Genomic DNA, 72,089 nt, shown 5'->3' with positions numbered 1-72,089 from the left:
GATACTCACGTGTCTTCTCTCAGCAGGCACGTTATATGGTGTAAAACTAATTTTGCGCACATTTAAAGCTTCCCCTGTTGCCAGCCAAACCTGCTAACCTTCTAAACAGGTTGACCTGAAGAGGCCAAGAGAAGAACTCATTAGAGACGCTGCTGTCTTCTCTCTCAGAACATAAAACCTACTTTGTTAAAGGACAAAGTGCTGAATGCTTTGCCACATGATTTGTGTGCAGTGGGAACATGTTCTCGACAGCACTTTCAGAAGCTTTTAGCGTCTTACCCAGTCCCACTTCATTAGAAGACATATTTGTTCCCTTTAAGAAGTCATTTGAGGGTTTTCTCACAAAGTCTCTAGTTCATTAGTTACGATACCTTGGAGAGGTTATGGATAATGAACTATGCTCTCCTTCACAATGCACTGGAATGCCATTACCTGACTTACAGTCTTCAGTTCTTTAGTGTACTGTATGTACAGTGTACATAGAACATGAACAACAGAGTTATCAGTCCAGCAGTTCAGGTCTTACCGTGAAAAATGTATTTTGAAAAACAGCAGTATGAATCGCTTACTCAAAGGACACTTTTGAAGTGGCAAGATATTGAGGTCATCTGGTTACTCACATAATGATAATGTGAAGAACAATTCCAACACAAAGGAGATACCAAAAAGAAGGACTGACTGTTGTTAGATTTTGGAAGTCTCTAAAAATCGACATATTGCTAAGGGCCCATTAAAATAAAATGAAATAAATGAAATGAGAAAGTCAAATCCTACTTAAAAAGAATCACAGAAAAAAACAGCTCTAGACACTTATTCTTAGAGCATAGTTGGAAAGCAGATGTTTCTTAAAAAACATAAAAAGCTGTTGGCTCTAACCGCCAGTAGTTTGTGTAGTTCATATGTAGGCACATGATACAACTAGCCATTCAAATACATGGCCTGGTTTTATTTCAGATAAAGTTGTACGGTGTTTATGATTCCCTCAACATTTGCTTCTGCAACACTGGACACTAAAATTGCAAAATGCAGAGCATACAAAAACCCAGAGGAGTCAGGCTGAATTATATGTCTCCGCAGGCTCATACTACAATATGGCAGAGATTTGTTTAAGACTTTCCAACAAAAATGCAAATATGCGTTATTCTTTTGCAATGCAGACCCATAGCCATGGATGCTGAGGAGTGAATAACTGTGTAATACATAAGGGCTAATATTCAGCTTACTGTTTTCCACAGGATTTTGGCTGAGCCTTTTAACTGGTGGGAAATTAAACCAAAGAAAGAATGTGGCCAAAAAAAAGAACACAAAAGAGGAAATATTGGGAGGTGAAGAGTCTGAAAGAGAGAGATACTGTACAGTAACTCACAACTCACTGCACTAGGTTTGTGTAATACTTGTGGTTCTTAAACTTGATGTCACACTCTGCAAAAGTTAAATGTTATATAACGTGCTCAACGTACCAGGTGTAAAGTGAAAAAAAAAGGGAAATGGTGCCAGAGGACTGTCTGCCTTTATATTTTAAAGGAGAATGGTATTTTCCACGGTGCTGCAGTGGTTAGCACTGTTGCTTCGCAGAGCTGGGGTCTGGGGTTCAATTCCTGAGCTGGGGTGCTATCTGAATGACGTTTGTGTGTTCTCCCCATTGTCACATGAGTTTCCTCCTCCTGGTGTTCTGGTTTTCTCCTGCAGTTCAAAGCCATATTGGTATGTTAATTGGTTTCAGGGAAAATTGGACCCTGGTGTGTGAGTGTGTATCTGTGTGTGCCCTGTGATGGACTGGCGTCCCCCCAAGGTGTACCCTGCCTTGCACCCATTGCTTGCTGGGATAGGTTTCCTCATGGCCATGTATTGGATACAATATAATTGAAAATGGATGGGTGGTATCTTCCAGAATTTGTAAGAAAGGTGTGTGTAGTTGAGGACACTTATTTTAACAAGATAAATGACCACAAAATCAGCTCTTGCTTCTGAACACTTAGCTCTGAAGAAAAGTCACTTATGAGCCACTAGTTTAATCCCTTTTGCAAAGCCACTTCAAAAAATCTTTTCATGCAGTGTTTGCCGAACAAATCACTTTATGTTATTGAACCTTTCATATAAATCTGCTTCATATTACTATTTGCAGTTACTTTCAGTTTGTAGTATACTGACATTAGAGAAACTAGGTGCTTTAGTTGAAGGTATCGATCAGCTGAAATATATAATATTACAGCAGAATAATAGTAATATAATACTGTTGGGGTTGCAAATTACACATTCTAAGTACTAAGCAAATACATTTTCACACATGATTGAGAATTAAAAAAATATTTGCATAAACTCCTGTGCATGGATCTTCTAAGATCAGTCCTAGATCAGTAGTTAAAATATTTACTGAGAGTACAAAATCTGTATACTAAGAATACAATACTATAGTTTATTGTTCATGACTGGCACTTATAAAGTCCAACTCAAGTAACTTCGACCTCATTAGTCAGAGAGGACTGTGCAGGTCATTTAACCTGTTGAATGCCATACCTGGTGAAATATGGGTTTTCAAGACAGAAAGAAACCGCAGCGTGTGTACAATATGTCAGAGGCAGCACTAGGTCTGTGCTCAGTGTGACGTTTAGAGATAGAAATATTTGACCTGGCAAGTCAAGGTAGCAGTCCATCAGTGATAGGCCATATTCTGGAAGACCATGTCATGATGTCTCTTCATGATTGCTAACAACCTGACTGTATGGCATCACATTGATCAAGTCCTGGGACCCTTTCTGGTGGGCATGTCAGCATTCCAGCTGGACTGCACGTGTCTCAGGCTGCTCTTGTGAGATGAGAATGTGACAGTTTGCGCTGCTCATCAGACACATCACATCAGACATGTGGCACCTGGGGCTCTGAGACCAGTGAATACACATGTGCTTGTCTGGGCTCTGTGAGAGAAATGAGACAGAATCCCACAAGACAGCATCTGTAACCTGGTGCAAAGCATGAGTCACAGATGTACAGCTTGTGTTGCTTCTGACGCTACTAACCTGTGACTTCCACAAGTACACATGCTGTTGATCATGGTAATTTTTTTTATTCTCAGTATACAGTGGCTATCAAAAGTATTCATCCCTTGGGTTTTTCACATACTATTGTGTTACAATATACAATCATAATGCATTTAATAGGAACTTTTACCATTGATTGACACAAAATACTCTATAATGTCAAAATGAAAAAAAAATGCTACAGATTAAAATATAACATAAATAAAAACTCCAAGGGGGGTGAATACTTTTGACAGCCACTCTGTGTACGGTATGTTATGAACTTCACATTTTTACTCAAAACCTCTGCTTGTATATTACTATAACAACCTTGACTGGTATTAATACCAACTTAGTTTGGCTTAGACAAATTAACTTTTAACAAATGTAATTGACACTGGTCACAATTCTCAAAAATGAGTTCACAACACAAAAATGAAACAACATGGCAGGCAGTAAGAAGTGGTTCATACATCAGACATGCCTTAACATTAACATTATTTTTTCCTTTTCCAGTTCCAGGAAGCTAAAAGGTTACTTTTTGCACTACAAAATTCAGTTCAGCTAGCATTAATAGGATAGCTAAAATTTCAGAAAAGATGACCATGGAACTGTGCTTCTGTGTAAAGAAGGAAAAACACTGAGTGAAAGTAGACTTACACACTGAAATTTGTTAATAAACATACCATTAACCATTTACAAAAGCAAATTCATGACAGGCATGCTATTGACACTGTACTAAAGGTTTATTCATATATTAATAGATATAAATGGAATTTGTAACCCCTAATCTAAAGTGTTGTAATAATTATAATACACTGACATGACTGAGGTTAAGAATCACAGCATTTTGTTGCATTATGACACTGATAATAAATATGCTCATGGCATAATACCTTTGAATCCCCTGACAAGTGCGGCACTGTCTAATAGGCTGCGATGACGCTGTTTTTTGGCAGACCTTTTGTTTTCAGTCACAGCGAGGCAGTCCTGGGGCAATTTCTGCCAGGTGCACTGCAGTCAGCTGATGTGCTGCCAAAAACTTGCTTTCCAAAGCATAATGACTTAGCAATATAGCAACTTCACAGGCCCCATCACGTTACAAGACATCACATCGTATGGATTTTGAAGCTGCGAAAATAGAGTTTGAACCCTACAGATCCTGCTAATCTCTTTGAGATCTTTGAGATCACACATTCTAGGCCCGACCATTCTCTGTACCTTTTCTGTTCCCTGGCAATCTGTACTGAGCTGCTGCTTCTTTCCTGCCTCTCTACATTACCCTAAACTCCTCACAGACAACCAATTCAAACTTACTGCACCTCCTGTGAAGATCTAGCATCATGACATGCATTGACCACTGGAATGAATCCCATAACTGGCAGGTTAACTGCAAACCATAACAATATTATGATACTACCAAATTATATTCTGAATAAGTCCTGCTTGATGTTTTTCCCCTTCAGCTAACTTAACATTTGAATTTATTTTGACTAAAGCATAATGTGCAACATGGAGGTGCAGTGGCTAACATTGCATGTGTATGCTGCAAAGGAACAAGTAAAGGTTTATTCCATGCTGAGAAGAGAAGAAAAGAAACACAACGTTTTGGCTGTGGAGCCTTCATCAGGTGTGACTTCTTCGGGTGACATCCACTGTCTGGGAGCTATTTTTTGTTTATATATGACTGGAAATGATGATTATACAATTAAGACATGAAGAAGGCATGAATATAATCTCTGAATCTGTGTTAATGGGAGCTACTTTTTATCAATGCAAATAACATTGATTGAGTGAGGCAGATCAAAGTCTTATTTATTGTGGTGCAAGAAAAAAATATTTTATTAATAATGATTAACTTTTAATAATAATAACTTGATGGCACTAGCTTCCATAATCACTATGCTACAATACCATGAATACCAGCCACATAACAATATTTTGTATTTATAATCACTGGTTTTTGGGCAAATACTATAGTCTGAACATATAAAAGTTCAATTACAAGGCCATTTAATTCTCAGTCATTACACTACTGTAGAGTACATTTTTTATTATTTTCTTTCCCTGGGCAAGAGCAATACATTAGTATGAGGTAATTACATTGAACTAATCCTCTGAGGTACTTTATATATTTAAATCCATAGAATTATGCCTTTATTGCTTTGCTTGTGGATGTAAGCAACATATGAACACATCTGCATGATTTTAAATACTCTAGCTACAACCTATGAGATACCAGAGAGACAAAAAAATACATAACCTAGTTTGTGTGGTTCTTCATAAGTCATACAAGAGCTCTGCCACAACAAAAAGCCTGTTTCATCTCTTCCTATACTCTTTGTGTGAAACTGTTATGCTCTGTGAACGGATTCTCTGATTCCCTAGATTAAGCTGTCAGAGATGTTATACTTTGCTCAGATTGGGGTGCTTTAGGGCTTAAGTTGACAAACAGCTACTTTGCTTTCTACTACTGATTTCAACTTGTGGTTGCTCACAGGAGACCAGGCTTCTCCACCAATTTATTTTGAAGGGCTTGTTGCAAGAGCCAGTGCTCAACAGGCCAATGTGTTTAGTAAAGAGTACAGAGAGCACGACTTCAGATCACTGTGGCCTGGGCCTGCAGTGGATGAACAACTGTGGTTTCCCTCAACTGTTCTTCTGTTACACAGACAACGAATGAAGAAGCTGCCTTCAGTAGAGGTGGTTATTTTGCCTGAGAAAAGACATTTATGCACACAGTCTTTTATCATTGTGTCATATCAATACGCACAGACAAAAATGACTCAGCAGATGCTTTTCTTTCAAAGCAGCTTAGAGAGATGGGGCTGAACAACACCACATACTACTGCTTTCATGTCAGTGAACTGAGCACAAGGGACTTAAGTAACTTGGTTTAACACCAACTGCGTGGCAAAGATCATGCTTGAAGCCATACACTCCTGGTATCAAGCTCTTTACCTGAACTACTGAACAACATAGCCTTTTCCACAATTAGTTAATGTTTAGGACTGGCATTAAATGTCACAGAAACAGGATGACCTCTTCCAGCTTCTCTAGTATTTGAACTACCTCAGCCTGCACAGCAAAAGTACAGCAATCGCTCAGACAGCACATAACACAGCTTAAGAGAAGTGATGGTACAGCAATGCATTTCCCAAAGACATTAAAAATTCTAGAAATACTGAAGAAAAAATGGGAGAGGTAAAAACTTTAAAATTGCTACCCAACTTTGCCTTTTTTTATAAATGTAATGACTGTGCGTTACAGGAGCCTGAGTGGTTTGTTTGCTTCCCTTGCAGATGTGACAACAAGCAGCAGAGAAATCACTCAATACACAAACACTACTGAGTGTAATGAGTTTAAACGTCACCGGGCGAGTTCCCTTATTATAACGCCATACATCCCCCATCAGCATAGGCCTGATGACTAGCTTAAGTGAGCGATTGGATGCTTGTTCAAAATTGGAGAGAATGCATAATGCATCAGGTTCATAGCTGAGCTATGGAGAATGTAAAGGACCGTGACAGGTATTGGAACTAATCTACTCGGCCTTGAGTCTCATTTTCAGAAGCCGAGGAGCACAAGGTATTTAGAAACAGGAGAGCTCAAGGACTAGCAAATAAGGAACAGAATGTTCAGAACAGAATCCTTGCAGTCTCTTAACCACCTACATTTGTTCTCTATTCTGTACAAGTCTGGCATGAACAAGGCATGCACCCAAGCACAACCAAGTGTGAGGGGTCATTTTTGACTAACGTGATGGCTTCATTTTTACTCAAGTGTCAGCTAAGTGTCTGCAACACTGTTTACATAAACTGCTGGATGTTCACCGTAGTACAAGGGTGGTTGACCCTGATACTGCAGGGCTGGTGCATCTGGATTTTCATTGTAGCTCTGCTTGTAGTGAGATCAGGCAGCTGGTTAACAGCTTAATGGAATAACACAGCTACAGGTGCTGCTATAATAAAAAGACCTTCAAAACCTGCAGACGGCAACCTCCAGGACCAAGACTGGATGACTCTGCCATAATGAAAAATGGCTTTGAAAGAAAACCATCTGTGGGTGAAAGAAAACTGCTAGAATGAGGCACACTGAGCTAATTGAATAATTGGCAATCAGAGAGTGTGGAATTCCACATGAAGGAAACAACCTGATAGGACAGACTGTATGTGAAACTGGTTACTCCCCTGGGCTAATTGAGAGGTTTATAAAACAGTCAGGGGGGAAAAGGGCTGGAGTCTGTGTCTAGGCTTCAGCCAGGAGGGAGGGAGAGTGAAATCTACAGTATAGAGAGAGTACCTAATAGTAATATACTGGGCTGTATTACAGGCCTATGGGATTATGTGAACAAAGGTGCTTGAGAAAATGCAGAAGCACCACAGGTGTTGGACAGATGGGCGGCATTGTAACTAAGAAGGGGTTGTTAAATATTCAAAAGCTTAATGAAATTAAGGGAGGTAGAGTAAGGCTGTCCCAAAGGCCCTGAAGGTGAGGGAGGAATGGTTTACTACATTCCTACAGTGTAGCGGTTTGGCAGGCTCAATGTGGTTTAAGTGCCCCCACTGCTAAGAGTGAGGAATGTCTAGATGGCACAGGTTGAGTTCAGACTACTCCCCAACATTGCTGTTGGTTAAGAAATTTTGGAAAAAGCATAATAAAGAGGCTGTAGTCACGTCAGGGGTGCAAGTGTTGATTACAAAGAGGTGTTCCTGGACAAACGGGATCAGCTGGTGTAGTGAAAGATGAACATGTGATTGGCTGCTCATGAAGATTGTGTGCTTGGTGAAGACTGTGCAAACACTTGAGTTAGAACAAAGAATTGTCTGAACGAATGTTAAGTGAAGTGAGTCCCTTCTTTTAGAAGGCCACAGCAATCAACAAAAACCTCAGGAACAGGCAGCTTTATACAAAGAAACTTGGTTGAGAGCTGAAGGTCAGTACAGAATAACTGACTCCATTTCAAGGTGATGTCTGCATTTGGTCTTTCCACACATACAGGCACTTAAGCGATGCTCCTTGCTGGATGCAATATATTAGAAAGAAACCGTATAATAATATTGTAGATCTGCCTCTTGAAACCAAAAATTCTACAGAGGAATTCACTGATGATTCTATAGGCAAAGTAAATGTGAAAATGTTTAATTAAGGCAATGCTTATTCCATCTGCATATTGCCAGGACACTGAATCAATGCAATTGTAATGGCATCTTTCTCTAGAATATGGATAGAATGCACAGCTGCATTTCACGCCATTCTGTACACTGAAACAGTCCTAAAACCTTTGTAGATCATCCAAATAGGTTTGGCTCTTTGAGCTTCTGACAGCAATTTCTGTTCCTCTCCCATCAGATTTACAGATGGTTATCTATTGTTGCAAACCTGCTGTAGCTCAGCTCCTGCAAGTCAGAAATATTATCGTGTATGCAACTGCTGAGGTGCTTAACGTTTGAATGGCTGATCCACCTTATTACTGTATCAAAGAAGTACTGTTAATCTTTGGGCAAACAGTGATTCGGTTTTGCACACACAAGGCAAAGCTATCATTTGAAAAGCAAACAATAAAATCTGCGGATCTGCTGATGAATCAACCATTAATGTATTTACTTCAATGAATCACAAAGATAAAGAGAATTTGCTCTGTCAAACCGCCTCTGTTAGTCCTTTGCAGTTGGAGGTGGCTGTTTTCAGTTTTGCTTGGGTCGGTCTTTTCAAGAACAACTTTTAGGGCACCATGCCAACTTGCTTATTTTTGGTTTTCTTTTCTTTAATGGTAGCCTGGTTATCTCACATAACTGGTGTTGTTTTAAGAACAAGGAGGCATGATTCTGTATGCAACACATTTCATCTACCAGTATATTTCTTTCATGGATGTTATGCTTAAGCAATGATTTTGCTTTCAGTAGCAAAGTAACACGTGCAGGCTACTTCAACAATGTGAATAAGATAGCTAGCAGACATATCGCCCTGCGGCTCACAACTGGCAACCCACTGAAACTCAGCAGGTGTGAGCCTGGTCAGTACCTAAATGGAAGACCTCCTGGGAAAAACTAAGGTTGCTTTTAAAAGAAGTGTTAGTCTGTGTTAGACCCTACAGTCTGCATGGGTCCTAATGCCCTTTTGTAGCCCTACTGTAAAAGGGTGCCGTCCCTGATGAGACATAAAACCGAGGTCCTGACTCTCTGTGGTCATTAAAAATCCCAGGGTTTTTATTGAAAAGAGTAGGGCTGTAACCCTGGGGTCCTGGCCAAATTTCCCATTGGCCCTTACCAATCATGGCCTCCTAATAATCCCCATCTATGAATTGGCTTCATTACTCTGCTCTCCTCCCCACTGATAGGTGGTGTGTGGTGAGCATACTGGCACATTATGGCTGCTGTCTCATCATCCAATTGTGGCTACATATTGGTGGTGGTGGAGGGGAGTCCCCCTTACCTGTAAAACGCTTTGAGGGGAGTGTCCAGTATAAGAAATTATTATTATTATTAAGATAATGGACACCTGCCTTGCCAGATGTGGACTGAGGACCATGATTCACAGGGGAACTTCTTAACCATTTTCTTCTCCATCTATCCTTTTTCTAACCACTTTATCCAATACAGCGTCACGGTAGAGCTGAAGCCAATCCCAGCAAGCAACAGGCAAAAGGCAGGGTACACCCATCCATCCATGTTTACATCCATCACAGGGTGCAAACACAGACACACTCACACCAGGGTCAGTTAACCTACCAGTATCCACACAAACACAGGGTGAACATACACACTCCACGCAGTTGAGCATCACAGGGATTGGGCCCTGGTCTCAAAACGTTATTTTATATAGTGCCTTGAAAAGTGGCTTCTCAAAGTGTTTTACAGTAAGAGGGAAAACAATTTCTTGATAAGGCCTTGGTCAGGCCTTCATCAAGCAGCAGATTAACAACCTCAGATAATGATGGTGCTATATACTTTGTGTAAAAAAGTGCTAAATGAATCAAGATTGATGTTCTCAATTAAGTGTATTTAACAAGGGAAGAAACAGCGCATTACCAGAACCACACATCTTCACACACACCCTTATTGTTTTGTGTTGTTTATTTAACAAAGGGTATGCTTTGCATCTGCAATCAATTCAGCATTACCTCGCTAATACACATTCTGCAAATAAGTGTAACTTCACTTGAATATCCAATTTTTCACACATTTTCTGTTGGTTACTGTTTAAATTCTCACTGAACGCTTTATTGGGCAGCATGGTGGTGCAGTAGTTAGCATTGCCGTCTTGCAGCGCTGGGAACCCGAGCTCATTTCCATCCAGGGGTGCTATGATCTCCATTTTTACTGGTGGATTTCCTTCAGGTGAACCCAGTTTCCTCCCACATTCTAAAAACATACTGGTAACTTAATTGGTTTCTGCGAAACTTGGCCCTGGAGTGAACATGTGCATATCGGCCCAGTGATGGACTGGTGTCCCATCTGGGGTGTTCCCTGCCTTGCACCCATTGCTTACTGGGATCGGCTCCAGCTCCCCCGTGACCCTGATTTGTAAGTAGCAAAATGGATGGTTGAATGCTGAATGAGTAGAAATGTGAACGAGAACAAACTCGGGTGAAAAAAGGACATTTTCTGGAGGCAGTCTGCTCTACAGCCATGTGCTCTTTGCTGTTTAAGAAAGTAATGCAGAAAAACAGTTCCTCCTTCTTCGCTTGGTACTGTATCTGAGTGCGTCAGAGATTGATTCTTCTGATTCTCTTGCTCTCTGATTAAAATATAATCCATGAACTGAATGAATACAGAAACTGCACAGAATAAACAGAATAATGAATGAAAGCAAACAAGCTATTTGAATGAGAAAGTGATGGACAGATGGTCAGACCGACAGCAGTAAGTTCACTGTCATTTGTTTTTAGAGTCGATATCTTCTGTTAAGCTAGCAAGTTTTGTGACAAGTGTGACTCATAGCTAAAAGCCCAACACAGGAGTGACTGAATTTCATGGCATTTAAAGGCTATTGAAAACAATGGCTAATAGGCTACAAAGCCCATTGGATTCATGTCTAGCTCATGTTTAACAAAACAAGGTCAGGGTTTGGCTGCCCATGAATTCCATAAATAACTTGATAATAGGATTTTAAAACAAGCCGTCCCCTAAATGGGTTTTTGTGTCTTTCGGAGAGATATTAAAATGCAAATGGATTCACGCTGCATCCTCATAAACAACCATGTTCATTTAACCTCCGACCTCAGCGTTTAACTGCCCATCAAGCAATTTGTATGGTGCTAGCCACAACATGTCATTGAGGAGAGGACTAACAGCAAGGGGAGGATGTTAGGTTCAGAGTTTACGATTTGTAATGCTCAATTAATCATGTCAGCGCGCATTTACTAGAAAATGTAACAGCTTTAAAAGTCTCCTGTGTTGTCATTCTCTCTCCAAGTATGTTAAGAACTATATATCACTGAAAGAATGTAAAGTCATGAATAAAATAAGGTTCATAATATATACATTAAAACATTCTAATTATGCTCAATAGCAGACAAGCAGCCTTTTTGTTCCTTATTAAATTGTTTCCAAGCCTGCAGCATCCAAACGAGAGAGTCCAGTGTGACAGGCTCTCAGTTAGACTACTTGTCAAAAGCCAATTTTCAACCTTCACACAGTATGGGAGCTTCTGCTGTTTATTCAATGTGGACTGAACCAACAGTTTTAAGATTGGTAGAGATGCCTTTGTGAACAGGGTTCATGAAACCCCAAAACATCGAGCCTCAATGAATTAAAGGAAGCACAAGACAAGAATAACTTGAAAATATCGCTAAGGTGCATCTGTTCTATGAACTCAGTAACTGAGTCTTCTTTCCTCGTGTCTTGAGTAGTTCATAAATTAACAGTACTTTTAAAAGCCACAACAATGCAGTCCTAGGAGAACGGTGTTAAGCGCATCTTGTTTGGTGGATCCTACAGTACCATCACCGTGGTATCCCAAGGGCACTATAAATGATGTGTAAACAGCTGTTGCAAAAGTGTGAGAAGCAACACCTTTGAGAAAGCAAGGTGCACTTCTGAAGTTCAGCCATTGTAACTTGAAACAATGACACCCTAACAATGGAAAGGATTCTACAGTTCATAATTGTAAATACAATTGTAATTGTAAATACAGAAAATCTCAGATTCATGCTTTTGTTAAAGTTGGTGTGCTACAGTCACAAGCTACTGTGTTCTCTCAGTTACTTTATCTAAAATGTACCAGGAGGAAAAAGAAGAAAACTTTGTAAGCATAGTGGTTAGGAAATCTGGAAGCCTGAAATACTGATGAAAATAAGTTTATAGTTGTAAAAGCATTTAATCTAGCCCCCTTTTTTCCATATGTCACTTTCAACTAGCACGTTGAATACCTAAATATATATTTTTTTAATTTTCCATCGTCCCTTGAATTGATCCGGATTGCTTTGGGAGAATTTTCAACGGCAGATGGGAAAAAAAATCTTGAAAGATTTGTAATCAAACTTTTAATCATCCTCTGTCTGCATAAGAATAAATGCAATGTGCTAAAAATCTTTCTGACATATTGTTTTAAGTGGATCAATAGCTAAAAGGAAAGGCAGCACTAATGCACCTTGTGATTTATTCAGCAAATTAACACATTCTGCAGATCAGGTCTTTGAACTGTGATCACAGCAACATTTTAGTGCCTGTACTTTTTTGTCACTTGGGGCACAGATGTATAATTTCCCTGGAGGAAAATACAATAGAACTGGAAAATACACATTACATAGTAACATTTCTTCTACATGTACTTGTACTCTTCCTTGGAGTGACTCCCGATGAGAGAGCATTCTGAGTGGAGTCTACATGTCCCCTTTATATATATTTTTCTTATTTTCTTCCCATCTTCTGAAGATATACAGGAGGCAGGTAAATATGTCTGTAAGTCTATGTGCGAATGTGTCCTCCGATGGGCGGGCTTCATGTCTCCTGATGCTTCTGGGATAAACTCGGGGTTGCTGCGACCCCCACTAGGAATAAGCGACTTGTGATAACAGATAGATTGATCCTTTTTTGCTTCGTGATGTACAGTACAAACGACTGGAACAAGCAGCCGCAGTCTGACATTACATGTATTATTAATATAATTTATTAATTTCTTGCTTTGTTTCTAAACAAAAATTGGCTATACTGTATATACACAATATATTATATACTGTATACATCTTTAATGTTTTATACACTTATGTATTTGCAGCTGCAAATGCAAAGAAGGGAGAAGTTATTCTGATGAGTGACGATAGACAGCAAATGGCCTATAACATGCGCTGTATTTGGAGGAAGGTGAACACAATTTATCATCTCCAGCTTAGAACAATTCCTCCAATTCTTCATTGTAGTTTATTATGATTGGCGACTGACGATTCCGGCTTCCCTAAAATTTACTTTACGCGATGTAAGTACATATACAGTACGGAGAGAAACAGGAGTCAGCTATCAACTCACTGTGTAACAGACTAGGATATTGCAGAACACAGACAAGTGGCAGGTACTGTACGAAACACTGTACATCTTGACTGCGTTCCGCGAGAGCGTGCTTAAGCAGTGAGATCAGTGACAGTATTGACTTTGAAAAATACACGAGAAAATGAATGACTTTCTTTAAGTGTTGTTTCGGTGCTTGTCGAGTCCTCACCTCCCCTTTGTTATCCATTGATCAGCCACCGTATAAGGTATTTCTGTGAGCAACCTCCTGGCTCTTTATTATAAACACGGGGAAGTTGGCGAATGAAGTTTGAAGACCTGTTCCGGGTAAGCTTTGCAAAAGACGGCGTTTCTATAAAGGTGTTTAAAGCCGAACCATTTCTGAGGCGATCGCCCTAATTCCAAGCATTTGTCGCCGCTAATTATTAAGGACAAGCCTCTTTATCGAACCAAGTTCTCTTATCGACATTAGGATGCATGAGTCGCGGCTGTTGTTTTAAACGCACTCATTAACCACACAAATCAGCCCCTGTTGACAGAGTGCTTTTGAATTAAGCGTCAGCCACGCAGTCTTAGGACAAGGAGCAATTTATAATGCCATTAGCAACACTTGCGGAGGTTACAGGCATCAAAATTGTTCAGCCCTAATTATTCTTAATGGATACAAGGAATAAACTGACGCGGGACAGCTTTTTCATTAGCTTTCAATCAAAGATGATGGCTGGTTGAAATGTACCGTGCGTGCAAGCAAGAATAAAAAAAATAATGATGTTTGCTTTTTTATATGAAAAAAGAAAAATGCTCTTAATGCCCAGTTCAACCTTTGTTTCCTAGTCTATAAATATTTTTTAATCCCCCCGCTGTAATTTAATTATAAAGGTATTTTAGGGCTTTTATAATAATAATAATAATAATAATAATAATAATAATAATAATAATAATAATAATAATATGAATATGAATAATATGGCTTTTATTGTCCATATTAATTATTAAATTAAGTAAAACAAAAGTTCTACCAGCTTTGTAATTTTTCCTCACGCCGTTTTTTCTAACTCCTGATTTAATTTCTAGCACAACACAACAATTTTAAATATTGTGTGGAATTTTAAAACTGGTTAAATTATATAAATCTATTATGCACTGGCTATTTTTTTAAACATGAGGTTTATGAGTCAAGTGATGCAACATTGTAAAATACTCTAAATATCAAGAAATAAACATTTGCAATAAAAAACCCTTTCTATTTTGGTACCATTAAGATGAGATACGATTTATAGTGCATTTCATTTATCTTAAGTAGGCGTAGTTAGAGTATGCAAAAGAACAAGTAATAGCTTTATTCCATGCTGAAAAGAGAAGAAAGAAAACAACCTTTCGGCTGTGGAGCCTTCTTCAGGTGTGCTGTTTTTAAAATTCTGCTCAAGAAAATTATACTTATCAATATTATTTCTGAATTCCCTTTAATGTTTGCTCCCTCAGACTTGTTGATGCGATTCGGGATTGCACAAGGACGTCAAGAGTTTCTGAATTGAAAACCTTCCTTAAAACAATAGAGGCTTCCAAGCTGCGCTCTTCTATATTTATACATGTTAATGCAATACATCTCATTCTCTAGATATATACAGCTTGAAACTGTTTCACTTCACCTTTGTGTACCGTCATTAGTAATAATGTAGCCCGATAAATTATTTATCGTGTGTATTCTGAAAATTCTTTTAAGTTGCCGGACGCCGGGCTCCAAAAGCGCTGCACCGTGCGTGCCTGCCACTCTGTTTAAAGGCCGGCATGCGACGCGCCTGTTTTTCCAATCGCTGCACATACGTTTAACTCCTCTTACCGGAATTTTATCATCCGTTTGATCTGTTCGCTGTGCCGGGTCTCTATAAGTCATCATTCAGTACAAATTAAAGCAACCTAAAAGCATTCCTGTGAATGCGGCACAATGAAACGCATCAACTGGATTAAGATGAAATGATTGCACTCTTACTGTTCACTTTTTTTTTGGGTTGTTTGCTTGCTTGGGTAAGCAACAATATGTTCAGAGGACCATGCAGACTCCACATAGAAGGCACTGAAGGTCTGAATTGAACGTAGCACTAAAGCTCCATGAGCCAAGAGCACTACTCACCCGACAGCTTTGCTGCTAATGTTGTGACTGTAGAAGCGGTACAAAACACAAGAGTTCTCCTGTTGTTCTGCATCAGCATTGACATTTTTTCAGCGAGCTGGCACAAGCCATTTCATTCAGGCTTGGGCTGCGTTATTCCCCTCTTTGGGAAATGGACATAAAAAAGCAGAAGGTGCAAAGATCATTCAGTTTAACTTCTGGGGCCTTTAGTACAGAGGCTGCTAACATAAGAAGTGAAACACCTTTGTTGAGGACTGGTATAATGCCAAACTATTGTATCTCTTGGTCATTTCTAGGATTACATTCACCATGTCTCTTAAAGGTCTTATGGCTGCTCTATGAAATAATTGTATTTGTCAACTCCTATGTGCTTACACAAGTTGTCCTTTGTCATTTTTGAAAAATTATATTGCGCTAGGAGTTTTGCCTAGCAGGGAAGCAATGAGTCCCATTGTAATTTATCCTGTTAAAGCTGTTGGCACTGTCAGGGGACTTAGCATGTTACTGCTAAAGCCCACTCTTTCCAGCCCCCATCAGCCCACCTGACCCTCCCTACCTCCCCAGATCAGAACTGTGTGTTCAGCCAGGGTGATCCCCTTAAAAATGTGAAGAACCAGGAAGATCCTCCAAAATAACACAGTGTGCCAAAACAAACAGGACCCAGCTATTAGAAATGCAACAGCAAGCAGTACTAACCGATAAATCAGAAGTAACACCTGCAAGTGCTGGAATCCACCATCCTAATTACCTATTTACATATTCCTCCTAGGAGTTTTCTGGAATGTGCCTGCTGTGGGCTAGCAGTTTACGGTCTCCACTAATGAGCAGCGAGCACAACCGGTCCTGCTAGATGCTCTGACTCAACCTTAGGGCTGCATATCCATTTTCTGTCCAAGATGTACTGTAGCTGTCAGGAGGAATTGCTACACTGGCCTGTGGTCTGCATTAGCTGGGAGATCATTCTGTCTTGGAGCAGGTCGAGTTCTCAGCTGGTACCACAGGACGTCAAAAAAGTAATCCTGTAGTGTGGGGAGTCTCTGTCCTGTGTTGGGCCTGGTGTCATTTTTGCTCTTTCACTGTAGGGCCAAAGAGGTGTCCAAAGTTGCTGTGCACCTGTCAGGACTCTTTTCACACTGAGTCATCCATGCCAAGAGGAGGACTGATACCATACAGTATCTCCATAAATGTTGCCATTCTGCTAAAAACTCATAGGGTTGCAGTACTAGATTAGATTCCCAACTTTGCCTTTTGATGAAGGTGTGTACTAGCTGCATACTGCACATTTTAAGGTTGTTTTACTTGAAAGTGCTTAATAAAAAAAAAGATAGTTTGGTTAATTGATCGATTACAGGCACTGATCTGAACCATTCCCTCTCATCATAGGTTTCTGTGCTTCCAGGTATGGCTCACCTGTAGTCACCTGTGTAGGCAGCCTATTTAAGACAAGACATTCATATTCTTGCTGTGCTTTGATCAAGAGAGACACCTTCTCTTCAAGACTACAGGAGACTAGGCAGCATAAGTGCAGACCTATAGTGTTTACAATAGTGGCAGGTGCCACTTGTATGATTGTGAGTGATATAGTACTTCTCTTCAGTTCCTGGCTATATTTTAACATGCTGTCTGTGCAATTGTTTATGACCTGGTTTTGTATGTTTTGAACTAGTAGTACAGAAGAACACGGGTGAATCTATCAATCTTCTGTAATATCATAATGGGTGATGTTCAATTTCATTTTCTAAGCTGTGCAATGGTTAGTATTGCTGCCTTACACCACTGGGGCCTTGAGTTCAGTTTCTGGGGTGCTATCTGCATATAGGTTTCCTCAGGTGCTCTGGTTTCCTCCCAAGGTCCAAAAACATACTGGTAAGTGAATTAGCCTCTGGGAAAATGGCCCTGGTGTAAGTGTGTGTGTTTGTCTGTGAGCCTGCCCTACGATGGACTGGTGTTCTGTCTGGGGTGTACACTGCCTTGCACCCATTACTTACTGGGATAGACTCCTCCATGACCGAAATTGGAAGAAGCAGGTAGAAAATGGATAGAAGGATAAAATACTAATAAGTCAGTGACCATTTGCATTTTTTGGATTGAAGTGACCGATCACACAGCAAAGGAAAATCAAAGAATGACAATGACTACAGAATTCCTAGAATGAGGTTACACCCTTCCTTGAGTTAATTCAGCATAAAGTCCATTAACAATGTGAGTCAGACACTGATGAGTAGGTGCAAAACCTCAAAGATGTGATAAGAGAGAACATAAAATATTTATAAAGCAGTCTTGGAGAAACGGGATTTTAATGCTTTGTGGAACAAGAACTTTGGTTGCAGAAGTCTTTAAATAAAAGGTTGTATATTACAAGAAAAAAAATCCTTTTGAATTTCATATGCTCTCCCCTGGCAAACTTTGATCATATGTTTCCTAGGATAAAAAAGCTAAATTGTGAGTGTTAACCATCTTTTACAAGTCATTAAGCCAGAGACATTATCCCAAGAAAAGTCCCTTAACGAGCCATGACATATGTTGAGGAGGTAGTTATCACCTAACATTAAGACATTGGAATTGTGTGATGAAATAGGACATTGTTCAGAGGGGATATATCAGTGCTAATTAGGGGATAATCTGCCGCACTTTTTCTCAACACCCTGAAGGAGATTTCATATATTAGCTAAATTAACCACAGTATAATTTGGCTGTTATTGCAGGCCCTGAGATAATCTGCTGAAGGGCCAATATGCCACATGCCCATGTATAGTCAGGAAAGGAATAAAGAGAGGAGAAAGCCCAACTCTGCATTTTTCAATAAGAAATGACAGGAGTGAAAGGTACAATGTCCAGCAGTACTGTACTTCCTCACTCACTGTTCCAGTCTTTATTACTTCATCTATTACTAGGTCAGAAGCACACAGATTCTGGTGATCTAACAGTGACCTGGCAGTATAATCATCTGCCTTGGCTACAGGGTAATTGCAGCTTCATACTAATTCAAAGCCTAATGGCAGAGGAAGTGAAGAGGGTGATCCGCACAGTATGTCTGCTGTCGTCAGCACATAAATACAAGTCAGCACAGATGCAAAGGCACAGCCTACATCAAAATAAAACTGTTTGTTAGTGAAACCATTTTACCAAAGATGTGCTTTTCCAAACCTTTTGGTCACACGACTCCTTTTTGGAAAATTACCAGCAGCAATCACACTTAAATACTTTGGTTGCAGAGATGGTTCCTGGTTCATTCCAATTGTATGACAGCGCCGCACCCTAATTAAGCATGAATTCCTCATCTGTACCTGCTGACAGATTTGTGCTTCAGTGGCAAAGTTATTGCATGGAGTTTGTGTTTTATCCTGTCCATATCTCCCCTCTTTCTTCCCTGTTCTAAACAGGATTTCTGTTCTGCATTTATATTAAACAGGTAAGTCAGGAATGTTCTGCTATATCCAAGCCATATACATTATTGTCTGCTGTCATTGAATTCATTGTGAGTTGCCTTGGGTCAAGACATCAGACATGAATAAAGAAGAATAATCACCATCATCTTCCTCTAAGATATTGTATGTGTAAACTACTGTTTGTGAAAATGATGCTAACATACTGCAGTTAGTCTGCAGAAGGTACTGAGATAAGGGGTGTGGCAGAGAAATACCTCCTATTTATGAATGGAGGTTGGTTTCTTTAAGGGCATCATTGTGGTGATCTAATGATCTAATACAGGAACAGAAAGTGTTTTAATTCTGAATGCTCCATCCTTGTATTCTTTTGTTCTCATTTGATGGGAAATTCAGCTTTCCCCTCTCTCTTAAAAATTGCAAGATATAAATTGATCGCAATTGTGGATGAATTGAACTGCTCTAATTCTAGACAAAAAACACAAATCCATATTCTTACATCTAGGGTTAAATCCTGCACTTCCAGAAGGAGTACTATCAGGTGATAGTGTGGAAAAGAAAGATATCAGAGTAAAAGGTAGGATTCTTAGAGAGCACTTCTTGCCAGATCAAATACACTGATAAAACACATGAAGGTGTAGAAACAGGACTTCTTAATAAGGCAGTCCTCTGATCCAATCCAGCAGTCTGCTTTTCAAAGCTACCGGCAACTTAATTATTAAATTGAACTGAGGTATAATCAATTTCAAACCCAAAGTTTAATCAATAGATAGGTTTATTTATTTGGAACTGCTAATGCAGAACATGTTTTCACACAAGAGTACACTCAAAGACCCATTGGATTGGAACTGTGGTATGGCAATCTTTTAGGCTACACAAGGAAAATAAATTATTGCTGACTTATTATAGCCCTTTCACAAACAATTGTCAGGTTATATCCCACTGTCCAAAAACATCCTGGTAGTTTAATTGTCTTCTGGGGAATTTGGCCCTGGTGTGAGTGCATGTGCTGTATTTGTGCCTGTGTGTGGCTTGGAATACAGTAGACTGACATCCCATTCCAGGTGTACCCTGCCTTGCACTCATTTATAGGAGACAGCAGCTAGGAAATGGCTGGATGGATTGAGCAGGAAAGCATTGGGTCACAAACTTCAGTGACCTACAGAGCTCATAGATCTAATGTGACACTGCAAGACATGAATATTGCTGCATTTCTTAGATTATCTGATATCTGACATCACATGATAATTGACAGGAACTGGAAATGATCTAGAAAACCTTTAAATAAAACTGCCAGCTGGAAATCACCAGTTAAGGTACACCTGGGAATTGGCCTTCAACCCTGCACAGATGCCCCAAGATTTACAAATGCAGGAAAGCAGCAGTACAGTGTTTCAAAACCTGGGTAAAGATGTTTTTCCGAAGAAAATATGTGGACACACTAACATGCTAAAATAAGGACAGTTATGGAAAAAGTGGGATATGATGTTTTTAACATATATCAAATATTGTTTTGAAAATATTGGATAAGCAGTTCTAGTACAGCTGCCTCTGTCTATGCCTAGTGTATTAGCAGTTCATTCCGTTTTTATTGCATTTTTATTTCAGCTGTTCACAAAGTTAATTGCAGCAAGGTGTTTTACATTTCTGAAAGAGGAGTAAATCTGCTCAAGTTTCTGAAAGCTTTCATATAGAGGTGAAAGCTTTAAGTGACCTTGTGATCCAGAACTAGGCTCTTCAAGGCTTTTTACTTTAATAAAGTAACCTTAATAAAGTTATTAAAGTAACTTACTAATTTTACTAATAAAGAAAACAGAGCTTTAAAGAAGTCATTTATAATCTTTATTACTTTTGAAGATACGGCCTTATAAATCAGGGCATTTACAGGAACAAAATGGCTTGAATAAAAACTTTATCTTGGGAATTAACCTCAAAAGTGCAGGTCATGCATAGTGGCTTTTTGCAGGCTTGTGAGATGAAATTAAGGACAGTACCACGTACCTTATAGGTACCTTACAATGGCTAAAACCAATAGCAGTGTACCTACTGTAATGGTACTTTACTTACTGATTAGGTGTGGGCCTGCATTACTAACACCATGGGCACAAAATCTAAGAAGACGTCCCCACACGGACAGGAACTTCTGATAAAAGACATATCCCCAGCAGCAGAGTATATTGTTTTCAAAGAAAAATAAAAAACAAAGTGTTTGCTTTGGATTAGTTTTCACCTCATGCGGATTTTCGTTTGGTGCCGTAAATCTGTTCAATAGTGAACAAAAAAGGAATGAGAGACAAGGGCCCACGAAGAGAGGGACGCAAACATGCGTCCGTGTGTGTGTAGGTGTGTGTGAAAGGGGAGTGGGGGTGGGGCAGGAAAGGAGGGGGGGTCTCTGTAAAATGAGAAAAGGAGTCTGCAGATTTTATCCAATAGCCCGTGACCTCACCGCAATCCCTACTGCTTACTGGACCAAGAGAACACATTCTTGTGCCTGAGAGATTTACAGTTTTGGACAGCTTAGAATCATGCCCCCGAGCGCCTCGATCCAATCAGAATAAATTACTATCTCCGGATGTAAAGTGCCATGACTTTCTGTCACAATATACGAGTCTTGTGGCGTGAAGAAACTACAGTTCACACACTTACTGTTGTGTGGCCCTAACGTTAGCACCAAACTGTTCATCAGCTCATTTTCTTCCTTTTAGTCAGTCCAAGGTTCCAGGACCTTAATGATGCCACTGTACAGAATATTGGCTTTTTAGTCTGTGCTACGAGAACAACATAGCCCATCTGATGGGGAAAAGCACTGATTCTAACCTTCTGGATTGAAAATGACTCACGTGTTTGTTGTTTAATATCTTATTTCTAGTGCTAAATGTCTATATATCACAAAATCTAAGTATATACTGCTTATTAACTTTATATAGTAGTTATCTTAGTATCAGAACATTAAAATGGAATAGTTAGATACTATAAACAGGTTCAAATTGTGAAATCCACAGAACTTTTGTGAAATTTCCCAAAGTTCCAATTCCTGAAAATAAAAAGTAGATTTCAGGGAGACATGACAATAAAACGGCATGTGGACAAGGAATCTTTCTCAAATAGCAACAGATCTTTAAGCTATGTCAATAGTATGTGAAACCAGACACATTCTATAGCTTTCTGTTGGTTTATTCCATTAGTACACAGTTGAGCTTTTAAATTCACCACTTTAAAGATTCTGATTTTGAAATGATTAAAATTTAAAAGGCCAGAGAAGTGTGAGGGAGCCGAAGATGAAGTGAAAAAACAACAACAACAAAGTGGTTTCAAGTTTCTTTTTGAGAAATTTCATGAAAAGAACATTGTCCCTAAACGATAATTGGTAAAGTGCAGTATGGTGAGATGGAGATGAGATGGTGAGATGGTCTTCTAATTAACAGCATGTTTATGCTTGTGAGCAGTCTGTAAAATAAGGCAATTAGGCAGGACTAAAGGACACTAGTAAGTAGTAATTAATACACTATTAATACACATCTGATTGATTTAAAGTAATTAACCATCCATGAATGTGATTCATAAGCCCTGGAGTATTACTAAATGTGCTAAATGCACACAATAACATAGCATAATAACCATCAAACAAGATATGAAGAATTTCAATCACATGGCCATTCTTCCTAATTTAATCTCACAAAGTGTAAGACAAAAATGTTCCGTAATATTATCAGTAACTGCATGCATCTTTAAAAAAAGTTGTTTCACAATAAATACTGCATGTTCAAAAGCAGAGATTTTCTTGTGCCTATTTGTACGAATTTCATGAATGCCGAAGTTGCCTATTTATTTTGTAAGAGCAAACTTGAAGGATGTGAAACTCCCAAATGATTTACAAAAGGAATTTTTTTTTTATTATTATTTTTGGTGACTCTGGGCTATTGTCCCTCAGAGAAAAGCTGAAGCAGTCCATGAGTGACATGTTCCAAGATATAAATTTGCACTCAGAGCTTGCCTGTGTTAGCTCTTTGTGAGTCCTAATTCCCTACTTAGTGTACATCTGTAAGCCCTGGCTGTATTGTAGTCATGAGGCCTGACAGCCGGCACCAGAGGCTAGTTGTTCGTACCATGTTGGGCTCTTTTCTCACAGAACAGAAACTCCTTCTTGACAGGGTTCCACTACTTCCTGCCGCGTAATTTAACACTGTGTTAAGCTGCCAGACTCTGAGGACCATACCCAACATGCAGCTGACAGCATTATTTTATTCATTCTGTCCTAAATGAGCAAATCTGCTTCAAAATAGGTATTGTGTCCCACCAATGTAAGCTGTAGCAAAAAAAGCTGTAGCTGCGTCTGTGTCTCTCAATTTTTTTGTGTTGCAGCATCAGGTTTGTCGTGTAAAACTACACACCGGCCCTACTAACACCTAATGAAAATTGAAACATAATGTGGATCAGCTTGACAACACAACAGACAACTGGAAAGTTACAAAATAGTGTCTTTATTTGCTTTGTCCAATATTATGCTTGCAAAAAAAAATAAAGACCATTCTTAGTTAATATTATATTGTTGTTTAGATAGGCTTTCTTCATTAAATAACTAGAAAGGCTTATTATTTCCCATTGCTTGTCAACTTGAGTGACGGTTATTGATCACTGGAATCAGTCTAAATTGACATGAAAATTAGTAATTAAAAGCAAATGAACAGGAGTCTACCATGTGGTATTTCCAAGTTACAGTAGGCCCACAAGTTGAGCCCTGGGTCTAAACATGACCAATTCGAGTCCTGTAGTCCATACATCAGCAGTTTAAGTCCTTTTGTCCAGATTTCCCCAGTGTCGGCTGACATTGACCACGGTTTTCAAGTGATGACATTCAGTTCATCCTTGACATTCACTTGGCAAGATTGTCAATGAGGACCACACAACTATTATAAGTTCCTGTTTGCCCCTTGGGAGTTCAAGCTTTAAAAGCCAACAGTTTAAAGTCTGCATGTTGCTGGTCACATAAGGGCAGTAGTAAAGATATAAAATGTGGATAGAAGAAAAAAGCAGAGAGCAATAAAAATAGCTAGGACACCACACACCACCACAAAATGTAAATTTTAAGATCAAATCTTTAAAATAAAAATTAAATATAAAATTAAGATATACTCTAAAGTTATGTTTTAATTTCACAGAACTTTATTGTACTGACATACTGCCTTATGGTAATTTTTGGAGTTACTGTCCTTTAGATCAGTAAAGTTTTGAAACTGATTCCATGTTAATTTAATTCAGTTTAATGCAGTTCAAGGGGGCCTTAAAACCGTGTCCTGGATTATGGTGTCACCAAATAATACAGTCATCCATTTTCTCACCATTTTAACCAACACAGGGTCTCAGGGGAGACGAACCCTATCCCAGAAAGCAACTGATGCAAGGCAGGATACACTCTGGATGGGACACCAGTCCACCACAGGGCACACATAGACACAAACACACACACACACACTCACACCAGGGCATGTGTTTTCCTAGAAGCCAATTAACCTACCAATATCTCTTTGGATTTGGGGAGGAAATTGGAGCACCTGGAGTAAACCCACGTAAACATGGGAAAACATACAAATTCCATAGAAGCTGTGCTAACCAAAGAGGCTGCAATGCTAACCTCAGTGCCACCTGATAATAATAATATATATATATATTGCTGCATTTGTTATGAACAAATGTGTAAGCAGAAGTAAAATCTTAAGAATTTGATATGATGAAAATATACTTTCCATTCTTAAATTCTTATTTTGAGTATGTTGATCGTAAATTGGCCTGGTTTATTTTACTATAAGTATTATATATGTATATACTTCAGAAGTATATTTGAAATGTACAGAATGGTTACCAAGTACATTGTGAACATACTGAAAATATATCTGGAATTTACATGTAAAGTGTAAAATAATACAAATAGTACACACTGAGCTCTTGAACCATCAACTGACTACATAGTGCATCAGTTAAACCTGATATATTATTACCTGATATAGCATATTATTAGTAAAACTGTCTACATTCTCCCAAATACTGCCCTGTATCTAATAATCACATCATTAGAACACCTCTATAAAGTAATTTCTAAATTTAGTCTTAGTACTTTGACATTACCAGAGATGTGAGAGTGTGATCTTCATTCACGGGTTGGGTATTATCATCCTGATTGTTGAAGTTTGATGTCAGTCTTGCAGAAAAAAACAACTCATATTGTTAGCCACTTGGACAAGGAGCAGGAGGCATTTTTGGAACCGATTTCTGGAACAACATTGATTGATGTGTAAAGCAGAGTCCATCCTTTTTCAATGCAGTTTCTTACCACTTCTGTTGGTAGGTGTTGGATCTCATCCATATGACTCATGGATGATCAGTGGTGAGCACGCGTGTGCTGTGCTTACACAGAGTAACCAAGGTGCTGTGATATACTGACCTCAGATAACTGTAGATAAAATGTAGATAAAAGTATTATTACTGAAAATGGGTGTTCAATTGATTTGCAGCTAGCTTTGGGGAAGGACTCCAGCTACTTGGCCAAAAAGACTTTGTTGTTCTAAGCACATTCCCAAGAAATACTTTTTAGCAGACTTTTAGGAGAAAGCATTCATCCTAGAACAAAATTCTCAGTCTGGCTGTGATTACTGATTTGACCAGAGGGTCAAAGAGGGCACCTTTCACTTTGTTTTAGCTTTAGAATACACTGATGCTTCTCTCCAGGTTTTAAACCATATCTGTAGAAAGTGTTTTCACAACGGAAGTGGTAACATTAAATATCAGTGTCCATGAATTTCTAAGAACATGCTTTGACTAATATTAATGAATATCTCAGATACTGTACATCTTCTGATATTACCCACCATAAACCCCCAGTTCAAAATCACCTTTTGTTTAACTCTTTCTCTTTACTCTTGTATATGTGATAATTCTTTGCATTAGCATAGAACTTCCATCCATCCATTTTCTAACCACTTTCCCACATCATGGTCACTGGAGAGATGAAGCCTATTCTGGCAAACAATGGGTGCAAGGCTAGGTACACCCTGGATGGGACACCAGTCACACACAGACATTAGTTCAGGTGGGTAGCACACAGACAATATCCTACCAGTCTGTCTTTGGACTGTGGGAGGAAACTGGTCATGGCAATATACTAACTGTATGTAGCCCAAGTGCTAGAGGCAGAAATATTAGCATAGAACTTCAACACACATCAGAGTGATTCATGGTAGCCATTATGTGCCAGTAGCCTCACAACACTGTGAACCAGATGGTGAAGTGCAAAACTACTTCAGCAGTTGAATTAAGATGAAATTTCAACAGGCCAGGTTGTGCAGACCCAGAGTGTAAACCAGGATACATACAGAGTAGCATTCAGTGCAATGGGATCTTTGCACTGTACACGCATTCACAATACTGGGGTAATGGATATTAAATCCCGGTTCAGATGTAATAGTGCCACCTACTGATCCACAAACAGATGCAGCCTCTAATTGTACTTGGACCGTTCCCATCCCAGAACTGAGAAGGCTGATCCTTGGTTAGATTCTGAGATTTATTTGAGACGCTATGATTCCAAGATTTAACTCAAACTTTCAGTTTCCTGGAATAACGGCTGGCACAAAACAAAACGAATTGCAGAAACACTTGCCGTCTTTAAAATACAGCTGGGCGATTTCTTGAATTGGCTGACTGAAACTTATTCAGTTGCAGATTTCAGTAAGTGCACATTAGCTGTTCCTCGAAGAACTACGCGATCTTAAGCAACAGCAGCTCTTTTTAGAATCGTGGTTGCAGAACATCCTGAAATTGGGGTGATTTTGAGTCGAGCCCCCAGACAAGCAATCAAATTTATTGCTCTGACAATACTTTCTTTGTATGACAAAAAGAGGGAGTAAATTCTCAATTATGCCTTGAAGCTACCAGCCCATCTTATCTGCGGCATCAAAAATCCTGTATGAGGCCTGGTTTTCAGACAGCCTTTCACTTATCTCTAGTGTTTCTTGTTTCCCCTTCACCAGGCTTTGCCCGCTATTTATTTTCCTCCTGTTAAAGACACCTTTTACAATGTGGAGCTGCGAGCTAAGTGCCTCCCCCTTCGCTGTCGCTCTCACACAGTGAAGGGGGCACCTTCTGGCCCTTCTCTGTCCTGTCTCAGCGTACAGCTTTCACTTCCTCTGTGGCCGAACAGCGGGGGACTTTATACACTCCCAGGGGTAGAAAAAAAGGACAAAAGCTGTCCTTTGTTTCGGGCAGACAGTACAAGATCACATTACCATGGCAGCGCCAGCCATTTCCTCTCTCTATGGGCAGGGGTTCAACTTTGTCCAAGCTTTGTTCTCTGGGAAGGTCTGAGCTACAGTTTGCGCTGGTTACGTGTGGGGTCAGAGGTTAATAGAAGCAAAAACAATTGTATTGCCTGAGAAATAGCAAACAATTGTCATGGTTTACTCTTTTTTATTGTTCAGGTCTAACGTTGTTGACAGAGGGCTCATCAATAGCCCCACCAATTGGGCCATCATTTATAACTATTTACAGGGTTAATTGCCATTTTATTTGCTTGTATTTAACACCCACTAAATTTACATGAAAACAAGCATCAGCCCTGAGTAATGAAGTAATAAAGTCTCACAGTTTAACAAGGGATCCTGCCCTCAGAAATGAAAGCAATCAGCCGATTGTTACAACTAATTGGGACAATGTACACAGTGCATAATTACTCTGGTTAGATACAGTATCTTACCTGGGTCCTTGGTGGGCAATGCAGAGAAACCAAGAATTTGTTTCTTTCAATAAATGAATCAAAACAAAGCATTTGAAATCTGGATAGACACTCCCAAATGCATTTTCTAGTGCTTCATAGTTACTTGGATATAATTTGTTTTTAAGAAACACACTTTTTATATGTAGTGCACCTTTATAAGAAAAACTGACATACAAGTACCATTCAGAACACAAAACTCCTAGCTGTGCATCGGGTAAATATAAATCTCTGCATTTGTGCAGCAACGCTTTTAGAGTTTGCTGTTCTGGTGTTATGTCAGCGTCACCTTAATAATGGATATGTAAACAGTATATAATTCTCCAATAATCATACAATAATGTATGAACACACAAGATAAGGCTTTTTTCTCACCGTCTTAGCACACAGAAGCCTAAGAGAAGGCCTCGGTAGGAAGCACAGAGGGAAATAGGATGGAGACCTTTGGAAGGGGCAGTGGGGGTGGGGTGGTGCTGGGTCCGTCGGCCAGCCTTGGTTCGCAGTGCTCAAGAGGGAAAAATGGGAGACGCTGTGCCATTCACTGAGGGCACCCATCGGCTGGATGATCACAGAGCAGCCTTGACAAACAAGGTCGAGACGCAGCGCCTGCAGGGCTTGGGGACGGAGGGTGGGGGGAGGGGCCGGGAGAGGAGCAAAATAAATAAATAAGCCCCGCTTGGGGGGGGGGGGGGGGAGGGTGAGCCCCCCCAGTCTCGTGTTCCAATCTCCCTCGTTACGACGTCGCCTAACAGAACCAGCAATAGAACTCTCTCCTAAATATCAAACTCTATTGCGTTCAGTCCTTGCTTCCATACTCCAGCACAGGTCTTCGCTTCTTGTTGTAAAGATAATTACTACAGATCTCACCTCCACCTTCCCTCAATATGCCCTCCATCCTACGGGATCACTTACTAACAAGTGCAGCACACACAAGGTAGGACAGGCGCTGTATCAGGTGGGAATCTGTTTCTGCTTGTATTCTAGACACAAAGGCATTTAAACAAACATAGCAAGACGAGCGGAATCCAGCACTGTGTTCATTTCTATTGCCATTGAACTCTTGCACTGAAAACAGTTAAGAGTGGTCTAATCAAGCCACAGCTCAATTAAAGGGTTCAATTAACATAAATAATTAATCGGCCTGTTGGAAAGACTGCAAGGCACAGGAGTGCTCCAGTACCGAGAACAGAACAGCTCTCCGTACGGGAATAAGACTCCAGGAGACAGTGATTAAGGGTTACTTCGAAAGGGCAACTTACTAAAAAGTTTGTCTTAAAAGACAGAATTCTGAAATCTCGACATTTCTTTTCCTCCCATTTTTAAGAAAATGTAGTCAGACTGACGTTCAAAAAAGAGAATGTCCTCTAGACGCTACAGAATGAATTGTGGGAATGCCATAATGTTCTAAACTGTCAGCTGCTAATGGTTGCTAACTTTGACTTCATAAATTCAGAAATTAGAATGAGGTCTGTTTAGAAAAACATTTTTGTCTGTTAATATTCACATTCCTATAATTCTTGGTATACTGGATACATATTGATGGGTGTTCAAAACACAACAGATTCTATTAGTTTCTCTTTTGTTGCTTTTTTGATTTGCATTCAAGTAATATTATTTGTGTATCTGTGAATTGTGTTTTTAAGCAGTGGAATAACAGTTTCTAAAATGTTTTAACCATTCAGATCATAGCTGATGCAAACATTTTCTCCTCTTTTTCTAGCTATGTATAGAACTATGTATATTTAGACACAAACAGTACACACACAGCCACAAATACTGCATATTTGAATACTATGGACATCATGAGACCATTTCTGTGAATTTCTGGCACCCACAGCTGTTAAAGGCACATGCAGAAGTCAGACAGGGGAGCAAAAGAAAACAGCTCAGTGTCTCCCTATGCAATGAAGCGGAACAAAACCAGGGACAATTGAACAGCCCCGCCTGAGCCCGCTATGCCGGTATTCACACACATTCACACACAGGGAGCGAGCTGTGCTGGAGTTTGAGGACTTCCTCTCCGAATCGAATGTGTGTAGCAGGTGATCTGGCTGGCGCGGAAGAAACTTCTTCTCTCCGCAACGAAACAAAAGGAAAGGAGCGAGCTGTAACCCTGGCCGGCCCTCTCTCCATTTTCTTGCGGCCTGGCCATCTTTTTGCCCTCCCTCCTGCGGCGAGGTGGTCAGGGGGCTGCGTGGGGACTGTGTCCGCACACCCCTTTCTCCTGCCTAATTCACGACTCGCGGCAGATTTGTTGGAGTCAGCAGGAAATAAAAAAAAGCCGGTCTATCGATTAGCCTTCAGCACCCACGTGGGTCACTCTCATCGATTAGGTGTAAGTTGCTTGGTCCTTTTGCTCCTCCCGGTGTCTTTTGTCAGGGATGTGAGCGATACAATGGCAGGCCTGCTGGGGAGGGTGGACAGGAGTGTGGTGGGGGGAGCACTGGGGGGGGGAATGCGAATGAAATGAGAAGTCTCAATGACAAAGGGTCGGGACAGCTGGGCTTAATTCTGCAACCAAGGGGAGTGGAGATAATCTGCTAAAGCCAAGAATAGAGAGGTTCAGCATGCCTCCCACCCTAGAAGGGGCTAAAAGCAAATTTGCACATAAATAAGGAGCCAACTTTTCTTTGAACCAGGAGGTCAGAGGTTTCTTCAGCTGCTGACTGGCCACAAGAACACGGTTCATCATTTTATGCCCTGATAATTTCTGGGAGGTTTTGAAAGTAAACAAAGATATTTTTCCCCCTCCAACCTCAAAGAAGCTCTTTTTCAATGTTTTCTCTGACTCAAAGGACCTGTTTTTAGTCTTTGTTCTTCCTCCAGTTGGCTAGGAAGATATTATCATGAAAGAAACACTCAGAACTCAAAACGGCACCTAAAAAGTCTTCATATGTAGCTTTTATATGTGCATTTATATACAGTTTATGTGTGTTTAACCGGCATAGTTAGGAGCTTTATTCTAGGAACTTCTAAATAAAATGTAATTCAGTTATTGCAGTTTCCCGCAATGTTCTGCTTAGTGCCATATTCAGCTGATAACACTGATCTGAGGGAAACCCGAAAAAGCATTGAGCCTTTGTTCAAAGTTCATTGAGCCTGAAATTTAGGATGTCATCACACATTTTTAAAATCAATTCTCAAGTGAAAAATTAAGTTGTGAAAACAGAGTGCTGCATGTAAAGAAAATTAAGTGATTTGAAACATTAAAAGATTACTGAGCTAGCCAAGCCAAATCGAAGAATAATCTCATTGAGTCACTACCAAGCCTTGGTGATCTCAAAGAATATGGGCCAGGACAAAATTGAGACTGCATTACTCTTGCAGCTAGAAAAATAAACAGTGTTGTGTGGTTACATGGAACTGTTATCAGGACAGGAGTTCCGGTTGAAAATACAAGCATGGTATAAAGAAAATCAGATTTTTCTGCATTTGTTTGTAGGATTTCTTTTGTTTAATTATATACTTAAAATATCACCAGTGAGTGCTTTTGATTTACAGGCTCTGCTCCGTGGCTGAAATTGAACTCGGATTAGACTTAGCAGGTGATATTGATCACTCTTGAAAGTTATGAACAAATTGTCATTTCCCTTTCTTGAATAGCTCAATAACTATTGACTGCAATGAAAAGCACATGCAAATGCAGAAGAGCCTTAAGAGAAGAGGAGAAAAGCAATGAGGAAGCGCACACACTTACAGTACACACACAATGATCAGTCTTACAGTAATGACATTACTGGGGGGGGGTGAAGAGGGAGAATATAAGAATGTGGTAAACCGCAGAAACATGTCATTAGAACGCAAACAAAACAATGTTGATCAAGTCAGAGTAGCTTGAGGAGGAATGTGTGGTGCCTCTGCTCTACAAATCCACATGCAGCGTAAACCACATCTGAAAGCATCTTGACAGCCATGGAGTGCCAGACTGTGAATAGCTACTGTAGATTACAGCGCTATACAAACAGGAGATGAAGGAGTTCTCTCGTGTTTAATCCTTGTTCATCCACATTTCATGTTTGTGGCTCCTACCACGCTTATCAGAATTTCATGCCGCAAACTTGGATAAACCTCTGATGCACTAAAGGGATAATATGATCGGGAAATGGAAGTGGAACCTTCACTCGTTTCCATTCCCAGTCAAACCTCATCGGCTTTCTGAGGCGCCGCAGTCAGGAGAATCCCCACTGGCTTCAGTCACACTCTCTGCAATCTGGGAGAGCAAATATTGTACATGGTGGCTCAGAAGAAAGGCACGAGTGGGAGAGAAAGGGAGAGGAAGGCTGTCAGTAAATTGCAGTGAAGTACTGAGGAAGCCTGCAGGAAGGAACTCCAAAGCTGAATCAAAGCCATGTTTTTTTTTTCAAAGCTCTCTCCAGCTCCTTCTTAAAGGCCTGTATATAGGCGTTACTTTAGGAACCCTAGTGCAAATTTATAAATAGGGCATAGGACCACATTCTTTAAAACAGACCTACACCACTGTAACATAAAAACTTAGAATGTTTTTATTTGCATTTTGTAAAGGACAGGCTGTCCTCTAGAAGCTCAATAAAAAGAAAATAGATGAATAAGGACAGAACACCGGAAATGTACTATATATTAAAAATCACAAGATATATAATGCCAATTAAGTGCAAATGAAGAGACTTACATATAGTATCTCTTCAAAGTTCAGTTAAAGAAAATGTAGAGTACATTTCAATTTAAAATTCAGGTAGAAAAGGTCTGTTTTGGTAGTATTTTAGAACCCTGACCTGAATCAATCAAGACTTTTTTTTAAGACTGCACTTTACATTTCCCAGACTCATACTGAATATTGATCATGTATAAAGAACAGCAAAGCAGAACCAACTACAGACGAATAATTTTTACTTCTATTAGGTTCTTCATTATAGAAACAATAAATTAGAGGATCATCTGGAGATAGGGGCAGCCCTGTTTGTTTCAGTGTTGGATTCCTGCAAGTTTTAGAAACACTCTTAGTACAAACTTTGGTCTATGCAGACCTTTACAATGTCATGACTGATATACAAATGTCTAGTAATCTTAAATTGTCAAAGAAAATCTGGTATCAAAAGTATGATTTTGAAAATGTTTCTATCAGAGAAGATGCAGTGAGCCTCACGTCGTGCTAAATTTGCATGAAACACTGCTGATGGTTTGAACTTTGAAGAGATGAGGAGTCTTTGTGAGAAAAGTCTGGCATTTTGTTAGATCAAGGTTTTTTTTCCCTCTCTTCAGGCTGGCATGAAATGAAAAGTGTTTCTGTGCTTCGTTTTTTTTTTAATTCAAAGAACCAAAACAGACACCTGGTTGTGTCTACTGTGTTACACTTGACCTTCTCCCCATTACTGAAGCCTACACTGCTCGGTAATGTTCTGAGTAGTCAAGCATATAAATAAAGGTGAAATGAAATGACTGCCTCCGACTTGACAGAAGTGCTGAACCAAGAAGAACACCTTGAAGGGCATGTTAACTGTCAATAGAGTTTTGTGTAAGCCTCTTCAATTAACATAAAACAAAACATCGTTCCTGTTTTGTACTTCTCTAAAACATGAGTTCAGAATAGGGCCTCTCCGACAGAGCGACTGGTTTCTCCACATTGTACGGTCATTAATGTCTTTTCAACCCTAATTCTGAGGGAGGTAAGACACAATTTAATAGCAGTGCTCGTCGTTGGGTTTCACAGGCTCGTAGAGAACTAATTTAAGTGAGAGCGTAATTCACACAGAGATAAAAAAAAACAGCACAGAGAATTGCTTCACCTTCAAAACTTTATGCAGATACACACATAATAATCTTTCCGTGGATGCTAAAATGAATTTTAGCAATGCAAAATAACAGTGTCTATAAGATGTTTAAGGCTACATCAGACAAAAAAAACTGTATATTAAACAGACTCCTTTATGTTTATTCTGCCATTTTCATATTAAAAATGAATTTTTATAAGCATACCTTTTCCAGAAATGGTACCCTATTGAATTATTATATAATTAAACCTCATAGTGCATTTTGGCACCTGTATATATTCTTTTGCTTTGGTCTTTTAACTGGCCTTGCACTAGTAGTCAAGAGGCTCTGCTCTCCTGGGCTGCTATCTGTGTGGCGTTTGTACATGGTACGTTCTCCCAGGGTTCGTGTGGGTTTTCTTCAGGTGCTCCCACAAATCAAAGAAATACTGGTAGGTTAATTGGCTTCTGGGAAGATTGGCCCTGGTGTGAGAGTGTGTCTGTGTCTGTGTGTGCCCTCTGATAAGTTGTTGCCCGGGGTGTACCCTGCCATGTGGCTATTGCTGGCTGGGATAGGTTCCACCTGCCCCACAACCCTGAATTGGATGAAGCAGTTAGAAAATATCTGAATAGACACTCCACTGGGTATAACTTCCAGTCCTGAATCAGTAAAGACCTGGAAATAGTGGTAATAGTGGTAGAATAATTAGCTGAAAAATTAATTCAGAGTCATTAAAAGTCTAGGGTTAAATGAATACCTAAAGACAAAGTGGCCCCACTGCACCAGGAGCAGTCTAATACTCTACCTGTATTAAATAGTGACCCCCCCCCCCCCCTAAAACCACTATAAAAATCAACAAACTATAAGTTGTAAGGTGAGAGGTGGGAATTCTGGTGGCTTTTGGAAAGAATATTGTTGTCACTTAGAATCCTGTTCATTGGTGACCATGACAAAAAGCAGGGTACACTGAATCTTCCCTCACACATTACCCATGTGAAATATTAGCATGCTAGTGCCCTCTGCTCTGCTGGAATGATTACCAATCATTTAGGTTAATTGGGGTTTCAAAAAACTGAACCTGAACGATTTATAACCTCAAATTCACTATACCTGTTCTGTGCAGTTCTTAATTATGCATCACAATTACTGAGTAATTCAATAGGACTGCACTCATCTTTGGTCTTAATGTCACCTGAAAAAAGCAGACATGATTTAATTGAGCCAGTGTTAGTCTCTTTAAGTTTACAGTGTATTTATTACCCATGTTGCATTATGAAATAGTTTTGATCATGTAAAATTTCATGTGAAGTCATGACTTTGCTCAACTGTTTTTGCTCATTTCACCAGAAAGCAAAGATCACTAAAAGCCTACCAGCATCAATAATTGATGTGTTATTTTTTGCAGTAATATGAGCAATTAATTCATTGAGAATAGTAATTAGAAACATTATTAACTAATTGAGAACAAATTCTCATTTATAATGACAACCTGGAGACATATTTCCACAGCAGGGTATTTATTGGAGCAATTTGAGTGATTTGCTCAAGTGTCCCAAGCAGAATTGAATCCCATAACCTTGGCTCAACAGACGAGAGCCCCCACATACTATTCCACACTTGCAAACATTATACGACCAATAACATGTCGCCAGCTTTTTTTCATGAGCACCACTGGCCTTTCACAAAAACTTCATTGTTTCTTGTAAAAGGATCCTCCTTTTTGTAATTTACTTTCTTTCAGGTCTCTCACATGCTGTCTTGTCATATTAGTCACCACACCTGATGACAAGCAAGTTTCCAAAGTCGTGTTACTTACATTTAAACTTCAAAACCTTGACATGGTCATTTCTAGTCCCTTTGGTTGATATCAGCTTTCAGTTTGATAGAAGCAAAAAGGCTAAATGAGACAAAATGGAATAACGGTTAGGGCTCTGGACAAATAAGTAGAAAGTTATGGTTAATCATTGGCTTTTGGCTTCTGATACTTAATAACATAACATTCCTCTCTTTCTCAGTTTGAGTCCCGTTTTTGATACTGTCAATCATGGCATCCCTCCATATCACGTTGAAAATGGTTCTGCTCTTCATTGATCTGCCTGTCAGGCACCATTTCATAAATCACAACTGTAAATCTGATCTTGTCGCACTTACCCACGGTCTTCCATGTGGCACTTTGCTGGGACCTTTACTTTCATAGGTTTGAAATTCACTGATATGTTGATGACACTTCCATTCATTTACATACCAAATCAGACACTACTTCTGCAGTTTCTGCACTTTGCAGATATTGAACAGAACCTCACCAACTGTGCAATTAGAAATGAGAAAACCTGATGTTGATTTTGGCCCTGCATTGACGATTGAGTATCGCATTAAGAATCTCAGGAGAGGTTCTTCTGCCTGTGTAACATTACGGAGTTACCTGATGCTGACATATTGATATATGTCTTTCATTCTAGGGTACTAAACTGGCTTCAGTCCAGAATTCAACAACCCTTAATGGATGAATATAGTACATAATTTCATTTTATATTTGCTGATTCAGTTCTTCCGGTTCTGTTAAAAAATCAGGCTCCACACAATACTAGATCTTTTCTGCGTGCAGGACCACTTCTGTGGAACTAACTGCTCAAATCCATTTTAGTCTCTGTATCTTTCACTTCTCAAAACTCTCTTAAAGTCTTTTTATTGACGCTTTGCATGTATCTTTCGTATTTTTCATATACACTGTGTGTTTTGCATTTAATCTTACTCTTGCTTTCATGAAGCCAATTTGCTGTTTATTTTCCCAATTTTTCTCCAGTTGTGTTTTATACAGTATGTCTGTCCTAGTGTTTTGGGTTCGTTGAGGAACACCCATGAATATCATTCTATTATTTTGGTTACAGCCAATAGGCTGTGGGTGCGAGTCATAGGTGGGACACTGCTGTTGTACTCTTGAGCAGGGTACTTCACTCTGATTGCTCCAGTAAATCTTATACTGCTCAGCGGTATAAATGGGTACAAATGTCAGTCACTTTGAATAAAAGTCAAATCCGCCAAATAAATTAATAGAAAGTAATAATAATATCATTGGAGCTCCTGAGAGGCTCAACCAATAAAAGCTCTCTCTCAGAGAACAGATTGAGTCCGGAGGTCCATATGTCGCTGGTTCGAGCCAGCTGTGACTGAGATTTCCTGAATGGCCACCAGGGTAGGGCGAGTATCAGTAATTGTGACAGCAGCAACTTCCTGAGTGCCTGCAAGCTTGCAGTGACACCAGGGAGAGATTCTCCCACCGCACTATGGGGGCTGCAGTCATAAACACATGTCGTAAACACGCTGTGAATGCAAATTGGATATTTGAACGACAGAAAATTATTGGTGATTCCTTTATTTTTTTTTAAAAGGGGGCGTCAACGGATGTGTTTAGCCCATTGCCGTTGGGGCTGTTGTTTATTTTGCCTCCCTCAAAGGTTTCCCAAGAACTGGTTGCTGTGATGCAAAGCAGTAGTCGTACAGAAGTATCAGTGCGATGGCGACCCGGACCCTGTTCAAAGTACAAAAGGCTCTTTTATAAAAATCACAATAGGCAGTCCTCTGCTGGAATTTATTAAATGAAGCAAAATGTGCTGCATGCTTGAACTGGCTCCAGGATTAGATAAGCATATTACATGTAGACATCCCTGCTAACAATTCATAATCAGCTAACAAGCTCATCTCTTGAAAAATAATGATCCATAGACCTGTTACCTCATTTATCAGTATGTTTTACAACACCAGCAATGAAACTAATTAAGTTCCAACATCATTACAATGAATACCCTTTTAATAGAGATTCGATGATGCACTGGAGGCTTCAGATTACACTGTAATTGTACCTTGAGATTCCGAACGGCAGGTTTTAATTAACATGTTAGTGTGAGACAAAGTAGTTAACTGATAAGGAGGCCAGGAAACATCTGCATGCTGAATAAAGAAAAGGTTGTTGCCTTGTGTAAGCACAGCAGCAAGCTGCGCGTTTCCCATTATGAAGTTTTGTTAGATATAATTAATCTGTTGGCTTTTGTCTTTGATAAACTTTCCAGTTGGGCAAAAGCTTTCCGCGCAGTGCCAATAATCAGAATCACAGCTATAAGCACACTCGAGAGCCTGAACCTTATCTTCCCTGAGTAGGCTCATGCCTGCTATCACTCTGTCAATCTATCTCTTCTTGTGAAAAGGGGCTTAACAGCATTTTGCATGCTGGCTCACTGCAGGCTTATAAGCTACTGTCTGTAGTCCTGTACTCCCCAACGTCGTCCTTAAAATGCACACAAGTTTTCATAGCCACAGCACACAGAACAACGTTCTTCAAATGCATTACCTGGTTTGCCTAAGAGCAGTCACTGATCTGATCATCTTGTTTCACTGTAAAAAATTATGAATCCATGAGAACAGTGGGGCAGAAAAAGTAATCAAAATTATGTGCCTGGTTGCTGTACAGAAAGAGAAGTATGTCTGTAGTTAATACACTGGTGATAAAATCCCCAGCATAATCTAATAAAAAAACACAACGTGAGCTTTCCTGAGAATGCACAAACATGAAGAACCAAAGCCATCGAGCACTTTTTCCAAGGCCAGAAGAAGCAAGGATATAAACCTTGCAAAATAAAAGCATCATGATCACTAAACAGGCTTTAAGGATTACAATTGCTGGGCTACTGTAATAGTTTCTCCGATTCTACCTGCAGTGATGATTAAAGTTTTTACACATTACTTGAGGGTTGTCTGCCTAATACCCAAGTGCAGAAACTGCTGGTTTACCATTGAGAAAAAAAAACATTACCTCAAATGCTCCAGTAAAAGTGGTGCCAGTTGGTTGATGTTTGAAATTTAACAGGCTTCCCAAATAAGTCATCACATGTTGTATTAAATGATCTTAGCACTATATAAATCAGAATAATGTTTGTGATGAACCTAAACTTTTTGTTTAGAAGTTAAAGTTCGAAAAATAATAATAAACTTTATTTTATATAGCAACTTTAAAGGTGGCTTCTCAAAGCGCTTTACAAAATGAAAACAACAATAAATAAGAAGAATACACAAGATAAAACACAATTACAATACACAGAGGAGACCGTGGATGGTGGTGCTAAGTACAGTAGGAGCAGAGGGGTGAAGAATGGAACCAGTTAAGTAAAGGCTCTTCTAAAGAAGAAGGTTTTGAGTCTGGATTTGAAGTAGTTTAGAGAAGGAGACTCTCTGATATCCTTGGGCAAAGAGTTCCAGAGCTTGGGGACATAACAGGAGAAAGCCCTGTCACACATGGAATGTAGACGGGCTTGGGGGACAGTTAGGACACCAGAATTAGAAGAGAGAAGGATGCACGGTGGGGAGTAGGGCAACTATAGTTCAGAGAGGTACTGAGGTGCTAAGCCACTCAGTGACTTATGGGTGAGCATGACGATTTCAAAGTCCACATGGAATTTGACAGGAAGCCAGTAGACCTGACAATTATAGATTATAGATTGTTTTTGCATTGCTCATATTGGTCTAAACGAAGCTGTAGCACCTGATGTCAATACAGTAGAATTGCAATTTGTGCAATTAGTGACAAATGGCTCCCTGAACAACTTCATGGAGAGTGCATTGCATCAGCCATCATCAAGATAAACGTTTTTAAGCACAGCAGCTATAGCTTGCCATCCTAAATTCTACCTGAGTGTTCAAAGGGAGGTGATGACTTGATGGTTATTGCCCCACCCAAAAGGTGACTTATTTATCTCCTTTTTGAGATCAAGCCCATCACAGCCACACATCCTTCTTTAAAAAGTGCCATCATTCCCATATTGATGGAGGCAGCTTCTCACTGCCTGCTCACATGTACAGTAATTAAAGACTCAGCTGAATGGCACCAATTAAAGCACAGAGGTATCCACGTGTACTGGCATTTCCAGACACAGGAGAAGCTGTAAATATCCATTAGCTGCTACAATTCTCATTCTATCCTCACAAAGTAGCTCATTAGCGCCTCCCCTAGAAAGACAGGTAAATACAATCGAATGAGATTTTTGTGTGTGAACAGGGGGAGCTGGTCTTTGTGTGTCAATAGACACTAATTGCAAGGTTACCACCTTTTCTTTGTCTTGTGTGTGTTTGTGTGTATGTGTGTGTGTGGGGGGGGGGGAGGGTATTGTGGAGCACAGAGGGTTTAATGTAAAATATACATAGCAAGTGCCTTAGCTCAGCAGACTGTGAAAGGCAAGTGAAGAAAGGGATGGGTGGGGGGAGAGGGGGGCAGTGGGAGATTTTATTTATGTTTGGTGAGGGTTCATTTCAAGTTCAGGTTGCCGTGCGATTGTCCCTTCTACACATGTCATGTCAGGACTTAAAATGAAGGTAGCGGCGATTCTGGGGGACCCAAAAAGACAAATTCCTTGCCAGATAATGGTAAAAAAAAAAACAGACAAGTGCTCATCACCATGCATAAATCCCCAAGCAAGAGGTGCTTTCTGACAGGCCTCTATTGTCTGAGATTGTGGACTTTAAATCAGTGATACGGATACATGGATAAATCTACTGATATGTGGATTAAGTGTATATGGAGGCACGAGTTATCAACATTGCAGTAGATTAAGTGACGCTGCTGGGATATGAGTCGGGGGGGGGGGGGGGGGGCAGATTGAATGTAATATATTGAACACAGAATGCATTCCAATCACTTCTGTCGCTTGCATAAAGTTCAAAACGGGGATCTATCTTTCCTCTCCATTTCATATTTCTCATTGTGCTACCCCATGCCCAGACAGTACAGCCAGTTTTGCCTGTACTTTAAATGTAATTGTGCTTTTATTTTGCCTTTTATTTAGTACAATCCACACTGTGCAATGATATTCATGTCATGCACAATATTCTACATAGGGAAGCACAAAGCAAGAATTACACCATATTAAATTTGCTTAAATACAAAGTTCTAGAGGTTCCAAAATATATCTTGTACTTTGGCCAGCATCTCTGTAATTATAAATGATCTGTGTATTTCATCATGCACTTCACAATTTCAGTATATCAGTTTAACTTGACATGTTATTCTGCCAAACAATTTTAGATGTTATTTTTTACAGAACTTACAGGTATCAGTAGCTGTAAATTAGCTTCAGTCCTAATTAAAAAGCACTGCCAGCTGCATTTTCTGATTATTTCATTAGCATTTTAGCAGACTTTCAGGTAATTGTCGCATTATTTACAACTGTCATGTATGCTATAAAAGGTTTATAAAGTAGGCATGAATTTATCAGTCTTTTACATTTCACTGCAGAGCTACAAGATGAACTCAGAGCTCAGAACTAGTGTGAATTAACAGTGGTCACTCCAGCCACTAAACTATAGCACACCATGACCTCCTGGAGACTTTAAAAGTAAAGGGTTGTAATCAATATTAATCTGTTGAGAGCTGTCATCCACTTTTGACACTATCGACCGTGCAATCTCTTCAATCTATGCTTATTTGGACTGTTGATTTTGAACATATAGCATATAGCTGCTGTTAGATAGTTCTTTTGGGCTCCTATAGTGGGCAGTGCTTTCTAACATGATCTAGCACCAATTGCATATGGTAACCTTTGCACATTTTGCCAGGACATCAATGAATTGAAAGACTTCACCTAGGGTCGCGCCCTGCGTTGTGGCTCAGAGTATCTGCATAAAGAAGAAGCATACCTTTAAGACACTGGCTTGTCCATGTCTGAAAGCACCAGCACTGTTTTGTTTCAAGATAATCAAACTTTCTCCAGCACACAACAGATGATTACTTTCTTTAAAAGAATTGTTATGATCTTGAAGACTACAAAATACCATAGTTTACACCTCTCTTGTAAATACCTGCCCCTGACCCAGTTTATTAGGATGGTGCCTATAAAAAAATACATGTATTTGTAAATACAGCTAACATAGAGCACCTTCAGAAGGCATAGTGTGTGTCGTGTAGCTAGCAGGGACCACTCAAGATCCTGCTAGCATAGATACTGCAGCGAGGTTAACCCCACAGTGAAACACATCTCGATCACGAATGCAGTCACATGACCTGCACTGTATAGGAGATGTCATTGCTGTTATTGTCAGACCACACACATTTCATTTTAGTTTTTCATGTGATTCCAAAATAAAACTGGACACAGTAAGAGCAACTGTAGGAGTATAATAATTGAAAATGACTATAGTACTCTCTTCACTCCTTAAAGCCCTCTAAGGTTGCAGGTAGTTTTGCCTGCTTGCAGCCTTTCTACTCTCTGACACATGCCGATAGAGCTTGTGATCCCAGCATGGAGAAACAGGGTGAGATCTAGTCACCCTCCACGCAAGACAGCAGAAACAATCAGCAGACAGAGTGACCAGAACTAGAACCCTGCAGTATTGATCTAAGCCCATGTAGGCTGTGTTAGTATGCAAAGTCACATCCTTTCAAATACAAGGGGTCAATGTTGTGGCACACTAATGTATGTAACCATCACGCTGACAACTGCGCCATATAATTAAAGCTGAGATGGGTTAAACCTGAGGGATAATATTTGGGAATCCAAATAAACTCCCATACAGGATGGAGGGGTCTTCTGCAATCCTGTGGAATGGTTTGATCAGCACAGCACTGCTCCAGGTCTGAACAGTTTTCAGATCTGTTAAAAAATCATTTTTACATGCCTTTGTACTCCTGTGCATGCCTGGATTAAAAACATAAACAATAGGTTTGTGAAATCTTGGCTTATCTATGGATGGCTATGTTCATTTTCAGGATTAAATATAAAACTCAAGTAGACCTACAACAACAGATTCATTCTTTATCTCTGTCTGAGTAAACAAATTAGAGGTTAATGAAATGTTTGATTTTAATGGTGGATTCAGTAAATAACCTTTGTTTTAATGTTAGGATTCAGAAGTGATAAAGGATAGAGATAATGTCTTATTATACAATATCAATCAGTCCATTTTCTAACTGCTTTATCCAATTCAGGGTCATGGGGGAGCTGGAGCCTATCCCTCCAAGCAACAAGCACAAGGCAGAGTACATCCTGGGTGGGGCACCAGTCTGTTGCAAGGTACACAGAGACAAACACAAACACTCACACCACGGCCAGTTTTTACAGAAACCAGTTAACCTGCCAACATGTCTTTGGACTATAGGAGGACACCAGAGCACCTAGAGCAACTCATGCAAACATGGAGAGCATATGCAAACTCCATGCAGATACCATTACAGGTCTGGAATTGAACCCAGGTCCACAGCACTGTGAAACACCAATGCTAACCACTGCACCACTGTGCCACCCTAGGTTCCTGAAATGATTCCTACAAAGGGAAAGGTACTATGGGGGAACAGTGGCATGGTTATCAGTGTTACTGTCTTACAGCTCTTGGACCATTGATTTAAACCTAGGCTATGACACCTTTTGTGAGGAGTTTGCATGTTCCCTATGTGGCTGTATGGGATTTCACAGAAAGCTCCCACAGTCCAGAGACATACGATAAGGTAAGATCACTTTATTAGCCATATACAATTTCTTGCATTAGGAATTTGTCTTTTTGCATACCCCAGCTTGCTCTCCATGAGACACACAGACGCACAGACAGGGAGAGAAGCTTGGGGTCAGAGTGCAGGGTCAGCCATTGTTCAGCACCCCTGGAGCAGTTGGGGTTAAGGGCCTTGCTCAGGGGCCCAATGGAGCAGGATGATGTCTGAGTTAACTGGCGTGTCTAAAGTGTCCCGCATGTACTGTATGTCTGGCCCTGTGTGACTATTGTCTGCCAGGTTAGTCTCCAGGCCACAACGGCCCCATATTGTCCAAGCAGCTATTGGAACTGGATGGAAACTAGCTTTATACCTCTCTGTGGCTCTGTGCCTGTGGCAGGAAGCTTGCCAGTGCAAATCCCGCAGCCGGCAGAGGAATCCTTCTCCTTTGGGCCCCTGAGCAAGGCCCTTAACCCGAACTGCTCCAGGGGCGCTGTACAATGGCTGACCCTGTGCTCTGACCCCAAGCTTCTCTCCCTGTCTCTGTGTCTTATGGAGAGCAAGCTGGGGTATGCGGAAAAAAAGACAAATTCCTAATACAAGAAATTGTATATGGCTAATAAAGTGATCTTATCTTATCTATCTCAGCTTGTTTATGAATTTTAAATGGACCCAAGCTTCTGCACTGTGGTACCTTAGTGCAACCCATACCGCAGTAGGACTCCAGCTAGGACTCTTAAAAAAAACTGGAGTTCCCAACAAGAGGCTCATCTATTAAAACAATCACTTGGGCACAGGTTGAAGCCAGTGATCACAGATTCTAAACTGGGCCATGTTTAGCCAGATAAGACCAGGATCCCCCTAACGGCACCACACGGTTTGCTGAGGACCATGGAGGGCAGGGTGGGATTAATGTGACCACTGTGGACATGCAGTGTTATTAGTGAGGGGCACCACTCTCCTCCAGCCAGTTGAACCTCAGATACAGGGCATTAGAGCAGGGAACGTGTTGGAAGACAAGAAGCTCAGATGTTGGTGGATCAAAGGAACCTTTCTCGCTCTGGTGAGGATGCCGGGTTCATACTGTACCTGTCGAGTGGAGATCTGAAAGAAACATACCACTGCTGTATCAATTGCAGATTGGGTGGGTATAATAATGAAATCGGAGATTCTGATTTTAAAAAAACATTGAATTCCAATATGTTCAAAGCATTGTTCATTAGTTTTGTATTTCCAAATGCCTTGTTTAGTAAAGGAAACACAGTCAGGAATAAAAACGGATTCATTTTAACTGCTCAGAGCTTTTCAGAAGCTCTACATTTTTCCCTAAACAGGATGCTAAGCTGTTAACACAGAATTCATCTTCATCAATTTGTTTATTAGGCACTTTATTTTAATCACCACATATATACTTCAAAAGAGGTATATGAGATTTAGTAGATATTAAAAGGAAAAAAGTATAATGAGTAGATATTAAAAGGAATCATCATTTCAGGTATAAAGAACTACCAAGATTTCCAAAAACCTTGGCAGTGCCCAGTGCTTTCTTTTCATAAAAGATTTTAGTGAATGACAATAACTAGAATACACTGCCTTTTTGGTTGATTGTTACTTGGTCGAAGTGTCTCACGACTAAAGGAAAGCCATTCTTTTTTAATTCCAAAAAAGCTCTGCTAAAACCTCTTTTAATTTTTTGACAGGAGCGAGACCGCCAAAGAACTATATTTGTAAGGCCTTATTTACAAACTCAACAAGCAACCCCAGCGTCTGTCACAGGAATTCTAATGGAATTGAGGATGAAGAGTGATGCTCGGATTTAAAGCGCCGAGGTGATTTCTGCAGGTGGAATAGGAGCTTAAGTGAGTCCCTGGAGACTTCCCCTGATTCAACACTAACAAGACATTGTGATAATTTCTCAGAAATTGGCCTCGTTCCAAGCTCGATTTTGAATGCTGATTTTTATTTTTTAAGCAAACACCATCCCCCACAAGAATAAAAGAAGGAGAAATGTAGAACAGGGCGGCTGTAAGCGCGGTCTCTATTGTGAAGCCCGAAACGTCAATCACTTCACTTGGCAGGCTTCAGAGACCAACTGACAGCCCCCCTCCTTTTGGCTTTGGCTATCAAGGGGAATTAAAAATACCTTTCAAGTAACGTGCCAAGTGCAGAAAAGTCCACAGTAAATTGCAAAAGTCATTACTTAACACCAATTACTAAAGCAAAAGATACAGTTTCTTTTCTCATAAAAAGGAGAGGGAGTTGGAGGGAAAGAGGTGGGGTGAGGGGGAAGGCTGCAAAATCAATGAACCAGCGGATGTAAAATGGAAAAAGTAAAAACCTGCTGTATTTTTAAGACTTCTGAAAACTCAAATAAACTGCTGTGGGACCTAGAATGAGGTTCATTGAAAACCATGCCCTGAAGCAGACAGGGCTGAATGGTTTTGCAGGAGATACGTGGGTATCCTTGGGATATGGACAATATCCTTCCACAGAATCACAAGGTGGCTGTAGTTCTTAGCGGGTCTGGTAAATCTTGAAAGAGCACAAAGAAAAAAAACACGTACACAGTTAATAGTTTGGTATAATGTTTGAAGTGGTAAGCAGCCATTCCCCTTGCTATCAATTCAGGTAAACAGCTCAATATTATTGATCCAGCTTCTCTCCCACTTCTGTTGCATAAAAACCAGGTAATGCTTTGTGCCTTTGCGTACATTACATGATAATAAAGGTAATAACAAATCAAAGACATGTGTGACCACAATTCAGGGATGAAGTCCAGGACGAAATACCAGGTTACTCAACAGGCTGGTCCAATGGTTCAGACGCCAACTTTGGATGCTGTGTGTGTATTACAGCTCTGTTAAAACAAGTTATTCGAGGGTAAAGTTTTTACTTTGACACCTTTATTCTCCCTAATATTCTTTCTTTAGATAGTGGTGAAGGCTGTAACTCCTTTAAAGCTCTCTTGGATCATCAATGGATATTACTATAAATGGATTTCTGTACAGAATTAATGACAGAGAACATGGCTTTGGAGGAGGAACCTGAAATGTTTGATGAACATAGAGACTACCATGAAGGTATAAAATAGAAAAAAAAGACATTTTAATACACCTGATATTCTTTATGTATGAAGGCAGCATGATGTGTTGCATAGGAAAACACAGGGAGCAGTACATTTGGCATCAGCACACTGTACACTGAGAAAATGGACCATAGCAATCCCTGAGGCCATTAGATCCAGACTTCAGAAAACTGTGTGCTTTACCACTCGGGATCTAAGCATCACTCAACAAAAGGGTTGCTTTGGAGCTGGAGAAAAACACAGCACTGAGTGGGGTTTGTCTTTGGTTATGTCAGCCCTGAAAGTTTGTGGATTTCAGCTCTGCAAAAAATTGTAGAGCCTTTTTTTCTGTCTCACATACACAAAGGGAATGCACAACTTGTATCCCAACTCCCTCAGGCCCTAACTCCTCAAATAAGGTGGAGAAACATGGGGCTCAACACTCCGATCCTGCAGGGAAATTATGGTGAGAACAGGAATTCTCAAGGCATTTCACTCAAGCAAACTTCATTAGAATGGGTATTCTCATAACAAGGCTCAGAGGGACATTGGATTCCTGCTGCAGAGGTCTGGCTTGGTTCAAGGGTGGATGTGACTTGAGATTCTTGTTTCCAAATCACCTGGCACTCAGGAGGTATCCACATACACACACATAAACATACGCACACATTTCACTAAACAAAGACAATAAATCTGGTTTCAAACGTTAAAAAAAAACTTTACCTAGTCTGGAATTCCAGGGATAGCTTTGCTTCCTCTGTGGGTGCACAAACAGAGCAAAGTAAGGTTGTTCACGTATGGTCAAAATTAAACATTACTCAAACCAAACACCCATTTTTCTTTGTTTTATAAGCGAAATGAACTAAATTGGTATTTAACTCACATGTTTTAAATAAACACCTTGTTTATGTTTCTTACCAGCAAAATGGTTTATCCTGCAATCTGTAGGACCTAAACCTTAGCAGGACAATAGGGGCTGGCTTAGTAGTGCCTGTTCTAGGGTTATAAGAAGATACCATTAAGAGGGCGTAGTATTTTCTTTAAATATTTTTGTACGTAAAAGGAGTAATGACATTTTATTTTTGTCAATAATATGTCAATTGTCTAATTGTGTATTTACTGGAGAAAGGTGTATATCAGAATTCTGATTATTATTTTGTAGAATTATTTTTTTCTTTATAGTGGAATATTCTAGAGGGAGGAGTTTAACCTGGAAAAGGAGCTCCTCAAGATAGGAGGACGTTATAGCAGCATGCAGTAGGAGCTGCTATCAACAATCAAATTTTCTTAATCAATTAATGTATATATTCGTGTACTATAGTTTTGTGTTTTTTTTTTCCCTTTGGATAGTTTGTATTTTTCACAGTGGTTTTTGTTGGGTGTGGGCACAGTTCCTCACAATAATCACCGTTGTACTTCTTTGCAGCTGTGCCATCATTATTGTTGCATTCCATCTACAGTATGCCTGTAAACCTTTTGAAGGACGAGACTGTGACAGTGGAGGAGGATCAGGTGTGAAGTTTATAATGTTCCACTGCACTTAACTCAATTGTATCAGGAACAGCTGGCTGCCATAAATACAGGCACCAGCCAAAGTAATGAAACCAGCAGTTAAACAATGTTTGCCATATTATTTTGGAAATCTGCACAAATATATCATCCTGACTGATATGTGGTACCTGTGGTAAGTGTCGCATGAAAAACCAGTGTCATGTAACCATTTGCTTTAAAGTAATAGTGCTGTAAACTTAAAAAAAGATAATAAAACAAAAGGATTATGGCAATAATACAGTACAGTTATAGTAACCACAGGAACTCTAAAAGTAAAAAGCTTATCATTAGAGCAGTGACAGGAAGAAAATGGCCCATAGTTCATTTGCTGAGTCAACAAAAAAAATGCTCAGGCAGATACAATCCAAGGCAATTTATGTGCCTTTTGTACAGTATGGCTGAGGTAGCTAGAAGAATGAAAGAAGTGAACGAAAGGCCTATCCCCCCCCCCACTTCATTCATGCGCTCAGTGTCATTCGGAGAACTGCTGCCAAACATTTGACAGAACACATTAAGTCGAAGGGATTCTTCATGAAGCACAGTTTGACCTCCGGGCATTCTCTAAACAACAGGCAGTTTAAACTTCTCCCCCTGCATGTCAGTACACCAGGCTTTTCAGTCTTTTTCTAGTCCACAGACTGAATATTTCCTGGAGTTGTAACTGTACGAATGGATGAGAAAGTGAACAAGACGAGCGCGTGCTCTGGTCCGAGGCTTGAAATTTTCAAACTCTTTCTTTTCACTGACAGGAATCTAATGACGAAAGAAGAGTAAATGCTCTTTCATCAATCTGTCTTCTCTTTCTGTCTCCACTCATCCCTTTCACTTCTTTTCTGCAGGTCTCTTTTTTCTCTTTCCCCTCCTGCCCACCTGCTCTCCTACTCCATGCCCCTGTGGTGGAACCAGAGACTTGGACACATTAGGGACAGCGAACCCTGCCTGGACCTGAGACTCTCTGACCCCCCCTTGTCTTGGCTGCCTTTGTGCATTGGGTTATACCACTCTGCCAGACATTTGGAGTTGAATATGTTACAGTTATTCTCCTTTGAGAGCATGCCTTCAGATGACAACAATGATGACAACCAAGAAGAAGAAGAAGAAATAATCTGAAATTCCAGTGAGAACTGGCACATAGTTTCTGGAAGTGTGAGATATTGCCCAGAGCAGATCCTGTGGTCATTGGCAGTGTGGGGAAAAGAACTAGTCTGGGTCAAGGAAGCCATACTTCTGCTGCCTGTAGAATCCTGTGGAGCTCTTTAGTGTGGAACAGAGAAGTCAATGAAGGGGCTGACAAAGTCAAGCCTAAAGACTAATTCAGGAGCAAGAGTGATCCAATACAACAGTGACAATTAAGAGGGAATGCATTTAGGACTGAAATCAGGAAGTGCTTTTTTTCGGGGAAAAAACATTGTGGGAATCTGAAAGAAACTATCCAGCCACCATGTTAAAACAAAATGCCAAGGATCATTCAATGATGGATCTGTTGAGTTTCTCTTTTCTACAGTGCTCCGGGGCTCCAGCGCAGAAGCTCTTGATTATAATTTAGGGAATCCAGTCTTTTCAGTGGATTTTCAGTCCATAAACAGTGAGAAGCAGATACGGATTTATCTGTTATTTATCAATTGTAGCTGTAGGAGAAAATTGTAATTTGGCACATCTGGAGTACCTTATTGGTTTGTGAACTGTGAGCTGAGTTGGGGGTAAACCACAAGGGTAACCCAGGAATTAAGAAAGTATATTTTTACATTTTGTATGTATGCAAAATATATACAATTTTGGCACATTTAATACAAAACATATTGCACTTTTGCCAATAACAAATTATGTGTATCATCATCCTCAATAATATTATTTCATTTCACAAAACTAAAAATGCTAAGTATAAGAAAGAGCTTTTGAGCCTTTATGTAATATAAGCTATTGCAAAGCTGTGTGGGGGGGCAGTCAGAGTCAAATTGTTTCTCACTCGGACAAAGAATAGACTCAGGAAATCCTGACAAGGCTACTGAAACAATATGTAGCATATCGTCCTCCAGAAGGCCAAGAAAAAAAAAATCAGCTCTTAGAACCAGTCTCTTCTGTGTCTAACTTGCCATTTCCCATTACAGGATTGTGCTGCATGCAGTGACAGAATTCAGAACACTGACAGTGGCATGATGCTAATTCTTTTAAAGAGGCAATTAACATGTCTATTCTTCTTTATTTAAATCACTGGCAGGGAATATCTGATGTGACATACATGAGGAATCCTGCTACAATACGGCCACTTGAAAAATCGGTCGAGATTATGACACTTATGTAGATTGGATAATTATTGTAACAAAATAAAAACGAGGCAGCTAGAGGGATTTATGTGCGGCGGATGAGATGTGATGCCTTCTTTATTTAAACAATAACTCATGAGGCGTGTTGGCGCATTATGTATCAGGGAAAAAAAGTCCAATTTTTAAAAATGTTTTAATTATGCAAAAGTCATTTGTGCGTCTGCTGTATCAGTTTACGGGCTGTATAAGAAAAGAGATCAGTAATGATATTGGTGTCGCAGCTCAAACAGGAGGCTTATTATACAGATGCTGCTTTTCTGCTCAGGGAAAACAAACAGATGTGAATGCTAGAAAGACTCTACATTGTGCCATTTAGATCGTGAACTGTATTTATCTGCACTGTTGACATGCTTATATTAGCTGTATGTAAACCAATACAGTCAATACAAATGCAGCCTGCTCTCCCAAACCCTGGCTCTTCAGAGTACATTTTTAAGAATATGCTTTTGATTCTATTAGATTTGTTCTGGAAAAAAGATATGACATCATAAGGCCAGATCATGAGTGTAGTACAGATAAACATATTTGCTAGAGCCCCTATGATGCATCCACACACATATATATGTTATACTGTACATACTGTATATCATATGAACTGCATATCTCCAGTACTTTTTTATGGATAATCAGGTAATCTTTATGTTAAGGAAAAACAGGCTGTAGATTAAAATCTTCTTTGGACATCTCATTAATGAGTTGCATTGTATTATCTTCTGTATATACAGTACATTGTACATCCCAAGCAACAGTAGGATTCAGAAAAATAGTCACACAACGTGTATGCTTTCTTAATTAATTTTCTACTGGACTGTTCCTAGCTAAAGCTGAACAATTGTTCTTTGCTAATTATATCCAGGATTAGGCTTAGCCCCATCTGCAGAAGCAACACAGCTCCTTTTCATCAAGAACCAAATAAGGTAGCAATGTGCACCAAACTGGTGCGCGCAGATCATAAACCTCTTTATACAGCAGCAAAGTTCAGCTATCTTACAGCCAAAGAGCCAAATGGGTAGCTGTACCATAAAGTAGGCTTAGGCCTAGCCATGCACCATGTTAAACAAGCAATATTTATGATCCATAAAAATAATTGGAGTTGCTGTTGCAATATGCTGCCCCCTTTCTTCAGTTAGTTTTAGATTGTCAGCTTCCATTAGGCCAAAGGGCCCTCACTGGCCTAGTGAACCTGAAATTACAGTGACTGTGCGTATTGTACAGCAATGCCTGTTTCCACAGACTCAGAACATTGTTCTATTGTCACTGTCATATAAGAGGCGAGACGGCTTCTATCAGGACGATTTGAGGAGTATTTTTTTTTTGCCTCAAACGCAAAGAGAATGTGACAGCAGCAGTAGTAGCACTGTCAGTCTGCGAAACAGACACTCTGTAGCCGCTTCACCAATCTGACAATTCCAAAACAGTAAGTAAAAGATGAAGACACTGTGAGGGTGAAGGTATTTTCCCTTTACTGATTGACTTTGCTGTGCCTCTGTTCTTAGTGGTAAAACATATGTTGTTCACCTGTTCAGATGTCTTACAAGAAAAGTAAAGAAAAAATTACAAGCCCCATAATTTGCCGTTCGGCGTTCTGAATTCTCGGCACAGTCAGCACAAAGTGTCAATGTTTCTTTTTCCTGTATTGTGGTTGTTAGGAGAGATGCCCTTCATCTGACAGTCTCAAGCTTACTCATTTATTGTGACGCTCCTTAACAAAATAAAGGAAAATATCATTAATTCATATTGTATGTGCACAACAGATTAAACTGTTGTGCACATACAGTTTTAAAAAAGGTTAACATGTCTCATTAATTACAGAGTAATAACATTATTCTTCCACAAATAAATCATGACAATATAAAATATTGTTTAATTTGTTTTAGTTTTTAGCAATATTGATCTTTTAAAGCTTTGCAATTTTACCTTGTCCCTGACAGTGGTCTTTTTCAGGCAGACTTGTGGCAAACAATAGTACATGTTCAAACCATTGAGGTCAGAAAAATAAGAAATATGATATTTCAGAGAATTCAAAAGCTGTTTGCATTAAATAACAGAGTTATAGTTTTGTGAAATCCTAGTATTTTCTCCTTCTTCAAGTGTTCCCTGAGTGAACACATTAAGGTCAGCTGCCAAGTAGCTGAAAAAAGGAAACAGCTCAATATTTATTCACCAGTTAAGGTTAAGGTTTTACACATCCAGGGCCTGGTCTGTGTTTGCTTCTTTTGCAGCTTAAAATGATCAATGAGAACACACCTAGAATATGTTATCTTGTTGTAATTACTCATAATTATTCCAATTAAACCATTTAGCGCTCCGTCATAAAAGGACTGGGGCATCCTGTGGCTGTTAGGAGAGATCCGTGTTAAGAAAGTGGAATCTGATGTTGTAGAGGGGCTGTGCAGGCTAAATTGGCACAACTTTGGAAAAAGTCCTTCTCCCCCAAAAATATCATTGGCAACTTTTTTCATAAAATGAGTCCTTCACAGTAGCTGATTAATGAGGTGAATTCTCTTTCAGTGGGACACTTCTGCTTTTCTTTCAGATCCTCAGAGCCTGTCCTACTAATAACATAACTTAGTTCAATTAACCACTTCTGATTAGAATTGGGCACTGGGACAACTTGGGGCAGCAGAGGTACAGGCCACAGCCTCTAGATAAGATGAAGCCAGAGTCAAGGCTTTTCTGGTCTTGAAACGTATGCCTTTGAAGCTCACAGGTCCACATTGGATGTGCCCCTATTGGCCACTGTTGCAATTAGAGTGCCATTATCCCACATTTCTCCAACTTGATCTCATACATTAGACAAATGTTTTAATTTGAGTATTTTATATTTTAAAATGCATACATATGTACGAATGTAAAAAAACATAATACCATGCTAACATGACAAAAGTGACAACAAGGTAAACACTCTGTAAATATTCTGAGTGAAAGCTAGGTTAATAAGATGTATTAAAATACATGGCCTCTATCAAATACAATCCAGAAACATATCTGTTTTTTTTTTTTCTGGAGTCCCCTAAATAAGCTCAGGTGTCTAGACTTCGGTGTTGAAGTTAGAAATCTATTTCAGTTTGACAGCGTTACTTCAGCTCCGGTGTGTGTTAAAAATGGATACTATGACTCTGCAAGTTAGCATATTTTTGTAAAATGGCAATTCTCTTGAACATTTAATTGCCATATGACAGATTAACCTGGTGAGCTACCGATGAGAAGTGCTTCAGAGCTACAGCTCAGGTCTTAAATTGTAGGTGTTTATGTGTTCATTTAAAGTGTAATTTATGTTTCTGCGAGCTATCATTACCCCATGTGAGGGACTGACTGTAAGAGGTTGGTGTGCAATTGAGGGTGCAGTACATGATTATTTCAATCAGCTGAGATGGCTAGACAGTACTATTAAGACGTGCAATAGAACTCAAATGGAGCATGTGAAGATCACTGTAGGGGTATATTAACCATCTATTTAATGTTTCCACCTTTGTACCTATTGAAGTAAAATCCAGATTCAAATACAAGAGTGCAAGATGTACACTACAGGATGAGTTAGTCAAAGAGGACAGCTTGATAATTAAGGAATAATTTCCTTTTGGGAAACATAGTCTTCTCTGGAGATCCACATAACTTATATTATTAACATAATTACTATTTTTGGGTACTCATTATTAATTTCAAAGCTGAAGTAAAAAATACACTTATAAGAAATAACTGTTGAAAGGTTGGCCTTTTCTAATTTCATAATATTCCAGGTATTTAATGGTTATTTTGGCCTTCTGCTCTTCTGTTAAACCCAGGAAGGAATTCAAAGTTCAGCTCCAAATGAGGAGAACAGAGACTATACTGATTCTGAAAATTTAAATCCTGCTTCACTCACTTCAATATGTTAGTTTCTTTCTTCTTATTATTGTTCAGAAAACCTTTCCTGATGATCATCTGTCCCTTCTTACTCGCACGTCATCACTGACTGGCACATATATCCATGTAAGCCCAATAGAAATACACCAGGTTAAGATATAATAATGTGTATAATGGGAATTTGCTTTAACACTTCTTGCCTCCCTGGCTCACTGGCACACAATCTAATTGAGAGATCTAAGCCCAGGAGGGAGAGAGGCATCTCAGATTTTAGATGTTAAAATCTTTTAGCCAGAGAATAAAGATTGGAGAGGTCTGACTGGAATTTATATGTGTTAAAACATTAATATGTGTTATAAAGTTGTCATAACATAACTGGTTATTTATGAGGCTACCAGTAATATTTCAGGAAGAATGATTTTGAAAATCACTGAACTGCATGGTGCAATCTTTGCCCTGTTATAGTGGTATAGTTATCATTTTGTTAAAGTACTCTTGAATAATTAATACCTCAACTTTTTAACACTCGTGTGTTTGGCTGCAATGCTCTGGAATGACCATTAATCATACTGTGTACTGTATGTGAGTGCCTAGGCTCTTAGTAACATGCGTACAATGTGTTAGGCACTTGGGTACACCAAAGTACACATCTCATAGCCCCCCCCCCCTTGAATCACAAACAACTCCATTTTGCCTTGTCTTCTGACAAATCGATCACTCGAATTATAATTTCAGAAGCTCCAAGCACTCGAGCCAATCTAAAATTGACCGCGTGGATGTGGACTCAGAGGTGCTGAAGCAAGTGGACTCACATGACATTGACGTCAGTGGACATCAGCGCCAGTGGACAGTTCTTTAACATGCAGAGAAGAATTAAGGGAAGATGTAAAGAGAAAACATGAAAACTTAATGAAGAGTCTTTACTGTAGGTATTGTGTTTAACATTTTTAAAATCATATATTGTTTTAACCTCTTTCTCTATATTTATAAAGTATTTAGAAAATGGACAGATGTTTTATGTCACTGTCCTTGGACTGTTGTAAATGGTTTAAAGCCACTTATGCTTCTGTTACGACTGTTCTGCTTTATATTCATGGAACTAATTGAAAACACAGATGAAACCTTATTTAAAACCTTTAAATTTTAATTTCCTTAGATGTGCATATTCCACTACACATACCTGTATGCACATGTGCCCCCTGTGAATATACATGTAACGAACAGTTCTTTCCGGACCCTATGCGGACGACACAGTCCGATGGAGTGGAGAAACACTGGGGAAACGTCATGCAGGAAAACGGGGCTGAAGACAGGGGGGCGTGTCCAAGGTGCGCTGGTGCACGGGGGAGGTGTGGCCGAGGCGAACAATCCGAGAGAGAAGTCCTTTGGGAATATCCAAAACCAGAAGATCCATCAGAAGAAGGAATTAAAAACAACGAAGGCCGGGTCGGAACAGGCGGACAGGGAACGGGAACGGGAACGGGAACGAGATTAAAACCTTAACGGGACCAACCGCTTCCAGGTCCCGGCACGATATGGAAATCAGAGCAGAGCCCGGAAGAGCGTCAGCGCCTGGCTTTTAAGGTGGGCTGGGAATGGGAAACAGGTGCACAGAATAAAGTCTTGAGTGAAAGGGCTGGAGCACCCTTAAGGAGGGGGGACTAATATCGTGACAATACAGTGGACACTACAGACATGTTCTGCCTTTGCAAAAGCCATGACCTGGCATAGCAGTCAATAATCAGTGTAAAAGAAAAGCTGAATTCTAATACGTAAACGTTTTTAGGATAAGAAAATCAAGGTCTCCATAAAAAGCTGAAAAGTTTTTTTTCAGAGCAGATCAGGACTTTTAATATGATCTTTATAATGATGTCACTGCCTGTACATTTGAATTACACGGTGAAATGATAATGCTGTTGACATATACACAATGTAGCACACAGGCTAATGATTGATTGACAGTTGCTGCCAGTGCCCACCACTTTTTGGCCCAGATATGTGCTGTTCCACATGTCATAATAGACATATATCAGAATTCATAGATATGTTGTAGTAAATACCTGCTGTTAACATAATCTACCTGCTACACCAACCATAATTTAAAGATTTAGTAAGAACTGCATAAGCAGATGACAGTATGAAACCTTATAGTTAGAATTATATTTACTTTAACTACAGTATATATTGTTTAATTTCTTACTGTTTTAATGATCTGCATTGTACAGAGTGAGAGAGACACAAAGATTTCTGGGAAGAGGAAATATAGAGCAGTCCTCTTAGTAATAAAGAGAGTGTTCCTCATATTCTTCCTATACTGTAACTGTTTTTTTTCTTTGCAGTTTTTGAACAGTTTAGAGCCAAATACCTGCAGTAGCAATTCACTTATTATCTTATTGCAAAACCTGGTGTTGAAGATCGTCGATCAATAACTCTTGCTTCAGAGTTTATTTCCATAATTATATTATCTTGTGTTAGTCTTCCTTGACCTGCCACCGGCCCTGAGACCTGAGGGCAATGGCTATACAACAACAGCAGCGTGGTTTACTACAGCACCACGAAGATTGATGATCGAGGTAAGTCAAAACCGATGGTCTGAAAACAATACATTATTAAACCATTTTTAGCAATGATGTTATGTTTTGCCTGAATATTGTGGAAGTGAATCTATTGGCTAATCTAGTTACTGTAAACAGTGCCGAGAGAAAGAGGTCTGACCAGCCATTTTCAGAGATTGCTGCCAGTTTGAAAGTAAAATGTTTGGATTCACAGGCAGTTGAATGAATTGAGAAATATGGGCATTTTGCACTGATTGTGTTTTACCCATTACCCATCAGGGTCTAATTTTCAAAGATTAGTCACCAACCAATAGAATATTGCTTTTAACATGGCAAGAGGACTAAACATAAGAACATAAGAAAGGTTACAGAAGAGAGGAGGCAATTCAGCCCAAGCAATCTAGCATTTTTTGGTAGCTAGTAACTAATCCATAAAGAAGCCAGGGTATCAGCAGCAGCCAAATGTGACTGGGTAGCTTGTTCCAGATGCTCACAACCCTCTAGGTGAAAAAGTTCCTCTTGTTCTCAGATTTAAATGTACTTCCATCTAGTTTCCACTTGTGACACTGCTTCTGTTGGTACTGTAGAAGTGACACTGTTGATACTGAAGAAGTCTGTTGAGTTGACTTTATGTCTCCCATGGAGGATTTTACAGACTTGGACTGATTTCAAAGCAGTAATCTTTTATTTTGTAATGTTTTGACCAAAATTTGATACAATGTTCTAAAACAGGTCTCAATATTACATTAATATTCTTGTTATTATTATTTTAATATTGTACAATTTTAAAATAACATCCTTTTAGTTAAATTATACACTTTCAGTGATTTATCATAACATTTTGTTCACCTTTGATCACACTTATACTGTTGTAAAAATGCCTACTGTATATTAATTAGTGTTCCTCATCTTATAAGGGGACTCCCCTATCCCTGGTAGCAGTATGACTGACGTTCGTTGACAAAAAGGGCACTGAAGTGTTTGCACAGCTGCAGAACTATCTAATCTGTTAAGCAGACCTCAACTGAATGTGGACCAGATGACTGGACACCTTATCAGCCAAAAGACCAGCTGCTCTGTCAGCCTTAATCTAAGGGAGATCAGTGGCCAACTTTAACCCTGGAATTTCCTGCTAAATTCCCAATTTTGTCCATGACACAAAAACTTAAACAGAGAGGAAGTAACAGTAACTTAGAGAAAGAAGAGGGGAGCAGAAGGGGCGACAATGAGACAAGAGCAAGCATGTAACTGACCTTCACTTTTGGATTATTACTTTATAAAACTAAAGACCCATCAGGTAATAAACAGTGAAGTGATGTAGACTGAACTTAGATAAAGGATGCGTATTTTCTTCCATACATTTTCTAACAGCTTCAACCAATTCATGAGGGAGCTGGTGTCTATCCCAGTAACCAGCAAGTGCAAGGCAGGATACACCCTGGAAAAGAGACACTAGTCTGTCGCTGGGAAGACAAAGACACAGACACGGAAACACCAGCTTCCCCAGATACTAATTAACCTACCAGCATGCCTTTTGGACTGTAGGAGAAAATCAGAGCACCCAGAGGAATCCCATGTGAACATGTGGAACACACAGATAGAACCCAGTGTCAGTCTTGTAGAACAGACCATTGAATATAATTTTGGTAGGTAGTGTACAGTATGTACAGCATGCATTTTGGACTCAAATCCATACCTCCTTTTCAGCTGTATCTTGCACCTTGGCCTTGTGCCCATGGAAGGCTGTGATCTAGACCAGCGATATACAGTATATACAGTAACAGGTGAGGAAGGAGGAATCTGCCCAGTATCTGACTAATCTTAAGAATGACTATGGCAGCCGTCTCAAGCTGCTTCCCTGCCTTGCTTGTGATGTGCTCCAAGCATTAGCAACTGCAGACGTACTTGCGCAGATGATCAGCTGCACGACTCTTGTCTAGACGTACTGTCTGATGTCTCTCACATTGGAGCAATAAAATTCACACTCCTCGTGCAGTGAGCTCATCCTTTCCCAAGAGTGGAGCATCTGCTCGTTGCCTTCCAGTTGTAAAAAAAGGAAGTGGGTGTGGGGTGGCGGCTGGTGTAAGTTATGAATTTAATTTTAACTGAGCGCCTCTGCCTCAGTTTGTCAATATATTATCATACTGCTAAGACACACCATTATTTTCCCTTTTCCTCTTCTGAAAGCAGAGGGAACACAATCCCAGTTGGGGTTTCATGAATTACCACCTGGGTATTACTGTTAAACCTGTTTGTTAATTTGTGCAGATGTTCGTCACTGCGTGCACAGTGAGATGCAGATTCTGCAAAGAGGTGGAGTGGATTCATTTTCCACATTAACACTTCCAAAAACCCTTTTGCATTAGACCTGGGCCTCCTGGATAAAACACAAAAACTAGTGTCAGGATGCACATCCCCTGCGTCTCTCCTTCACAGTCTTGCCTTGCTTTAAATTTTCCTAGTCCATCCGAGGGGAGCCTCTGAGATCAGGAAGCTAATTTAAATAATAATACAATTAAATGTAAGTAATGATGTCCATACATGTTAATGCAATGGCTTTGTGCCTTGCACCATACAGATATCACATTGCTTTGCTGTGAAGCACAATTAGAATGCCTGCACAATGTGCCAGAGGCTTGGAAAGCTAGTTGTCTTTTTTTTGGCTTTTATTCAAACCTATGCGCTATACTGTGTCATTGGTCCAGTGACCTAGTTCATGATGTTCTGATAGATTGCTCTGTGTCATCTGAAAACGTCAGCCTTTTCTCTTTATAATCTAGATCTTTTCTATTATATTTAAGGGCTTTTGTGTCCAAATACACAGCTTTTTAGTTGCCAGTGCCGTCTCTAATTTAGATATTAGTTTTTAGTATATAATGCTGCTTTTATCATTAAAGCTTGAGAAATATGAGAGTTTTAATCATGTAGATTAAATATTTAAGCCTACTTTGGGTTACACCTTGATAGGCCACAAATTGTTTGTTTGGTGTGACTGTGTGTTTCTTCTCTTCTTTGTGTGTGTTTGTTTCATTTGCTTAGTTTTCGGAGAAGCAAACTGGTGCTTGAAATTAAGAATTAAAATGGGAAGGGAACATCTGATTTAAAAAGTTCAGGTGGGTAGCTGCGTCAGCATGCGTAGGCTGCAAAGGAACAAGTAATAGGTTTATTCCATGCTGAAAAAAAAGAAGAAAGAGAACACGTTTCGGCCGTGGAGCCTTCTTCAGGTGTGTGAATTCAAACACCTGAAGAAGGCTCCACGGCCGAAACGTTGTGTTCTCTTTCTTCTTTTTTTCAGCATGGAATAAACCTATTACTTGTTTATCTGATTTAAATGTTGACAATAGCATTGTTTCGCCAGTCAAGCGGCAAATTGGGAGCCATTGACAACCAGAATGAAACATGCTGATTGTGTACAATGAAGCGAGAAACATTCATTTTAAGTGGATGCAGTACCTGTATGTTGTGTTTCTGGCTATGTATAATGGGGATAACACCTGAAAAATGTGAATTGGTGGGTTACTGATGGAGACAGTATGCAGTGATGGTAGTGAAGTGATGGTATATTGCAAGGTAGTCAGCAAAGTTGGCATCTATCTATCCAATCTAGAACTGAGGAAGGCCAGTTTAGTCATTTACTGTACAACAGTCAATTTGAGCTCCTTTTAGCAGGGCATCAATTTAGACTACCTACATTTAAGTGCAATAGAATTAGGTTATCTTTTATTCCATCAGTCTGCTTAGTTCGGTACCTATATCTTATTTCCATCATGTATCTTATGTAAGCTTATGCACAGACCAACCAGCTTCTTTAATTGTTTGTGGATTGATAGGATTATTTAAAGCTTGTGGCTCAGCTTTAGTCTTATACATGTGTGTTTTTTATTGGTTAATGTGGTCATGTTGTATTAAGTGTATTGTGTATTGTGTTTTGTCCTTTACTTGCATGCAAAGGAAAATTTCCCATCTGGGACAATGAAGGTAGAAAGGTAGAAATGTAAAACTTTGGCTGAACCCTGTTTGACTAAGGCGCATCTTTGCCATGAGTACACACACATGAAGCAGCCCATGAGCCATTTATGAGGACATGGAGTGAAGAAGGATATACCGTACTGTAGCCCAATGATTGCTGAGAAGAAACCAGCTGAAGAAGACTTGTGAATAGCTGGGCAGGAAGTACAGTATTTAGCAAGAGATGAGGAGTGTCTTCTCTTCCCGAACTTTAACTTGGAAACTCTGTATGCAAAAACAAAGGCAGGCCCAGCTTGCACCACATTTGCTGAGTGGTAATTGATCTTGTCTTTCACTAATTGACCCATCTTCCTCCTGAGGGATTCATCAGCTGTCCATCAATAACCAAGTAAGTAATAGCCAATGTGTTGCCAGAGATGCGCCTTTCAATCTGTGGGTAAGTCAAAAGGCGGCCTGACAAACGCACGAGAGAAAAGATTTCAGGGCAGAAGCCTGAGCTTACAGGGACGGGCCACCAGATCTTTCTGTAGGCAAACGTTTAAATCCAAATAAACGTCATCCGTGGTGTGATCAAAGTACGATTTTCATTACTTGTTCAGTAAAAAAAGAGTGAAGGAGGGAGCAGATCCTCAGAGCTCCTTTAAGGAAGGGGGTGTCAGTCAGTTCTTCTACATCACATCCCTCTTAGCATTCACAAATACACACATCTCTAATGACCACCACTGCGTTAAAAAGGGATCTTTTTGATTTTCTTGCATTTCGTTTTGTTTTTTTTTGGTTTTTTTGGGGGGGTGGGTGTTTAATATCACCCCGTAGGCAGTGACAAAGGTGGTGTGGGAAGAGTTAAAGCTATTTTGGCTGTGTGGAGCTATGTAAAGGAGAAATTTGCCTGTCCTTGCCTAAGTGAATGGCTGGGATTAAGCTGACAGCCCACCTTAGTGATGGCGAAATAATTGGTTGTTCAGCTCTGTCCTTGTCAGAGCGCTGACAGTTCTGCAGATGTCCTGCGCAGTTCTCCAAAGGTTAGCCTCAGCTGGGGCCGTCATTCATTAATCATTCCTCTCTGACAGTGCTCCAAGCAGCCCACATCTGCCACCCCGTCCCCCTCAATTTCTGTCACAGCCTTACCCGGCTCTCTGTAGTGCCTGACTTGGTGCAGTACAATGCTCCTTAAGAAAATACCTGAGAGAGGAATATTTCTCCCAAGTTAATAATACATACAGCACTGTGTGCATGACTCGTCTCTACCTCTCTAAAACTCTCCCATTTCTCTTCCCCTGACTTGCTTTTTTCTACCAGTGTTTTAGTTTTTCCCCTACCTCATAATGCATCATTAAGTCATATCTTTTTTAAATTAAATCCTCAGCTCCTCGAATAGGTGAAAGTATGTTACTGCGTGGGAATCAGTAATTAGAAGAAGGAAGGATACACTATATTGCAGTGCTTGGAACAGTAACAGAATTTCAGGAAAAAGTATTACGGAATATCTTTACATTATAAATATGTGGTAATGCACTTGCTCAACAAATGTACTTAAATTATTGGTAATAATTGTGATACATGACAATTTCCTTTTTTTGTCTAGTAACCTACTTGTTCACTTACACCAAGTGGCAAGCTCAGACACAATTTTCTAATTTTTAAATGAACTTTAGATTTTTTTTTAGATTTTAGCTTGTCCTGCTCGCAGTGATCTTAAACCCTGCCAGTCCTCAGCTAATATCCTGCTACCACACAGGAGAATGCAGACAGCCCTGGTGAACGTTACAGGCCTTTCTGCAAACTATTGTTTATTGCCTGTGTGATTCATTAGCTGTATACCTTACATCCTTCTTTTAAAAGGCAAAAGAAGTTATGCCTTTTCTTTTCTGTTTGATGTCTGTGCTAACTTATTCTGTGTCTCCTCACAGAAGTCTCAAGGGCCTGCTTTATCAACCTGTGACAGTATCTTTAATCTCAGAATTAACGTGACCAGGGACATAGACAGTAGAAGTGGTGTAAATTGGGTGTTAAGTGGTGGAAAACGGCAATAAATCCTCAATTACAGCCAATTTGCCCTACTTAGGATCTGATTTATGCCAATCCCTCCTACAAATTGCAGGTATTAGGGTGTGATGTCTCAGAAGCTATGTCCCTGAATTAGACCACTTTAACAATTTTTGTCCCAGTGTCGAGACAAGTCACACAGCTTCAGTGCTTAATCCTTCAAATATACCTTTTGGGAACAGGTTTATACTGAAATGAACTTAAAATTGAGTTGCGATTTGACTTGAGTGTGTATCCTACATTCCTCTCAAGTCAACATTCAGCCCTTGTGACTTTGTATGTAAGTCCTGGCTTTATGCTATACACACTCAATGGACAACATATTAGCATATTTGCTATCTAACTACAGCTCACAAAATGATGGACCTCCCCAAACAGGAGGGACGGGATTTGCAATATTAGCAATCCAATTCCATTGCATTCTTTAATCAGTTTCAGTTTTATCTGAAACTGTGAGGAGAGCAATAGTTTGAGAGCATGAACTGCACATTTCACAAGATTTCAATAGGATTGTTATCTGGAGATTGTTTTGGATAGGGAAGCTGATGGAAGTAATATTTGAAATATGTAAATATCAACTATTTGATTATCAAATAGTTCATTATCATATTTGAAATATATCAATATCAACTATTCAATTCAAGCCCTATTATCCCCTGGGGAAATTTGTTTATGGCAGGGTCAAACACACAACATGACAAAAATAGACAAACATCTTCATTCATCCATCCATTCATTTTCTAACCACCTCCAGTTAAGGGTCTCGGAAGAGCTGGAGCCTACCCCAGCAAGCACAAGGCAGAGTACACCCTGGAAAGGACACCAGTCCATCACTGGGCAGACAGACACACAGGCAAGCACATACTCACAGCAGGGCTAATGTTCCCAGAAGCCAGTTATTTGACCAGAAACTGGAACACACCAAGCAAAGCTGGAGAGAACAGACAAACTCCACACAGATAGCACAGGTCAGGAATTTATCCCAGAGCCCCAATACTGCAAAGCATCAATGCTAACAAACATCACCAACACCAGTGTATTACATGCCACTGATAGAGTTCTTTCCTGTAATTACAATATTGTGGCCAGTGAGGATGCTTTACTGTATATACCTTACATACATTACACATCAGTGGGGTAGTTGTGGGGTATTACCACTAGCAAATCAATACTTAAATTTCCTTTTAGGATCTCTTATAGGATCTACAAACATGTTTCTCCTTTTAATGTGACCTGTGGTTTTTACAAATTAATTTTGAGTAATTTTATTTAATATGAACAGGATCTTCCAGCTACAAGCAATTGAGGGGTCAGTTTGACTCAGTGAGACTTCCATCACTTTTCCTGTGAGAGACAATCTGCCTCTTTCATCTGGAAAACCCAGATCTTCCTTTATCTCCCATTCTTCCCATATGAGGATGGGATGAGATTGGGCAGAAAATATTGCTGTTCCTGCTGCTTCAAAACTCTTTCACCTTACTTGGTTGGGGTTCCTAATATTTTGGCCAATAAGGTGTACAGTGTACATCCAGCCAATTAGATAGGAATAGAAAAGGTGATCTGGTAAGAAAGGGAGTAAAGATATAAATCTTAAAGCCACAAGCTAGAGGTTTTATTGTTCTCCTTTTTATTTTTTGTAAACAAATGCATGTGTTTCACCTGCTCAAGCTCTTTATGGGACAAAAAAGAAACTCGTTTTTAAGAAACTAAAAATACAAAACTCAATTTATTGATGTCCATCAGAAGGAATAAGCTCCAAAATGAATGGATTGTCACAGCCCCCTACAATTGCCATAAATCTGCATTGTGTAAAGAACAAAGTAAAACATATTTATTTTCTTTTAAAGAAAACTGTATCCTTAGAAATGGAAAAACAAGTACTACAAGTTCTAAAACCAGCAACATAGAAAAACCTATGTATCTCGCAATACGGCTCTTCACGTTACTGGTGTGCACGGTTTTAGGGGCAGGATGAATGATCTGAATAATAATTGCTTGGAAGATTGGAGCTCCACTGCAGTTCAGTAAGCAGCAGTGTTATTGTAGAGTCTGCAAAAGGCAACAGTGTCAGCCTTAAGCCCAAATAAATAGAAAAGGGTTTAGCCAGAGGACAAATTCGCATTTCTGGAAGAACTAAAAAAATTTTTCAGAAATACTCATGCCTGACAGACCCATTTTTTCAGGGAAGTCGACTGAAGTGAAGAAGCATGGGACATGTACAGTATATGTAGGCTGGCCGTTTTTTGTAGCTAAAGAATGTGCAGTGCTGTCCTGTCACTGTCTCCCTTTATTATGGCTCAACCTAACTCGTTCTGCTGTGAGAGAAATGAGTGAAACCAAGTGAACATATCATGTTAGCTTGTGCATATGGCTTATTCAAGAAGAAAAAGAACTCGGCAAGGAAAGTATTAACCCTTAATACACCCCAAGCAGAGATCCACTTCAATCAAAACATTCTGTTACTAGATCAATAGAATAAGTTGAGAACTGCTTAACTGTGATGTTACAGAGTGCTGCCATTACTGAATGCTTATTTCTCTCTTTAGAACTCATATTGTCTGTTAGGTAACTGTCTATTACACAGAGAGCAAACTAGGTTACTTTTGCTGGCGGTAACTTGGAATTGATTTCATAGCAGCTTAAACCAATCCAGTAGATCATCGATTATTCAGTAACCAATACTTTGGCTTCCAAAAATTCCGGAGGCCAAGTATATTGCACCCTATATAACACAGTATTTGATTTCTCATTAAATAGACACTCTGCTAAATGTAATGTATTGCATCTTGCAATAAAAAAAACTGATGTCATGTGCACTATACAGCACTGTTTCTTCAATACTGTAAACAAGCATATATAGTCTTCAGTATATATAGATTTTGAGTATTCCATGCTTAATAACATTTTTATCATCTTTCAATTCAGGACCACGAGGGAGCTAGAGCCTATCCGGACAGGCATCAGGCACAAGGCAGGATGCACCCTTGTTGGGCTAATAGTCCGTTGCAACACACGCACTCACAATAGAGACAATTTTCCCAGAAGCTGATTAATCTACCAGTCAGTTGTTGGAGAGCACCAAAGCAATCGGAAGAAACTCAGACGGGGAGAACATACAAACTCAAATAGCACTCCAGGTGCAGAATTGAACCCCAGGTCCCAGTGCAACGAGGCAGCAACGTTAACCATGCGCCACTGTGCCACCTCACAAAGTTTTTTGCACAGCGAATTCAAACAATAAAAAAACCTTATACACAGCACACCCACAAACACAATATTATAAAAGAATGAGCACACAAATAAGCTGCTTTAAAACTGTTACTACCTGGTGTTTTAAAAATCCAGAAACCCATTCCTCCCTAAGGTACCGGATAATCGATGATCTTCTGTAAATACATTATAATTGTTGTGTATTTAGCCAGAAGCAAACATGCCTACAATTAATTCTCAGGTGACTACTGCCATTGTGGTAGAATGCATCGAGTTCAGTCCTCACAATGAGTCTGGAGGTTCCTATGTAGATTTTAGACATAAGCAAGATTCTATAGGCAGGAGGTCAACAAACCTTCATGCCTCCTTCTCCTCCTCCTGTGTCTCAGACTCCCATTTAGCTATCAGGTCATTCTGCAAAATTGCCCCCATTGATCTCCATTCTCAGTAGCTTATTTTACTACTGGCGTGGTAACTGCAGCCAACATCAGCAGTCAGAGCACTACCACTTCTTCAGGAAAGCCCATTTCACTCCAGTGAAACAGTGCAGCCCCTGGGACAGGGGTTCCTGCCTGCGGGAACATGGTAAAATATTTAGGAATGTTAGGAAAAGAATCACAATCTCTTAAATTGCCACCATTGGCTTATGCCCATGTGCCAGTCAATGGGCATGTAGCTGCTAGGAAACATTTGCATTCAAACAAGGCAAAAACAATGGAGCAAAGATCTCTGAGCAGTATGTGCAAGTGTGTATCTTACTGTTTTTGAGGAAACCTTAACTCCTGTACATGCAGGAAGGTTGTTTTCAAGATAGGTACTGGATTGTAACCATTCACCAAGAGAATTTAAGGTGACAAAGTCTTTCGTCACTTCTGGATTATTTGGTTTTTTGTCCTTGGCCTCTTTTATTATCCACAGTGCAGTTGCATAAACCCCACCCCCCTCAGAGATTTGCATGGAGCACATAGTGACACGGGGCGCTGGGCTGCAGACTGTTGAAAGGAGCAGTCTTCATTAGCTGCGTCCTCTAGTGTATGTGCACTCGCGATATAAGATTTCCTTCCCAGCTGCCCATCACATGTTTAAAATTCTACTACAGTGTCACTGCCTGTAAGAATCCAGTCCTTGAGGTGATTTGGCAAATTCTGACAAGTTACCTCACAAGAAATGACATTTGAACCTATCAGAATAGTACAGTATTACACTATATTTAATTGCACATACAGTATCTATTAATTTGTGATGCCTAATTTGCATTATTCTAATGCAACATTATTTAATATATGTAATATTATTATAGTTCAAGTAGGTAGCTGCATCAGCATGTGTAGGCAGCAAAGGAACAAGTAAAGGTTTATTCCATGTTGAAAAGAGAAGAAAAGAAACACAACCTTTCAGTTGCGGAGCCTTCTTTGGGTGTGTCATACTATTAATATAATATTATTATGTTTCCCCCCACTTTTAAGTTTGTTTTCAGAAAAATATTCCCAATACTGCATTTCTTGCCCACTGTGCAACATCTACCCCAAAAGCAGGCATGTGTTATGTAGATATCTCTCAAATGACTGCCAAGGGTATAAAATGGTCCTCAGAATTCATTTGGGAATTAGGGGTATTCTGCTCCCAGCTTGGCTCAGGCAAGTCTTGGGAATTTTTCTGAGAGTTCCAAGCTCACCAGACTGTGTGCTGAGACAAGCATAATTTTGCCTTAACCCTTGGAGCACACTGAAACTGCATACCCTGGCAGCCCTCCAGAACAAGGATAATGTTTAAATTTCGGACCTGTACAGTCACAAAGCCAGAACCAGAGTATTCTTCATAACTTTGCTTCTGTAAATATGCTCAGGCAGCATACACACTAATGTCATTTCAAGAAGCTGGCACAGAGTATCAATTTCAGAAACCCACTATAGTATTTGAAACTATATACCAAGCGATCTGACAAGAATTATCTATTGCAAAGCTGATTAAATTGTCAGTTTTAAATAATTAGACCTGTTCAAGAATGCATTTAGGTACAATAACATTACATCAGATCAGTCAGACTGCAGATAGAGCGAAATCAAAGCACCAACGATTTTGCTTGATATTTTACAACGGTTATTAAAAGCGAGCTGGATTTCTGTGATTGTATCTGAAAGTGTGGACTAATATCGCCGCGCATAAATGTAAGCATTTTGTTATCGTGACTGCAATTCAAAAGTATGACTCTCTTATTATTAGATTTCCCTCATAAAAGTTTGGATAGAACCGATTTAGAATGAAGAAACCAGTGGAACCAGAATGTCTTTATGCATACACTGTATGCAATAAGCTCAGCATGCAACCAAGAAAACATTGCTTTTTCATTTTTTTGCATAGCTCTTTATTATATGATCCATGGTGGATATTCCATCCATCCATTTTCTAACTGCTTGATCCAATACAAATTGCAGAGATGCCAAGACTATCCCAAGCAAGCAATGGGAACAAGGCAAGGTGAACCCTGGATGGGACTCCAGCCCATTACAGGGCACACACAGATACTGACAGGCACACACTCACACCAGGGCCAAAATTCCCCAAAGCCAATTAACCTATAAGTCTGTTTTTAGACTGTGGGAGGAAACAGGAGCACCCAGACAAAAAAAATATGGGCTAAAACATATTAATTGTTTAGAGAATTATAGCTTCTTGAAATTATCCATGGGCTTTCTAAGGAAAATATATGTAAAACAACAGTAAGAATATAAGAAAATAATAAAGGTTGCAAATAAGAGAAGGGCCCATCTAGCCCATTTGGTAGTCAGTGGTTAATTCATCCAAGGATCTGAACCAGTTTCTCGAAAGAAACCAAGGTGTCAGCTTCAACATTTGTTCCAGATTCCCACAGTTCTAATGACACATAAGTTTAGTAAAAAATATTTTAAAATAGAAATAGGCACAGATGCATCTTTTAATCCACCCAGCATCAGAAAGTAGCCTGTGCATGGTAAGAGTCCTGTCATTCCAATTCACAGCCTTCCCTTTTCCTGGAAACATAATTTTGCAGAGTAGGATTAGACTTTGTTTGGGAAGCCTGACTATCCCTGGGCGCACATACAGTCAGGAGCAGTTTACAGAGACAAATTATCTTAGCCAGAATGTCTCTGTGAGGTAAGAGGAAAGCAGAGAGCCTGTAGAACATCCATATGGTCAGTGAAGGAATACAGACTCCACATAGAAGGATTCCTGTTCCAGAATCAAATGCAGGGCCCAAGAGCTGTGAAACGGCAGCACTAACAACCTCACCGCTGTACCACCGAAGCCTTTTATTACAGTATGGCGCTGACAAATGAATTTCAGGAATGCACCAAACTCATGCTTCCATTAATAATTTTAGATGAAACACACAAAAGCAACTTCAAAAGGATCTTTAGCTGAGTACTCCTTCACCTCGGTTGCATTTACCATTGTATAACTGCAGGTTAACTAGGAAACAGAACATTCTGCAAGCTTTTACAAAACAAATTTCCTTTGTGAAAATGTATATATGCTGATAATTCAGTCAACAAGGTACTAAAGAGGATTAATATCTCAGGTGATTTGTTATCCTGTTGGGACAGTATCTTAGCTATTCATTTCGAAGAGCATATTCTATTTTGATGAATCGCTTTGCAGATGTTTCTGAGCATCAGTACCCATGGAAATAACAATCAAGGTTACATTCACCTGCTTGTGTCTGGAGTACCTGTCTCCAATTACCATGGCCAAAAAACATACTGTATAAGACTCATTCACCCACTAATGAAAGTACCAAAATCAATAATAGTAATCTTAATAATACAACCAGGTGAAATGTTAATTCTGCTACAGGAAGTAGGGAATTTGTATTCCTTAGAAGAGAAACTAGTGTTTTTGAGAATTACTTCCTGGGGGAATAAAAATGTGTTTTTGCACCAAGAAATAGTTCTGATTGCATATCCTCTAACACAAAATGAGTTGTGAGTGTCCAGAACAAGCTGTCTACACCTGATGGTTGAAGCAGTCATTTTATGCACCACAAAAACTTAATAACTATCATAACAATAACTGTCAATAACTGATGCACATATCAATCACTTGAGAGGCCCAAAGAAAAATTCAGTGGGTGTCTGAGCTGAAATCTCGCAGACAGCTGTCTTACATAACAGTGATGGGTTAGGATTGGCTATGGTTAACTGTATTTGCTGATTTTATTACTTGTATGTTCTTTGGTCATTGTTTAGCCCAAAGATTAATCACACACTTATCTCACAGCCGTGAATGTGTATCAGCCCAACTACTCAACACTGAAGAATAGAAAGTGCATCCCATTCTCCTTTCTAGTGGATTGTTGGCAGGAGTTTCTGGAATCCAAGCACAGATCTGTTGTGAATGGGAAGTTCTCCGGGTGCCACTGCCAAAATGAAGTGGCGGGAAAACCTTGGCACAGAACCCCATCCCTCTTTCTCATGGACTCTTGCACCTTTAACAGGCTCATTAAGTGCGAGACAGGGATAAGAATGAGTGTGTTTTCATTCAATACAGCCCTGTTCTCCAGAGGCTGGTGCCAACTCCTGAGAGACTCGCTAAAAGCTCAGCTAATGCGGTCTGTGGTTCTTATGTTAGTTGGTATCTTTCTTTAGTTATTCTAGTTATATCTTTCTTTAGTGCTTACATGCAGTGTCTTGCAAAAGTACTCTGACCCTCGCACAGTTCTCATATTTGGTTGCTTTAAAGCTTGAACGCGTGACTTTTTGAAGTGGCAATTAATATTTCTTATCTTCACAACCCCCTGCCAGCAGCCATGTCACCCTGTGACTTACAATTGGCAACCCACTGAAGCTAAGCAGGTGTGAGCCTGGCCAGTACCTGGATGGGAGAAACTAAGGTTGCTGCTGGAAGAGGCGTTAGTGAGGCCAGCAGGGGGTTGTGACCCTGCGGTCCATGTGGGTCCTAATGCCCCAGTATAGTGACGGGGACACTATACTGTAAACCGGCACTGTCCTTTGGATGAGACGTAAAACCGAGGTCCTGACTCTCTGTGGTCATTAAAAATCCCAGGGTGTTTCTCCAAAAGAGTAGGGGTGTAACCCCGGAGTCCTGGCCAAATTTCCCATGCCTCCTAATATTCCCCCTCTATGAACTTTGTTCTCACTCCCACACCTCCCGGTCGCATTTTATGGCAATGTCAGCTCAAAGATTTGGTTCAAACGACCAAATGGAGATGGGCGTGCCAACAAGCAGACCCCGCTGATGCAGGATTAACGCTAGAATGAGAGAGATCTTAACAACCCCCTGTTTTCTGCACACACATAAAAATAAAGAAGTAAATAGCCCATTGTCAAATCTGCTTAACCAGTAGAGGGTCATGGGGGGAAGCCAGAGTCTAACCCGGCAAACAACAGGCACGAGGCAGTTTACACCTTGGATGGGGCACCAGTTCATCACAGGGCAGACACATACTAAGGCCAGATTAAGATGCTAATTAAACTACCATCATATCGTTGGCATTGTGGGGGAAACTGGAACACCTGGAGGAATTCAACAAGAACATGAATAGAATATACAAATTCTACAAAGATAGCTGTCCAGGTCTTGAACTTAGAGTTCCATTGCTGTAAGGCAGCAAACGCTAACCACTGTGCTATTTAACAGAAGCAAATAACATGAAATAAAAATGGAAAAGCCATGATTGTATAAGTATTCAATCTCTTTATTGGGGCTCACTTCAATTAATTCAGGTGTACAAAATGCCCAGTCATCTCATCTCTGTAATGCCCTATTAGCATGAATATTAAGCCAAAATTTAACAACGAAGACAAAGGAGCTTTCAAAACAACTCAGTTTTGCAAAGTTGAAGAAAGGAGGATGGTTTAGTGACATTTTAAAGACCCCTGATATCAATGTAAATGTGATAAAGTTGAGTATTAAAAAGTGGAAGGTACCAAAACACTTTCTATCTCAGACTGTCCCTCCAAACTGAGCAACATATCTAGGTTATCTCTATGAATGTTCTTAAGAGGCCTGATTTGAATCTTACTGAGAATTTGTGAAAAGACCTGAATACTACATTTTCATAAGCCATCCTTAAGCAACTTGAGAGAGCTTGAGCAAATCTGCCAGGAAGAATGGGAAAACATTGCACCAAGCTGGGGTGTAAAGTTGGTAGAGACTTACACAGCTGCTGTCAAAGTTTCTTCCACCAAACACTTGGTTCTTGGCTCTCAAGCTTTATACAATCAACGTCTTTCAGCCTTCTCACAAAAAATGTATGCTTTATTTTGCAATTTCACAAAATGGGACACCATAGAAATACAAGCAGCTGTATGTATTCTGTACTCTACATACACTATATATTATATCTAACTTAATGCAGCTTTGACAAAAATAGGATAAAGATTTGCTTAGACCTTGTAAATCAAGAGTTATTTTCATATCTGTTGTTTTTCCTTTATTTCTGTATGCTTATTCCTGTATGCTTATTGTGTGGGATCCCAACCAAAAGTCAAAGGGTTTCAGAAATGCATAATATGACAAATAATATAGACTGTGATCAAAGCATTGCTATTATGAGCATCTGAATAATTTCACCATAATTGGCACTGA

General features: G+C 39.7%; 1 long non-coding RNA gene across 1 annotated transcript; it reads left to right on the top strand.

The window, feature by feature from the left end:
* Positions 1-13,719: 13,719 nt before the first annotated feature.
* On the top strand, positions 13,720-45,159 carry LOC138241879 (uncharacterized). The gene is made up of 3 exons (XR_011191154.1): positions 13,720-13,792; positions 42,442-42,526; positions 44,637-45,159. It is a non-coding gene; the product is annotated as an uncharacterized lncRNA (long non-coding RNA).
* The last annotated feature ends 26,930 nt before the right edge of the window (positions 45,160-72,089 follow it).

Source organism: Lepisosteus oculatus, chromosome 11 (genome assembly GCF_040954835.1).
Source record: "Lepisosteus oculatus isolate fLepOcu1 chromosome 11, fLepOcu1.hap2, whole genome shotgun sequence".
Taxonomy (NCBI): domain Eukaryota; kingdom Metazoa; phylum Chordata; class Actinopteri; order Semionotiformes; family Lepisosteidae; genus Lepisosteus; species Lepisosteus oculatus.
Note: the sequence above shows the minus strand (reverse complement) of the source record. Positions and strands in the feature narration are given on the sequence as shown.